Source organism: Phacochoerus africanus, chromosome 1 (genome assembly GCF_016906955.1).
Source record: "Phacochoerus africanus isolate WHEZ1 chromosome 1, ROS_Pafr_v1, whole genome shotgun sequence".
NCBI classification, from domain to species: Eukaryota; Metazoa; Chordata; class Mammalia; order Artiodactyla; family Suidae; genus Phacochoerus; species Phacochoerus africanus.
The window spans coordinates 42,663,183-42,735,271 of record NC_062544.1 but is presented as its reverse complement, the minus strand read 5'-3'; the positions used below and the strand labels follow the sequence as shown (position 1 = coordinate 42,735,271).

The following is a 72,089-nucleotide window of genomic DNA, read 5'->3' as shown; positions in this document are numbered from 1 at the left end:
CCTGTTGTAAAGTACATTCTTATCTTTAATTCTTAGCTAAGCCCATAAAATGTACCAATATAATTGCAATTCTAAATGCATCAGTAAATTGACGAGGTTACTTATTCAGGATGAAATTCTTTCGATGTATCTTGGAATTCAAAAGATGATTATTTTATAACTTCCTTTCCTAGATAAATAATTATGACATCTTGGTATGTTTAATTAGTATTGGCCTTTCAGCTAATATTGACCAAAGAAGCTAGAGTGTCTATATTTAAATTCTCATTTCTATAAGAGCTTTACCACGCTCCACAGAATATTTCAATTATTTTTACTCTATGAGATCTATTATTCTCAGAGTACATTTCAAATTCGTTCATTTTTCCTGTCAAATTATTTTTCCAGTTGTATCCACTGAATTGAAGGAAATCATTTTTATTTGAAACAAGGACTCCCTATTTCTATTTCAGTCCTTCCTCTTTAAAGCCAGGATGAAGTCATGTCACTGTTTAATACAACCACATACCTTCAAGTTGAAATGACAAGTAATTGATTATGAGTCAGCATCTGTAAAAGATTAGTGATTAGATAAATCATATCTTTTCCAAATGTTTCTTTCATTCTCATTTGCCAGATGGTACCTGTGTCATTGACTGTCATTAGTATTTTTTTACCATCATTGTCATAATGGTCTTAACAACCACATAAATTATAAAAACAAAGCAAAACAGCAACAACAAAAAAAACCCATATAATGTATAGCAGGATCTAAATACATGTATTTGTGTACCCCGGATTCACTTTTTCTGCTATTCTGTTTAATGCGGCATAAAAATAAGGTCATAGACACTAACAGTACTGAAAATTTCTAATCTATCTCACAGGAAAAGAAATGGAAATCAAAGGTGCATTAACAAGGGAGTGGATCACGTGCCGTACATCTTAGCTACATTAAATTCATGTGGGAATAGCAATGACTATTTCATAGGGCAACCATATAATTCATCTTCCAAATCCAGAAATACTTGACTAGGACAAGGTCTGGGTAAGACTTTCCCAGGTAAACTGAGACATGTGGTCCCCCTCCACTTATATGCATCATATCTTCGGAAGAACCTGGCTACTCATTACTAATGAGAAAAAAACAAACCAGACAGATAATCAATAGATAGCACAACATGTTCCAAACTGTGTAGTGGACATTGAAGGACCCTCTTCAGTTGGATTGGAACTATAAAATTATGTTTCAAGAACCATGTCAGATTTACTCAATTTGGATTTCCTGACTTTTTTTCCCCAAATTGAGGTTCTACATCAATTCTGAGTATATAACTCCTTTTCTCATCATGCCATTAAAATAAGTTAATGAAATCTTGCCCATCTACAAGGATCTCACAATTAAAAATCTAATGAATAAATCTTGCTGTAATGTATTCAGTACAAAAAGTCCACATGCTTTTTTAGGTAGTTTCTTCATAGAAGGTGGTTTATGGAGGGAAATACTTTACATCTTTACAGCTGTGCTGTTCTGTGTAAAGAACTACTGACATGCTCTCTTCAAAACTCAAAATGCTTTTTTGGGGGGAGGGGGTTGTATTTTTTTATTTGTGGAAAATGCAACATGTTTCTGAAGTTCTGTTTGGTTTTTCTGGTTGGTTTCAAGTACCTGAGACAATAGGACCAAATTCAACAGAGAGAAAGAATGAATGGAGAGCACTTTACACCAAGGCTCTGCACATAACTGGTGCAATCTGAAATTGAATGGCTCAGATGACTGCTCTATCAGGAGCAGATTGGAGAGAATAAACCACTCATCTTGAAAAGTTCATAGGAATGTCTCAAACATATGAACTGTTCTTTCCATCTCCTCCACAAGTTGTGATTTGTCATAATTCAAAATGCTTTTTGCAAACCATAGTGAACATGGACTAAAATTTATTTTAAAGCATTGCAACACTGTCATTTGTAAAGAAATAGAAATGTGCAAAAGTTACTTGTAAGCCTCCCCTTATTATCTAGGAATGGAATGCCTGCTTTGAAAAGTTAACGTAGTTACCTGGCCATCTGGTTGATTTCTGGGCCATAAATTTCTCCCTTTAGAGGGAAAATTTTCTTAGTAAGCAAGACTGTGGATAAGACATCTAAGGGCTCTGGAACTGTGATGTCAGAGCTGGTGCTAAATTCCCTCTTCACCTAAATATTATCCCACCACCATAAAGATCTGGACTTTCATCCCAAACTATCTGACAGGTTCAAGATCTTTTGAAAGTAAATTTGGGTTACTAAATATGATTACTGCATACCTTGGCAAGCTACATGCCAAAGAACATTGCTTGTGATCTAAAAAGTTTATCCAAGAAAAATAAGGCAAGTAAGTTTGGAGAAAACTTCACCTTATATTCCTTCCTTAGAGATTCACAATGCAGGATATGGCTTCTTCAAGTTCCTGAGAAATGTTTACATTTATTCAACCCAGTATTTCCTAAAATAATTTGCCAGTGAATAGGTTTTACAGGGAATCTTCATTATATCAAAGAAATGTGGTATTCCTAAGAACACAGCAGGGGAATTTTTTTTTTGTCTTTTGTCCTTTTAGGGCCGCACCCCCTAGCATATGGAGGTTCCCAGGCTAGGGGTCTAATCTGAGCTGCAGCTGCCAGCCTACGCCAGAGTCACAGCAACGCCAGATCCTTAACCCACTGAGCGAGGCCAGGGATCGAACCCACAACCTCATGGTTCCTAGTCAGATTCCTTTCCACTGCACCACGACGGAAACTCCAATTTTTTTTTTTTTTTTTTAAGATAGTTGAGAAAGGACTATAGGAAGAAAAAGAAACAAAGGAGGACTTATGGGAAATGTTTATGTGACTGGTATGTGATTTTGTCAGTTATCAGATAGTAAATTTTTCTCACTTTGGGGCATTCCTTACTTGATTCCTAGGAGCATGATGAATGAAGCAATTAGTAATTGAAAAGCTCTAATAATAATACTTAATTAGATACAAGATACACATTTTTCTTGCTTTGTATGGAAGTTCCCAGGCTAAGGGTGGAACTGGGGCTGCAGCTGCCAGCCTATGTCATAGCCACAGCAATGCAGTATCCAAGCCACATCTGTGACATATACCACAGCTTGCAGCAACATCAGATCCTTAACCCTCAGAGCAAGGCCAGGGATCAAACCTGCATCCTCACGGATACTAGTCAGGTTCGTAACCTGCTGATCCACAATGGGATCTCCAGGTACAAGATATACTCTTTACTGAAATGTGTATCATGTATTATATTGTGTGTATTCTTATTTACTCTTAAGTAAATATTCTTTACTAAAAAGTTGCTGTAATAAAATAGGAAATATTAACAAAGCAATATTAAAAGTTGAGGGAAAACAATTTTATTTCTTTGTTATTTTTTTAATGTAAAGAAATGGTTTTTGTTATACATCATAAATGGTCAAATATTGTCAATATTATATTGCTTGCTCAAACTAATAGATTACAGTTTTTATTATTAACCATACATTACAGCAGAGAAAAATAAGAATCAAACAGTATCCTATTTTTGATACTCAGCACGCCATCAGCGCAGTTGGGTCAAGCTTGGTATATCTGATTAAAATGCCAAGCTTTTCCTGCTACATCATATGTTTTTATAATTTGTTTATGTTTGTTTTTGTTTTAGCCACAAATATTTCCTATTTGAGAAACTGACTTTTTTCCACAGGTTTTGGATTTTAAACAAAAAATATAACTTGCATATTTTCTTAGAGGTTATCTGTAAATTTTTACACTATAGGACTTTGAAGATATATTAGTTTTCCTACTTATATTCAGATCAATTTGGTTTTCATAGCTATTTATGAATACATTTCTAGAAGTCCATTTGAAAAGATATTTTTTAAATTTAGTTTAAATATTCTTTTGGCATGTTGGACATGATCCCACCCTTAAAGGTCATTCTGCTGCCATTGATTGCAAAGCAGTACCAAATAAAGGCATTGCTGATTTTATTTCACTTAGGTCTGCTGCCTGGTTTCTTATAGCACTGATTTGTTACAGGCCTAAAAAAGAGAATTTGTTCTAACTTACATAGTTGGGTTAAAATATCTAATCATTTGATATTTCATAGCAGAGATATCTCAGTAAATTTATTATTTTCATTACTAACTTGGTAATGAAGTTATTGTACCTCAATCATTAAAATCAATTTTGCTTTACCTATAATTGTATTAGCATGCTCATTCCAAGGGGGAAATCCATATATTCCATTCAATTAAATTTCAAACATTGATGAACCATGATATTAAGTTCCAGCACTGCATATGGGAGTTTAACTTTTTAGTCTGAATTCACTAGTATAATTAAATTGTGGCAATTCAAACAAAGAGATAATTTCCATTACTCAGTTAATAAGGCATAAAGAAGTGCCAGACGAAAACATGATTCTAAGCATATAGGGGCTAGAATCTCTTGCCAGTCAAGAGAAAATGGAATCTACAGGTTTCAGTTTATAGAAGATTTTATTTCAAGCCTTAGAAATATACTGACTCTCCCAGGCACAGAATTGCTATAAAAGGCCAACACTGGTTTCTCTAGTTACCTCAGGAAAAAGTATCTTATTAATTTTTAGTCACATCTATTTTCATTAGACTAAAGTCTAATGTAAAAAATTCTGATGATGTTTCAAATCACAAAGGCCTTAAGCCAGAGTGAATCCAGTCTTAAGGGCCCTCACCATCTTGTTCCTCCTCTAACCTTCCTCTGCCTGTCACACTCTTTCCTGCTGAACTAGCGCTCTTAGCATCACTTTGGAATTAGGGGGAAGAAAGGACTGAAGTGGTGCAAAATTAATGGAAGGGAAAAGTTAAGAAAGAAGGAAGGTATCTGCCTAAGTGTTAAAAGTCAGATCACGCCTGCCCTTTCCCTGTTTCTGTCTACGTAGAAGAATGACTCCTACAACGACATTCCTCAGGGTTCCTTTTCACTGGCTTCTGATTCCCTTAGTCAATGAGAGACTGTAGGGCAAGGGGAAGAAAGAATCTAGAGTATTTTATCCCCTTTCTTTCTCAACCCGACGTGCACAAGGGTCATCTCAAGCAGTGACTAAATTTGCTCCATGATTTCAAACTCCAGGTAGACAGTGGCCACCATAAGTCTATTTTCTGCCCAAGACCACCCTCCCCTCCCACGCCCACCCCACCCCTCCAGGTCTGAAATATTCCCACTTTCTTTCTGGATCTCTCCAGCCAGAGGGTGGTAGCAGCTTCCTGCTGCTGCTAATCTCTTGGCTGGTTGCCTAAACACCTCCTGTCTGACTTTTGAGCTCTTCCATCATCTGTATAGCCATAGCCTCCAATGAATCTCTTCTCTTTATATTCCTGACTAGACCACAACTGATACAGAAAGGAAGGCTGGAAGGGGCAGAATCAGCCAGTTATTTCCTTTTCTGGGTATTACTGGCATGATGGGTGTAGAAGGAGGCAGGGGAAATAGAATAAGAAAAGGAGAAAATACTTATTGAGCACCTTTGATGTACACATGTTTTATTATCATTAATCTTTGCAGATGAGGGAACTGAAGCTTAGTGAGGCAAAGTATTTACTGAGATAGTATTGGTAATACCTGATTGAACAGGAATTTGAACTCAAGACTGATGCCAAACCTTTCTACTAGAATATACTTCCTCCCTAGTGAACATAAATGTACATTCAAAAACAGTTTTTGAAAAGGTGAGGGCCATATTTTAACTACTTATTTCTTACTACTTTTATTAAGTGGTGAATGTCAAATAATTCAGGGTCTGAGTTACTGCCATGGTCATACCCCACTTAGCTGAAGTTAGCTATTACCATGCACAAAACCTAGAGTTTCACCTCCTTAAAGTTTGCCTTTTATCTCAGCCTATAAACTGCCAGGATTCAGGATGGCTAACTGAGAAGTATTTTTGAGAATGGTGGTGTTCATCATGCACATCTGTTATTTGGAGTTGTTTTTATGGAACTCAGTTTGGAAGAGTAGAATTTATTTGGGACTTTTTTTTTATCCTCCTTCCTGTACTGAAAAGTTTTATCAACACTGTTATGTTTTATACAGATGTCCTCAGTACCAAAAATATATATATATGCTGCTGGGAAGAAGGGATGAGAGGGACCCATTTTTATGTGCTCTCATTCAAAACCTATTTACTCTCAAATCTTACTTGCTCTTTAGATATAGATAAGTACATCCAACTGTTTTCTGGACCTATTTGAGTATCCTCATACAAGTTTGATTCATCATGTCCTAAACTCACTGTTTTTCCCTAAACATCAGGCTCTTCCTTACAGATTCCTAGTTTATTTCAGTTAATGACCCCACAATACACTGTATACCTCCCATTGACTGCCCCAGGCAATCATCCTGAACCCCACATTCTTCCTCAAGCTCCACAGTCAATCAACTGCCAAATGCTATTATAATCAACTTTCTAACTCCCTCTCAAATTTATTTTCATTTGTTCATTCATTCAATATTTGATCCAACATATGCCACAGTGCTGGGGATACTGAGATGAACTAGATGGCCAAAGGAGATGCCACCTAATTCTTTATGTGTTCTTTTTCATAAAGTCCTTTCTCACCTGGATCACAACATTAATCTCTTTACTATTTGGGTCATCCTTCTCAATCTTCTTTCCCACTCAATTTGCTTATGCCCCCAGAATGAATTTTATACAGCTGAAATACAAGGTTACTTACTTCCTTAAGAATCCTTCAGCAAACTACACATAGCCTTTGATGCACCCTAAATGCCTTATGATGGTATACAAGGCACGTCGTGTCTCTTTCCTCCAGGCTTTACCTATGATGCTTCAGCCTTACTCATCCACTTCTCCTGCAAACTCTTGCACCCTCTATACATGTTATTCCTACTGCTTATAATACCCTTCCCCATCTCATATCTTTATTTACCCCCGTTCACCTTTCAAACCCAGTAACAAAGGACTTGCATCTCAGGAATCTATTCTCTGAGTCCACCCACGCCTGCAGTTCCTTCCCCATGATTCCTGTTCTCAGATCCCACCACACCCAGTGCACACTTTTATCATAGTATCACAGCAGTTATCAGACTAGTAGGTAAACGAACTGTCTCCTCCACTCCACTGTGACTTCCTCGAAGGCAGGGAGAGGCTTGGGTTCACTCTACATTTCCATTACCAGGCCATGGATTTGGCACACAGCAGGCCCTCAGTACATGCAGCAATGGCTAAGTACATATTTTGCCACTGTGAAGTAATATGCAATCTAACACTGTGAAACTCAAAATGAAAGCAATTTTTTTAAATATTTGCAAACCTATTTTTATTTCTCTGCTCATAAGAACAAAAATAGACTTTACTTTTGAACACCCAGCTATTTTTTTTTTTTTTTTGTCTTTTTGCCATTTCTTGGGCCGCTGCTGCAGCATATGGGAGGTTCCCAGGCTAGGGGTCGAATCGGAGCTGTAGCCGCCAGCCTACGCCACAGCCACAGCAACGCGGGATCCGAGCCACATCTGCAACCTACACCACAGCTCACGGCAACGCCGGATCGTTAACCCACTGAGCAAGGGCAGGGATCGAACCCGCAACCTCATGGTTCCTAGTCGGATTCGTTAACCACTGCGCCACGACGGGAACTCCCTGAACAGCCAGCTATTAATGCAATTATCCTGTATTCTTCAGCTATTACTATTTTCTTCAGCTATTACCATAAACCATTTAATAAAGACTACAGTTGTACACATGGCTAGAGAACTCCAGTCAGCAGGAGTTAACCCAGTAACTGTGAAATATCCATAAACAATTCTCTAGACTTGACTTCTATTAATAAAGTATAACAGGTACAGTTTGTAAGGACTTTTTAAAAAGGTTAAAGTACCATCACCATTTCAACACTACACTGTAGAGGATCCCAGTGCAAACAGAGCCTAATACATAAGAGAGTCCTGCTTTTCTCAGGGCAGGATTTTCCTTATAGTGGAATTACAACTGAACAAAAAAGTATTTGCACTTTATACAGGTCACTGTAAGTTCAGACTCACAGGACAAGCGACTTTGTATACCTGTCCAAGAGGAGATCCCACTGAGAGAGGAAACTTTCCCAGATTGTCCTCTTGGACAATTTGGTAGCTTAAAAGATGGGTTTAAAACCAGAGCTTGGTGTACCCATACCACTCCTTAGCCTCCATGTACCAGAAGGAAAATAAAATAGTTTATTTACAAACTACTTCTCACCACTGAAATTACGTGCTAGGACGGCCAGAAGCACTGGAAGAGTTTAAGCGGGTTTAAGCTGGGGAATACATTTAGGTGGTGGAAGTATCATAAAGCACAGAGTTTAGCCCAGATTAAGATAAACTTCCTGTACCTACTGACATTTAATAACAGAGGTCTGTTCACACAGGATTACTCTAGCTTTTAGCTCCAAGCTAACTGAGTTTTGAGGAAATACCCCAGAGAGAAACTGGTTTTGGATTGAGTAGGAGGTCTATATTTTGGTTGTGACAAGAGTGGCGTATCTATTATAGTCTTCTCTTCTTAAGCTAGATCTATCCAGAGTTTATGTTTATACTTGAGGTATTAAAGACTGACTTCCTAGAAACTTATTAGAAAAAGTAAAGCTCTGACTTTCTAGCATGCTTCTATACACAATGTCATGCCAAAGAGCTCCAAGAACCCACAATCAAAGAATGCCGTGATACAGTGCTCGTGCCAAACCAAAGACATGAGAGACCATGGTTTCGGCTTTTTCATACTCTTTATTGCCAACAGTTTAAAATGGTCAACATAAAAAAAAAATTGATAATAAATACTGCTCTTTGGGCTGTAATAAATAAAAAGTTTATTAACAAGGAATGCACTTTTCCAGCCACAAGTGTCTTCAAAAATTAACAAAAAAAAAAAAAAATTGGATATGGCCATAGTTCACAGTTAAGCAGCCAAAAGCTGCTCCGATTACAGCCTTTAAACATTATGGGAGCGTCCTCCCTTCTCCCTCCCCTTCAGGAAGTTTATTCACAGTTCCAAGTCCTCTGTCTGAAGTGCTCTCAACAGAGAGAAGTTAAGAGTCAATGCGCCTTTCTGCAAAATTGTCTGAAAAAACCTTTTGAAACAGGTATGTCAAGGAGAACTGCATTCGGCTTCACTCTCAGATTGTCCAAAGTCCAGAACTGTATGCCTCCGCCTGGCCTGGTTCCACCAAGTCCAGCAGGCCAGGGAGCAATTGTTTTCGTACCACCACCTGTCCATCTTCTTCAACGTGCTGTACATCATCCTACTGGCTTCCCTGCAGATCTCACAGTGGAAAAGAGGAGTCCCATAGGGTCCTTTCAAAAATCTTTCAGTTACATCTCTGTAAGAGCATGTTCAGAGCATATTCCATTCGGTTTTTTAATTCTAATGAACAGCCAGACATCAGCAGAGTCGTCAGCCTAAACGTTGTAGATATCCTGTCCTCGTTGATGTAAGTGAGAAGGTATTCTTCATTTTGGCTACAGATGATTATTTTCGTATGATCATGGTAGAAATTCACCTTTAAAAAGTAGACACAGATTTAGAGATCTCTAAATATTCTTCAAGAATTAGAAGAGTTTTGTCAATTATTAAGTTTTCTAGGTATTAATTATTTTTTTATGACCAAGATATGTGCTTTCTAAAAGGGCTCATTTACCTGAAAGGTGCCATCATTGAAGAGCATCATTAAGGCCTTATCAGATTTTAGCCACTGAAGGAGGTAGAGCCGAGGTCTTCGAACATCAGTAACACTAGGCAGATCTCCACCCTGGAAGAGATGGGGAGAGTCAGTGCCAATAAGGACTTTTCAGCGTACATCCAATCCTTCTAAGCAAAGCCTTTCAGGCCTAACCAAGCACCAGAATGGCCTGGAGATTGCTGGCCTTGCCACCCAGAGGTTCTGATTCAGTGGATTGAGGGCAGGACGTGAGAGGCTGCACTTCCAGAAAGCTTCAAGGCTACACAAACGCTATTGCTCTTGGACTACACCACAAACATCCCTGCTTGAAAGCCACAGCACTCACATCCATGAGGTTCTCCTCCATGTAATGAGAGAAGTATTTCAGCACCGTCACTTGACTGATGAATTGTTCAGGGGCATCTGTTGCTGGGAAAACGGAGCACTGGCCAAGCTCTGCATAATAGTGAACTGTTCTAAAAAACAGGAACGATAGGAGAAAAAAAGAAGAAGAAGAAAAAGAAGTTAGTCAACGTTTTTAGATTTCCTTAGGGCAAGACTAAAGAACTGATGGGGCTTCCTTAATTGAACCCACTTACTTTTTGTCTGGAAGCAGGCTCATATGAGCACCATTGTTGAAAAGGACGCCTACAGTGTGGTCTGAGAGCTGGTACCCGAAGCCATATTTGTTGGAGTAATCGACCCATTTGGTGACCCACTGAAAGGAAGTGCTCAGCTGCTCTTTGGGAATACAGTCAGCTTCTGGCATGTTTTCTAGACATCCTCGAAGGACTCTGGCCACTGTGTCGGCAACACTTCCCATGGTACTGTCCTCGAGACCTGGAAAGTCAGAGAAAGTTATAAAACAATGTACAAGTAAACCTGAGGCTGTGGTAGATGCTAAGTCTCCCTTCACTAATTCTAAGGACATAGGACTCAAAATTGTTCCAAACCTCTAATTTTATTTCTTTTATGTTTAATCAGGCCAAAACCCATACTGACTGCAGTTACTTAGTCTTGAGCACTGCCATTTAGATTGTCATTATATAAAATGCGATTGACAACTTACATTCGCTGCTACTGCTGCAGCTGCCAAGAGTTCCTCTGACTATCATCCGAATAGCATCTCCAATCTGCTGCTTGTTTTCTACTGCAGGTGTTCCAGATCTGGCAACGGTAGTGGTAGGTGGCTGGAGTTCCTAAAAAGAGAAGAGTCAGGCAATAGTCAAGCATTTAAAATTCATTTGAGTTTGAGAATTCCAGCTTAACATGAGATTTTGTCACAACTACTAGGAAAGCTTATCAAAAAGCAATGGACACAAGCCAGGTAAAAGATATTCCGGTAATTCAACTGCATGCATTGTTAAACCAAGAGATAAAATCTTTCCTTTTAAAGGGTTGGAGGAAAAGCTCTATCATGATCCAGGTGATAATTAACAAAGAATGGAAATGATATAAGGTGTTTATAACTATTTTATTTTTTTCCAGCATACCTCATCTGTCCTATGTTTGCTGGGTTGCTGAGTTATTGAAGTCTTTTTCAAATCATGCCTAAGCTTGTATATTTCTTCATCTTCTTTAGACACTCTATCTGTAAATCAAGGAAAAGAATTGTGAGCCTTATTCTAGCCTAAGGAGGTAGAAGCAGAACTAGCCACATTTTCTCCTTTTGCATTAATAACCAACTTAAAAGCATCCAAGGCTAAACCAGCATTTTTACTTTTGCAATCAGCTGCAATTATGCAAGAAGCACACTTTAACACATATGAAGCAAAGAGCTATCAACCACGATTTGCAGTGTGGATTTATTATGCTATGAAAAGTTCAATAGTATGCAAACATACAGGTCAGATTATGTTAATATGAAGGCCTCTTTCAACTACCTTATCAACTAATATTGAATACAGAAGAGTAGAAAAGTCTTATAACTCACTATGTGTGTCAATATATCTGGCTTTGTCTTTTTTGCCACCAAAAAGAGCAGCAGCTGCCTTCTTAAAGAAATTCTTAGCTGGGCTTGACAAGTGGAAATCGGGAACTGTATGACAACAGCTAGAAGAGAGTCTGTCTGGTGTGAAGCCCTGTAAAGTATAAGAAAATGTTTTCAGTAACCTGCTGGGCAATTACGATCAAGAGCATGTAATAAAAAGATGCCAAAAAAAAGAGTACTAACCTGCAAAAAAAATTCATGTCGAATGATGTCATCCAAACTGGGGCGGTCCTCTGGATTTTTCGACAACATGCTAGCTATTAGGTGCTTAGCAGGAGCCAACAAGGATGAGGGCATTGTATACCTTGCTTCTCTTATGCACCTGTAAGTTTCTTTCAGGTTTGTAGTTTCAAATGGGGGTCTTCCTAGTAACATTGTGTACCTGTGTGCAAGGAAATACTTCTTTAGAAATAATCAAAAGCAACTCTTTTCGAGTGTTAAAAATCTACATCCAAGTTTGCTTTTTGGTGATGTTGGTGCATTTACTTACATTACACAGCCTAAGGCCCAGATGTCTGATTCACAGCCATGTCCCTGTTTGTTGAGGACTTCAGGAGAAAGATAATTTGGGGTACCACATATCGTCCTGGAAAAACAAAATATAAAGATTTCATTGGAAACTATTCTACTATTTAAAATTAGTTCTCTGCATAAAACCTTAAAAGCACTATTTTGAATTTTTATTTGGAATCATTTGACTCTTGATTTTTGGCATGCAAACAATTGATATTGGCCTAAGTGCCTGGTGACTTTTTTTTTCTGCATGTACAATTTTTTTCAGCCACATGACAAAATGCTTTAAGCCAACTGAGACCAGGTACAGCAAGACATTTTTATACACATCATAATCAACTAAAAGGCATAAGGTACTCTGCCTGGTCCATGGTGGCAATGAGTACTTCCTTCAATTAACACTGTAGGGGTTTATAGATTTTAGTATCAACTGACTTCCGAAGTAGTAATTGCAAAATAAAAAGGGCATATTTGATCTCCACGAAACCCTGGTAGGATGTATTTTTCTGACTCTTACCTCCTTCTGTGTTCTAAGGGCTCCAGCCTGGCAGCCAAACCAAAGTCCCCGACTTTCAGTTCCATGGCTTCATTAATAAAGAAGTTCCCTAGATGAAAAACAAAACAAAGTGTGACTCCCCTTGAAAAGACATTCTAGCCAAGCTCTCACACATCCACATGAGAGGCAGGTATTCAGTTGCTTAACTAGATACCTTGCTCATTTAGAAGCAAGACTGCATTGGCTAGATCCCAGCTAAGAACATAAAATACATAAAAAAAGAGAGAGAGAGAGCACACCACTCGACACAAAAAGTCAGAGTTCGGAGTGAAAGGCTTACCTAGTTTGAGATCTCTGTGCAAGATTTCTTGCTCATGAAGGTACTTTAGTCCAGACACAATCTGCCTGAGGTAGTATCGGACTTCTGGCTCTGTCAATACCTTCCTTGCTTTCAAGATATGAGCCATGGACTGGGAAGAGGAGAAGGAAAAAAGAGACTCTGTCAAAAAAAGTTACCAAAATCAGTGGTCTCCTTGTGCAGAGTAAGTGCTGATAGTTGATGCTGCAATATAGTAATTAGCTCCACAATTAAATCCCCAGATAAAGTGCAATTTGAATGCCCTGTCAGTCTGGGGGAAGTGGAGGTACTCAAATAGGAGTTAACACTTACCCTTCTACTGCAATATTCCAAGAGAATATAAATGTTTTCTTTGTCTTCAAAGTAGTGATAAAACTGCACTACATGCTTATGATGGAGAATTCTGTGAAGCTCTATTTCTTTGTCGATCTAAAGAAAAAGCAATATCAGTCTCATTAGCCTCCCTCAGCCCAGTTGCTTACACATGCAGAAGACATCTTCCTAACAGGGAAGGGCTGTCCCTGCACACAAAGAAAATATTTTACTCAACAGTCATACACACCTTTTCCCTTTGATGAGGTTTAGCTACTCTGCTGTGAGGAATAATTTTTGCAGCGTAGACTTTGTTGTTTGTCAAATCTGTCATCTCGTAACATTTTGCAAAGCCACCCTGAAAGGAAACAAAGCAGAGACGGAACTGAGTATGGGAGGAACATGGACGGCAAATACATATTTTTAACATATAAATGAAAAAAAAACCCACAAAATTATGGGAGAGAAAGGGTGACAGAGGGATGCAGTCTACTTTTTTTTTTAATTTTTTTTAAAGCTCCTTCAGTTAGGGAAAAGCATCCCTGAAAACAGTAAGTTAAAACAGTGCCTTTTCTCCCTTGACAAAGAGGTGCTTTCGGGCGGTGGGGAGGGTGGGGGGTGGGGGCTGGGGAGAGGAGAAATAAGGTATGAGGAGACTTGTCAAGAAAATTCTCTGGGGGCCAGGTAGAGCGAAAATTCTCTAGGTCTGGTGCAGAAAGCCCTCGCTTCTGGCCTCAAGATCAACGTCTTTAGGCTGCGTGAGGCAGACAGAGCCGTGGCCAAGGATGTGAAGCCGATCCCGGCGCTGCAGGCGCACAAAAGCCAGAGTTGGGCAGGTGAGCAGCCCACGTCGCGCCGGGATCGGACCTCCGAGTAACCGAGAAGCGACGGACACGGGGACTCAGGGTCCGGCCCTGCTCGAGGACGCCGGGGCAGACCTCCCTCCCGCCTGGCAGCCGGGCGCCCGCCGCTCGTCACCTTTCCCAGCACTTTGCCGCGGCAGTAGCGCTTCCCCGTCGTGGGGTCGATGATAATCCGAGAGATCTCGGCCCCCGAGTGCGAGTGGTGGTGATGGTGGTGCGGAGCCACCGGCTGCACTTGAGCCTGGGGCTGCGGCTGCTGCGGCTCCTCGGGGGGCGGCTGCGGCCGCTTCTTCTTCGAGTCCCCGCCGCAAGCCTTGCCCAGAGCCTGCTCGCACATCTTGGTGCTGGCGGCCGGCTGGTAGGTGATAGTCCGCAAGAGCTCCATGGTCGCCTCGTCGCCCTGCCCTGCCTGCTACCTCCGAGGCGCGGACACACGACCGAGCCGGCCTCTGCCCTCGAATCCCCGCCGCTTCCAACCTCCCGCGCCCGTCGCCCTGGTACACTTGTGAGAGTGCGAACGCCGGGTAAAGTCTTATATACTGGCCGAGAAGGGGGTGGAGAATCGAAACGGGATGCGACGTCACGGACAACGCCCCGCCCACCGGCCGCCACAGCGGGCTGGGCCGAGCCAGAGGTCGCGACGGATCGCTGACTTCCAGTTCTCTGGTGACGTGCGAACCGGTTCGCTCAGGCACTGGCTCCGGCTGCTTGGAGAGCTTTCCGTGACGTGGTGGTGGTGGTGGACGCAGGCGTCCGGCTGTCCCTGGGACCACCACCCCATTCTTGGAATGCTCTGGCTTCTGGGTTTGAAGTAGAAACCCCAGAGCCGACGCCGGGCCCCGCCTCCACCGCCCAGCGGCCAGAGCTCAGGTCATCGCAGATTCCCTCCCCTTCACAGCCCTTCCTGACAACCCCACCACCTGGCGCCTTCGGTGTCAAGGTGTGAGTATACCCGGGGTCCACTGCACAGACACGTGAGGCCTCCCCTGGCCGTCTGGAGGGCGTGGGGCTACCGCTGCACCCGCGCTTTTACCCCGCTAGTCCCACCCAGAGTGGACCTTTGGAGGGGCGCACCAGTGAAAAGCAGGGGTTGTCGGAGCAGAGTGTCCCGAGCTCCGCGCCGCTTCTGAATGTGGCAAACCATTGCCGAATCAGTCCCACTTAGGCCCGTATGGCCTCTGTCCATCACCCTGGAGCAGGTCTTTGTCGGAGGTCAGACCCTTAACCTTGGAGGAGGCCGGTGCCTTCGGAAGGTTTCGCCTTCAGGCTGTCAGAAGACTGAGAGGCAAAGGCGCCATCTCCTGGAATATTCTAGAAGCTCAGCTAGCGGTCCGAGTGGGCAGCGGTTAACGACGATATGGGCTTTCTTTGACAGTCAATGGTAATAAAAGCGCTCCTAGTGCTAATTAATGGTTTTACAGTGGAAATCGTCTATCAATTGTTATTCAGAAGAGCTTATGCAGAATGCGTCGTTTAAATGGCGCATTGAGCCAAGTGGCTGCTCCTGTGCTGGGAGTCAGTCCTAGGCCTTCGAGAGGAGAGGATTGGTAGCGTGAGGGGGAATAGCCCAGTGAGCCAAAACATGATTTAGCATCCCATTCCAGATTTTACGATTCAGATTTGCTAAGGAAGAACACCATTTTCTTTCTTGCTCTAATAACAATAATGCCCTTACTGTGCACGTCCTCATGTTTTAGTATTTTGAAATCCCTCCTTTAAATTCTTCATCAGTTCTAAGTAGGAAATGTTATTCCCATTTTATACATGAGGAATCCGGGGTTTAGAAAATTTAAGTATTCTTTCTATATATGTATTTAGTAGATCATCCAATTTATGCTAATTAGCAATAGACTTTTTTAAATTTAAAATATGGTAAACAGTCTTTTGATACTAATTTCCATTGCTGTTTAGAATACCAGATTAATTACCCGTGGAATATAGTTAGAAAAAAGGGTTGTTGGCTGCAGTCCACCATTAAGTTTAGTTATACATGGTATCAGTTAATTAGGTATGCGTGGTTTCAAAGACATTCTATCTAAAATACTTCCAACTTGATGTAGAAAAGCCATTCCTTGCCATTACTGAGTAGAAAGGGAAAATCTTCCTTTTTGATTCTGTGAACAGCTCAGGGCAAGCCCGGGCATGTTTCTCATAAGTGAAAGTGGACTTTACTCCAAGATTATCAGGGCAGGACTAAGGGGTGGACTTGGAGGTGGAAATGAAGAATTACCTAATCCTTCTCTTTATGCATAAACCCAAGGGTGACCTTTATTCCCCAGGCTTATGCAGACTTATTTACTAGCCTGTAGTAGGCTTGCTGGTTTAGAAAATACTACCTAAATTTCCAGAATTAAATTTATAACTCGCCTTTATTTTATCAGCTCATAATGAATTTTTTAACCTGTATTTTTTGTAACTTTCTAAGATAAAAGGAATGTGAAGAATGGTCATGACATTTTTCATTGTTATTTCCATTCTCTGGTTATCAGATACTACTGGTTATCAGCTTCTTTACTAAATATATTTAAGCTTTTGCTAGCCTGTTGAACAGGCCATGTGAAATTCAGATCTATCCTGTAAAACATTTGAGCATTTAATGAAATATTAACATGTGTATATATTCTGGGGTCTTCTCGCCAACTGTGAAAATCTCACTTTTTGGTTTGTAGTGCCATCGTGTGGACGGAATCAAAATTATTGCCCCTGGAACAAAAAAGGGAAATAAATGTACCTTCCAATGAAGATAAATCTTTAATTACAAAATATTTCTCTGTAATTCTTTAGATTTAATATAATTACTAGTAAGATCCCAATGTGATTTTCAGTGAAACTCGACAAGCTGATTGTAAACTTTATATCAAAGTGTAAGTGATCGAAAATAGCAAAGTAGAATTGGAAGAGAGGTCTTTCTCCACCAGCTATCACGACTTAGAATGAAGCTAAAGCAACTAAGAAAGTTTAGTCCTCACAAAAATATATTAACCAGTGGAAGAGAATAAAGAGCCTAGAAATAAATGAACTTTGATAAATGGCAGAGGAGGGACATGATAGATCAGTGAGAAAAGGAGACTATTCAGTAAATGGAACTAGAAAAAAAAAAAGCTTTTCCATATTTAAAAAAATGAAATCCGTATCTCATGTTGTATTAGTTTTCTCTGGCTGCTCTAACAGGATACCAAAGACTGGGTGGCTTAAACAACAAAAATGTATTTTCTCACAGTTCTGGAGGCTAGAAGTCCAGGATCAAGATGTGGGCAGGCTTGGTTTCTCCTAAAACCTCTCTCCTTCACATGCACACGTCTGCCCTGCCTTTTCACCTTGTCCTCTCGTGATCTTTGCTCTGTGAGAGAGCATCCCTGGTGTCCTCCTGTGTATCCAAATTTCCTGTTATAAGGACAGCGGTTAGATTGGGTTAGGGCCCACCTGGATGACCTCTTTTAACCATAATCATGTCTTTAAGGCCTTAAATACAGTCACATTCTGAGGTACTAGGGGCTAGAGCTTCAATATAAGAATTTTAAGGAGAAATAATTCAGCCCATTACACACACTATGTACAGAAAATCTACTGCAGATGGAGTAAGGACTTAAAGATTAAGGATGAAACAAAATGGCAGTAGGAAATACAGGCAAGCAACTTTCTGAGCATAGTGTAGGGAAAGATTTTTTTTCTAATTGAGCTAGTGTTGACATATAACTACATTGGTTTTAGGTGTACAGCATAATGATTTGGGATAGGTATATACTGTGAAAGGGCTAACACAGTTTACCTTACACATATGGTTACAAATTGTTTTTTCTTGTGTGATAAGAAATTTTAAGATCTACTCTGTCAGTATTGTTAACCAGACTCTCCATGTTGTACAATACTTCCCTTGGGTTTATTTTTCCTATAATAGGAACTTTGTACCTTTTGACCCCCCCCCCCTTTACGTATTTTGCCCACCCTCTCTGACTTCTGTTAACCACCAATCTGTTTCCTGTATCTATGAGTTCGATTTTTTATTTTAAATTTCACATGTAAGTGAGAATATACATTGTCTTTCTCTCTTATTTCACTTAGCATACTTCCCTCAAGTTGCATCCATGTGGTTGTAAATGGCAGTTTCCTTGTGTTTTATTGCTGGATCATATTCGTGTGTGTGTGTTTGCCTTATCCATTCATCCATTGATGGACACTTTGTTCATACTTTAGATGTCATGAATAATGCTGCAGTGAACATGGGATATGGATATTTCTTCAAGCTTATGATATCATTTCCTTTGCTTATATACCCAGAGTGGGATTGCTGAATGTGGTAGTTCTGTTTTTAATTTTTTGAGGAATCGCCATTCTCTTTTCCATAGTGATTGCACCAATTTATATTCCCATCAACAGTGCATAAGGGTTCCCTTTTCTCCACTTCCTTGCCAATGCTTATTATTTCTTGTTTTTTTAATAAATAGCCTTTCTAAACAGATGGGAGGTGATATCTCATTGTGGTTTGAATATGCCTTTCCTTGATGATTAGTGATATTGTGCATCTTTTCATGTACCTGTTGGCCATTTGTTATGTCTTCTTTGAAAAGTGTCTATTCAGTCTTCTGCCTGTTTGTTTTAAAATTGAAGTATAGTTGATTTACAGTGTTGGATTAATTTCTATTGTACAGCAAAGTGATTTTCTTATATACATTATATATATTCCTTTTCATACTCTCTTTCATTATGATTTGTTATAAGATATAGAACATAGTTTCCTGTGGTATACAGTAGGTCCTTGTTGTTTATCTATTTTTTTTATATAGTAGTTTATATCTGCTAATCCCAAACTCCTAATTTACCACCTCCCCTTTTCCCCTTTGGTAACCATAAATTTGGTTTCTATGTCTGTAAGTCTGTTTGTTTTGTAAATAAGTTCATTTGTATCATACTTTAGATTCCCCATGTGTTATCATAGGTTATTTGTCTTTCCCTAATTTACTTCACTTAATTATCTCTAGGGACATACATGTAGTTGGATGGCTGAGTAGTATTCCATTGTGTATATGTACTCATCTTCATTACCCATTCATGTTTCAATGGACATTTAGGTTGCTTCCATGTCTTCACTATTGTAAATGGTGCTACTGTGAATATAGGAGTGCATGTATCTTTTTTTTTTTTTTGTCTTTTTTGCCTTTTCTTGAGCTGCTCCCACGGCATATGGAGGTTCCCAGGCTAGGGGTCCAATCACAGCTGTAGCCACAGGCCTACGCCAGAGCCACAGCAATGTGGGATCTGAGCCACGTCTGCGACCCACACCACAGCTCACGGCAACGCCAGATCCTCAACCAGGAATGCATGTATCTTTTCAAATTAGGGTTTTCTCTGGATAAATGCCCAAGAGTAGGATTGCTGGATCATGTATGTCTTCTGCCCCTTTTTAATCAGATTGTCTCTCTTGATTTGTATGAATTCTCTGTACATTTTGTATGTTAACCCCTTATCATATATACAATTTGAAAATGTTTTCCTTCATTCTGTAGTTTACCTTTCATTTTACTGATGATTTTTCCTTCGTTGTGCAGAAGATTTTTAGTTTGATATATTCCCACTTGTTTAAGTTTTGCTTTAATTACCTTTGCTTTTGTTGTCAAATCCAAAAAAATCATAGCCAAGACCAATGTCAAGGAACTTGCACCTATTTTTTCTTCTAGGAGTTTTATGGTTTCAGATCTTACATTTAAATCTTTAATCTATTTTGATTTTTGTGTACAACATAAAGATAGTGGTCCAGTTTCATTCTTTCATATGTGGCTGTCTGGTTTTCCTGGGACATTTACTGAAGGGACTATCTTTTATATATGTCCAAAAAAAATTATGAAGAAAGGATAGTCTCTTCAGTAAAGGCAATGATTTCTTAACATGCAAAGCCCATTAACCATGTAACAAGAGGTTGATAAATTGGGGTAAATTAAAATTAAGAATCTGAGGCTTCCATCTGGAAGGGTGAAAGAGTCCAAACCTCATTTTATATTCATCACAATATATCTAATTGATTGGACATTTAAATTTAATCCCTATCTTTTTGAGAAGTAATTTAATGAAAATAAAAGGTTAATTTTAGGATTTAAGTTTAAATAGTAAATATGTTAAGTATCTTTTGTGTTATGTTCATTTTGACATTTTGTAAGTGAAAAAAAAACTGGCAATTTCTGTCAGTAATCTTTGATGAAGGTTTATATAATACATTAATTAAAATAGTTGACCAAACTTTTATTCATTCATCTGTCAGTCTAGCTACCTACTTACCTATCCATCTCTTTGTTTGACATGATACTAACTGTGCTTGAAAGCAACTCCCCTTCCCACTCATTTCCTTTTGCACAAACTGAAACTATTTCGGTGGACTTAGATCTCCCTCTACTGGTAGAAAATGATGATGGCAATCAATGCTGTAAAGTTTCAAAAGCTGCTTAATATGCAGCTGTTCCTTTAAGTCATACCCACCATTTCATTGTGTTGAATCTTTTGAATCTGTCTTAAAGGGTAGAATTATTTTCTAAAATGATTAAGTTAACATTTTAAAATGATTTTTATTTTTCCATTATACTTGACTTACAGTATTCTGTCAGTTTCTACTGTATAGCAAAGTGACCCAATCATACATATATATATATATATATTCTTTTTTTTCCATTATCCTCCATCATGTTCCATCACAAGTGACTGGATATAGTTCCCTGTGCTATACAGTAGTGTATCATTACTTAGATATGAGATCTCATTGCTATGGCATTCCAAATGCCATAGTTTGCCTCTATTAACCCCAAACTCTCAGTCCATCCCACTTCCTCCCCCTCCCCTTTGGCAACCACAAGTCTCTTCTCCAAGTCCATGAGTTTCTTTTCTGTGGAAAGGTTCATTTGTACTGTATATTAGATTCCAGATATAAGTGATATCATATAGTATTTGTCTTTCTCTTTCTGACTTATTTCACTTAGTATGAAAGTCTCTAGTTCCATCCGTGTTGCTACAAATGGCATGATTTTGTTCTTTATTGTGGCTGAGTAGCATTCCATTTTGTATATACATCACATCTTCTTAATCCATTCATCTGTTGAGGGACTTTGAGGTTGTTTCCATGTCTTGGCTATTGTGAATAGTGCTGCGGTGAACATAGCGGTGCATGTATCTTTTTCAATGAAAGTTTTGTCTGGATGTATGCCCAAGAGTGGGATTGCTGGGTCATATGGTAGTTTTATATTTAGTTTTCTGAGGTACTTCCATACTGTTTTCCATAGTGGTTGTACCAGTTTATATTCCCACCAACAATGTAGGAGGGTACCCTTTTCTCCATACCCTCTTCAGCATTTGTTGAATATAACATAAATAAAATAGAGGTGTTTTAGTTTTTCCTCATTCTTGGAATTGAATGAGGAATTTTTCCTCATTCTTGAGGAAATTCTTGAGAATTTTTCCTCATTCTTTTGTCTCATTGACATCTTTAAAAAATTTCTTTTGAAGAACATCTTTCTGTCTTTGTGAATTCTTGCAGTTTGCTTATCCTCTAACATGTACTTCTGAATTTCTTCTTCATTTAGGACCTTTTTAAATTTCTCTTTTACTGAGATATACAGTACTGTATAAGTTTAATGTTAACAGCATAATGATGTGACTTATACACATCATGAAATGATTATCACAGTAAGTTTATTGAACATTGATCTCATAGAAACAAAATTAAAGAAAAAATTCTTCTTTGTGGTAAAAAAAAATCAGGATTTACTTTTTAACAACTTTCATATATAACAGCAGTGTTAATTATATTTCTCATGTAGCTCATTATACCCTTAGTATTTATCTTATAACTGGAAGTTTCTCGCTTTTGACTGCCTTCATCTAATTCCCTTTCCCCCTACTCCCTACCTCTAGTAACCACAAATCTGATCTCTTTTTCTATGAGTCATTTGTTTTTGAAGTATAATTGCTTTACAATACTATGCTAGTTCCTGTTACACAACATATTGATTTGATATTTCCGTATGTTACAAAATGATCACCATAAATCTAGTTAGTCTGTCACCATACAAATTTATTACATACTTATTGAGTATATTCCTCACATTGTACACTTCATTCTTGTGATTCACTTACTTTTGCAACCTAAAATTTTTACCTCTTAATCTCCCTCACCTGTTTCTTTCCTCCGCCCCCCACCCGGCAACTATGTGTTTGTTCTCTGTTATCTTATGTCAGCTTCTTTTTGTTTAGGCTTGTTTGTTTTGCTTTTTAGATTCACATCTAAGTAAAATCATAACAGTATTTGTCTTTCTCTGACTTATTTCACTTAGTATAATACCCTCTGCATCCATCAGTGTTGTCGCAAATGGCAAGATTTCATTCTTTCTGATATCTGAATAGTGTTGCATATGTATGTTTATACCACATCTTCTTCATCATTCATCTATTGATGGAAATTTAGGTTGCATCTGTGTCTTGGCTTTTGCGAGTAATGTTGCAGTGACGTAGGAGTACATGTATGTTTTCTGTTTAGTGCTTTCATTTTCTTTGGATAAATACTCAGGAATGGCTTGCTGGATCATATTGTAATTCTGTTTGCAGATTTTTGAGAAACCTCCATATTGTTTTCTGTAGTGGTGGTGCAATTGAAATATTGCATGAAGTTTCTCCTTTCTCCACAGCCTTTTCAACACTGCTTACTTGTTGCCTTTTTGCTAATAGCCATTCTGACAGGTGTGAGGGGCTATCTCATTGTGTTATGCATTTTCCATGATGATTAATGATGTTGAACATCTTTTCATGTGCCTGTTGGCCATCTGTATATCTTCTTTGGTAAAATGTCTACTCAGATACTCTGCCTATTTTTCAGTTAGGTTATTATTATTATTTTTTAGTGTTGAGCTATGTGAGTTCTTTGTATACTTTGGATATTAACCCCTTATCAAACACATCATTTGCAAATCTCTTCTTCTACTCAGTAGATGGCTTTTTCATTTTGTTGATAGTTTCCTTCACTGTACAAAAGCTTTTCATTTTGATGTAGTCTCAAATTGTTTATTTGTATTTTTATTTTCCTTGCCTGGGGAGACATATCCAAAAAATATGTTACAAAGACCAGCATCAAAGTGCATACTGCTTATGTTTCCTTCTGGATGTTCAGTTGTTTCAGGTCTTACATTTAGGTCTTAAGTCCATTTTGAATTTGTTTTTATGTGTGGTGTGAGTGATCCAGTTTCATTCTTTTGTATGTAGCTGTCCAGTTTTCTTTCCCAACACCATTTATTGAAGTGACTGTCTTTTCACTACTATACATTCCTATCTCCTCTGTCATAGATTAATTGCCCATATAAGTGTGGGTTCAGTTCTGGGCTCTATATTCTGTTCCATTGATCTATGGGCATGTTTTTATGACAGTACCATACTGTTTTATGACTGTAGCTTTGAGTATAAGTTGAAGTCAGGGAACATAATACCTCTAAATTTGTTCTTTATCCTCAAGATTGTTTTGGCCATATAGGTCTTTTGTTTCCATGCAAATTTTAGAATTATATTAGTTCCTGAAAAATTCTATTGGTGTTTCCATAGGGATTGCATTGAATCTATAAACAGACTTTGGTAGTATGGTTATTTTAGCAATATTAATTTTTCTACTTCATGAACACAGTGTATCTTTCAATGTGTGTTGTCTTCAGTTTTTTAATCAATGTCTTATAGTTTTTTAAGTACAGAATTTTTTTTAAAAACTTTTTATTTAATTTATACCTAAGTATTTTTATTCTTTTTAATGGGATTATAAATGGAATTGTTTTCTTAATTTCTTTTTCTGATAGTGCATTGTTAGTGTACAGAATTATAGCAGACTTCTGTATATTAATTTCGTGTCCTGTAACTCTACCAAATTCATTGATTTTTGGTGATTGGCTTTAGGATTTTTTGTATATAACATTATGTCACCTGTAATAATCTGTCAATGGATAGATCATCCAAGCAGAAAATCAATAAGAAAACACTGGCCTTAAATGATTAGACCAAATGGACTTGGATATATAGAACATTTAGGGATATGTAGAACATTTCATCCCAAAACAACAGAATACGCATTCTTTTCAAGTGCACATGGAACGTTCTCCAAGGTAGATTTTAAATGCTAGGCCACAAAACAAGTCTCGGTAAATTGAAGAAAATTGAAATCACATCAAATATCTTTTCTCTCTCTCTCTCTCTCTTTTTTTTTTTTTTTTTTTTTTTTTTGAGGAGGACTCGTTTATTTTATTTTATTAATTTATTTTGCTTTTTAGGGCTGTACCCACAGCAATTAGGCTAGGGGTCTAATTGGAGTTATAGCTGCCAGCCTCTGCCACAGCCACAGCAACATGGGATCCAAGCCACATCTGTGACCTACGCCACAGCTCATGGCAACGCCAGATCCTTACCCCACTGAGCAAGGCCAGGAATCAAACCCACATGCTCATGGATCTTAGTCAGGATTGTTAACTGCTGAGCCATGAAGGGAACTCCCAAACATCTTTTCTGACCACAATGTTATGAGACTAGAAATCAACTACAAGAAAAAAAACACAAAAAAACACAGATATGTAGAGTCTAAACAATAAACTACTAAACAACCATTGGATCACTGAAGAAATCAAACAAGAAATTTAAAAAATACCTGGAGAAAAATGAAAACAAAGACACAGTGATCTAAAATCTACAGGCCACAGCAAAAGAAAATTTTTGAGGGGAGTTTATAGTGATAGAGTCCTATCTCAGGAAACAAGACAAATCTCAAGTAAACAAGTTAGTTTTACACCTGAAAAAAAATTAGAAAAAGAATAAAACCCAAAATAGTAAAGGGAAAGAATCATAAATGCCAGAGTAGAAATAAATAGAAACTGAAAAAATAGCAAACAACAATGAAACTAGGAGCTGGTTCTTTGAAAAGATAAACAAAATTGATAAATCTTTAGCCAGATTCATCAAGAAAAACAGCCCAAATCAATAAAATCAAAAATAGAAGAGAAGTTCAACTAATACCACAGAAATACAAAGGATCATAAGAGATTACTATGAATAGTTAGATGCCAATAAAATGGAAAACATAGAAGAAATGGACAAATTCCTATAAATGTGTAGTCTCCCAAGACCAAACCAAGAAGAAATAGAAAATATGAAGAGTTCAATTACAAGTAATGAATTTGAATCTGTAAAAGTAATGAAAAGTTCAGGACCAGACGGCTTCACAGGTGAATTCCATCAAACATTTAGAGCAGAGTTAACACCTATCCTTCTCAAACTATTCCAAAACAATTGAAGGAGAAGAAATACTAGCAAATCATTCTATAAGGTCAGCATCATCCTGATAACAAAACCAGACACACATAATCATTTTAAAAAAGGAAAATTACAGGCCAACATCACTGATAAATATCAATGCAAAAATCCTCAACAAAATATTAGAAAACTGAATTTAACAATTACATTAAAAGTATCAATACACCGTGATCAAATGAGATTTGATCCAGGAATGCAAGGATAGTTCAGCATCTGCAAGTCAATAAATGTGATATACTGTATTAAAAAATTGAGGAATGAAAATCTTATGATCATCTCAATAGGTGCATAAAAAGCTTTTGGCAAAATTTAACATCCATTTATGATTAAAAACTCTCAACAAAGTGGGTATAAAGGAAACATACAGGAAGACTCCAAAATATTTATAATGTCTCAAATACAACATAGTTGTTGAGAATTTGTATTTAAAAATCTGTCTTAAATAGCAATTAAATCCCATAAAAATGCAAACCTAAATCTTAGAATATACAGAAAAAATATATATAAAACACTAGCTATCAGGACAGTCAAAGCAGTGATTCTTAACTGGAACAGTTTTGTCTCCCATAGTGGGACTTTTGGCTATATCCAAAGGCATTTTTCATTTTCACATTTGGGGTAAGGCGTGTTGTTGGCATCTAGTAGGTATAGACCAGTGAAGCTGCTAAACATCCTGTAATGCACAAGAAAGCCCTTCACAACAAAGAATTACCTGCCCTAACATGTCAGTAGCCCTGAGGTTGGGAAACTCACTTTTTAAATAGATGTTAATGCTTGAGCGAAGATGATAGATTACTTATTTAGAAATAACATTTAAAAATATTTTTAATATCAAGATTCAGCTCCTCAAAGAGGTGTTCCTAGTCTACCCTCTCTCTCTTATTGTCTTTTATCTGAACAAGATTTCTGATGCATACTGTGCTTTGTCTTATTTAATTATTTGGTGGTTATTTTTCTTTTCTACAGGTGTGAAAGGTCCATGAAGACAGGTTCATTACTTTCTTCAGTTCTGTATTCCTTGTGTCTACAACAGTACATGGCACAGGATAGGACCTCAATTATTTTTTGGATAAATTTATAAATGTAAACTTGCTGAGGAGACTAGACACTTTCTAGATCTGATCATGTGTAAGTTACTGGACCTCTCTGTGCCACAGTTAACATGGGGATTACAATGTTTTATAAGGTGATTGTGATTAAATAAGCCAATACCTGGAATGTGTTTAGAGCAGTACCTGACATACAGTAAGAGATCAATAATATTTGTTATTATTTAACATTCAGGAGAAAGGAAAGGGCAAGACAAAGAACTAACAGAGGCAACAAGGATAGACAAGGAGTTTAACCCAAGACCTAGTGGAAAGATCTTCACTCTGGTTTACTGAGTGGAGTTGAACAAAAATGAATGAAACTAACAAGGAGGAAGAGTGAGCATATAAGCACTGTTTCTGTTTACCTTTTCGGTTTGTTTTTGCCTTAGGGATGTGTAAAGAGAGAGAACCATAGAGGAGGCTATCACCACCAGCCAAGGGAGAAGATGTCCCAGCTCTGGACCCAGGACATGACAAAACCCCAGTTTAGCTGCTCTGAAGGACTCCACTATGGGCAAGGATGTTTTCATTTGCATGTTTATATATTAAAATATAATTGTGGTCTCATGAATTTTACAAATTTTAAGTATATTAACCAATTACATTTACTATAATTTTAAAATGCAGTTCTATTCAGGTAAGAGGTAGGAAATATATTTTTTAAATCGGGATTTAAATTGACATTTGTCAGTTCAAATTTGGCTTATAGGGTTTTATTTAATTCTTTTGATTTTTATACTCATCTCTTAAAATGAAAATTTTACTTTATGTGGATAATCATTTGTTTTGGCTGTCTAATGTACATAAAACAACTTCACAGTAACAATGCCAGCATTACTATTAGCAATAGAACCACTGAATTTGGAACCCTTTTTGATTTAAGAATATATCCTTCCAAAGGTTTTCAGCAAGAATACAATATTCTAGCATGATCTAAAGTAATTCTTTCCTCTATCTGGTTATATTAAGTTTATTATTAGTATAATATTAAGTTATATTAATAGTTATTAAAAATAGAGTTAGTATATTTCCTTTTAAAATATTTTCATTTTAGGGATTATTTTTTTAAATGTAAAACATTTGCATGATTCAAAAGTCAAAATTACATAAAAGCATACTCCAAGAAGTCTTGCTTCCATTTCTGTTCATTTAGTATTGTAAATTAACAGCCCCCCATCCCTAACCAGTAGATATTTTCATTATATATGTTGGCTTTACCTTTCAGATTCTCCTCTGAAAATATAAGCAGATATGTCTGTCTATCTATATCTACCTACATGCTTAACCTATATATTATCTTCAAGTCCAAATACTTTTATTTTTTATTTCTCCTCCTTTCTAACACAAAGTGTAACACACCCAGTCCTAACTTTGAATCTGCATAAGGCTAATTGAATCATCCAGCAGTTAGGCAGACAGAAGAACCTGCTAGAAGATTGTTATTTTGCCTTGGGCTCCAGCCAGAGACACTTAGGTTGTTTTTTTACAGCAATTTGCTTTTTGACAATTTGATTGAGGCATAACTAACCTACAGTGAACTGCACATATTCAAAGTGTACAATTTGATAAGTTTTGATGTATGTACATAGTCATAAACCCATTACCACAATTATATGATGGAACATATATATCATTCCTCCCAAAATGTTCATCTTGCCCCTTATAGGTCCCTTCTTCCCATCCCTTCTTAACCCCTTCAATTCCTCAGATAACCGCTGATCCGCCTTATTTCACTATAGATTAGTTCACACTTTAAAGAATTTTATAGAAAGGGAATCATACAGTATATTCTCGATTTTTTTCTGGTTTTTACTCATTGTGTCTATTTTGAGTCTGTCAATAATTTGTTTCTTTTTATTGCTGAGTCACATTCCATTGTTTGGCTGCATCACAATCTATTCATTTACCTGTTGATATTTATTCATTTACCTGTTGTTTCTAGAATGGGGCTTTTGAAAATAAAAGTTTCTAAGAACACAGTATAAAATCTTTATGGACATATGCTTTATTTTCTCTCTGGCAAATACCCGAGTGGAATGGCTAGATCATCTAGTAGATATTTGTTTGACTTTATATTTAAAAAAAATTTTTTTTAAACACAAACTGTGTTCTAAAGTTATAGTTGTGTAATTTTAAATTCTCATCAGCAGTGCATGAGAATTCCAGTCCTCCCACTTCCTTATCAACACTAACTAATATAGTTACATGGTTCAATCCTTGTGTTGTACATTCTACAGGTTTAGACAATTGTAAGGACATTTATCCATCATTATGGTATCATAAAGAGTATTTTTACTGCTCTAAAAATCCTCTATGCTCTACAGATTCATCCTTCCTTCTACCATCCTTTACCTGGCAACTCCTGATCTTTTTACAATCTCTATAGTTTTCCAGAATGTCATATAGTTGGAGGCGTATGGAATATAACCTTTTCAGATAGGTTTCTTTCATTAGGTAATATGCATTTAAGGTTCCTCCGTCCATAGCTTTTCATTACTTGATGGTTTTGTTTTGTTTTGTTTTTTGCTGAATAATATATCCAAACAATGGTCTGAATGTACTATATTTAAATTTTTTCATTCACCTGCTAAGGGACATCTTGGTTGCTTCCAGATTTGGCAGTTATGAGTAAGGCTGCTGTAAATACTCATGTGCAGGTTTTTTCTGTGGACATAAGTTTTCATTTACTTTGGGTAAATACCAAGGAGCATGAATGCTGAATTGTATGGTAACAGTATGTTTAATTTGGTAAGAAACCGTCATGTTGACTCCAAAGTTGCTGTACCATTTTTCATTCCCACCAGCAATGAATGGGCATTCCTGTTGCTCCGTAATATTGCCAGTGTTTGGTGCTGTTGCTGTTCTGGAATTTGGACATTCTAATAGGTGTCTAGTACCATTATTTTAATTTGCATTTCCCTGATGTCATATTGACATAGAATGTCTTTGTATATGCTTATTTGCCATCTTTGTATCTTTTGTGAGGTATCTTTTAAGATCTTTGGCCTTTTTTGGGAGGTGGAGGGGGACTATGGAGCTATAGGCTTTTTAAAAAGTTTTATTGAAGTATAGTTGATTTACAAGGTTGTGATAATTTCTGCTGTACAACAAAGTGATTCACTTATAAATATACACACATTCATTCTCTTTCAGATTATTTTTCTACACAAATTATCACACAATATTAGGTAGAGTTCTTTATGCTATACAGAGGTCCTCGTTGGCCAATCATTTCATATACCTCATTGTACATATGCCAACCCCAAATCCCCAGTTCATCCCTCCCTCCCCTCCACCTGTCCCCTTCAGTAACCATAAGTTTTTCAAAGACTGTGAGTCTGTTTCTGTTCTACAAATAAGTTCATTTGTATCCTTTTATTAGGTTCCATATAAAAGTAGTATCATATGATGTTTGTCTTTCACTGACTAACTTCACTTAGTATGATAATTTCTAGGTCCATCCATGTTGCTGCAAATGGCATTATTTCATTCTTTTTATGGCTGAGTAATATTCCATTGTGTATATGTACCACATCTTCTTTATCCATTCATCTGTCAGTGGACATTTAGGTTTCTTCCATGTCTTGACTATTGTAAATAGTGATGCAGTGAACAATAGGGTGCATGTATCTTTTCGAATTACGGTTTTCTTCGGATAGATGTCCATGAGTAGAATTGCTGGATCAAATGGTAGTTCTATTTTTAGTTTTTTGAGGAAGTTCCATACTGTTTTGCACAGTGGTTGCACCAATTTATATTCCAACTGACAGTGTAAGATGGCTTCCTTTTCTCTGCACCCTCTCCAGATGATGGCCATTCTGGCTGGTGTAAGGTCATATCTCATAGTAGTTTCGACTTGCATTTCTCTAATAATTAGTGACATTGAGCATCTTTTCATATGTTTTTTGGCCATCTGTATGTCATCTTTGGAAAATTATCTATTTATATCATCTGCCAATTTTTTAGTGGGGTTGTTTGTGTTTTTGATATTGAGTGGCAGGAGATGTCTGTATATTTTGGAGAGTAATCTCTTGTCAGTTGTTTCATTTGCTAATACTTTCTCCCATTTTGTGGGTTTCCTTTGCTATGCAAAAACTTTTAATCAAATCCCATTTGGTTTTTGTTTGTTTTTTCATTACTCTAGGAGGTGTGTCTGAGAAGATACTGCTTCAGTTTAGTCAGAGAGTGTTTGGCCTATGTTTTCCTCTAAGAGTTTTATAGTATCAGGTCCTACATTTAGGTCTTTAGTCCATTTTGAGTTTATTTTTTGTGTATGGTGTTAAAGAGTGCTCTTTTACATGTAGCTGTCCAGTTTTCCGAACACTACTTATTGAAAAGGCTGACTTTCTTCTCTATGGCCTGTTTTTTAATCAGGTTTTTTTCTTTCTTTCTTTTCTTTTTTTTTTTTTTGTCTTTTTGCCTTTTCTAGGGTCGCACTTGCAGCATGTGGAGGTTCCCAGGCTAGGGGTCAAATCAGAGCTCTAGCCACCAGCCTACACCAGAACCACAGCAATGTGGGATCCGAACTGCATCTTCGACCTACACCACAACTCATGGCAACACTGGATCCTTAACCTACTGAGCAAGGCCAGGGTTCGAACCCACAACCTCATGGTTCCTAGTCGGATTCATTAACCACTGTGACACGATGGGAACTCCTGTTTGTTTTCTTATTTTTGAGTGTTCAGAATTTTTTGCAAGTTTTACTTGGCAGTCCTTTATCAGACGTGTATTTTGCAAATATTTTCTCCCAGCCTGTGGATTATCTTCTCATTCTCTTTACATTGTCTTTCAGAGTTAAATGATTTTATTTTAATGAAGTCCAGCTTATTCTTTCTTTCTTTCATGGATTTTGCCTTTGGTATTGTATCTAAAAATTACTACCATACCCAAGATCATCTAGGTTTTCTCCTATTTGTTTTCTAGGAGTTTTTAGGTTTTGCATTTTACATATAGGTCTGCAATTTATTTAGAGTTATTTTTGTAAAGAGTATAAGATCTGTGTATAGATTTTTTTTATGCAGGTGGATGTCCAGTTATTCCAGTACCATTTGTTGAAAAGATGTTCCTTGCTCCATTGTATTGCCTATGCTCCTTTGTCAAAGATCAATTGACCATGTTTATGTGGGTTTATTTATGGGCTTTAGTTGCTCCCTATTGCATGCACATACTCGCTCCCTCCCTCTCTCTCTCTCTCTCTCTCTATATATATATATATATATATATGTTTATATATATATATATATGTTTATATATATATGTACACACACACACACTTTGGCAAAGTGTCTTTGAAACTTTTTGCCATTTTATTAGTTTTTAAGTTTTTTCTTATTGTTGAGTTTGAGAATTTTTATATTCTCTGTAAATCACTCTGTAAAGAGAGTGATTTTTATCATGTATAGACCTTGCAATAATTTCTCCCAGATTATAGCTTGTCTTTCAAAACTTTCATCCATTTTTATTAGTTTTTAAGTTTTTGTTTGTTTTTCCCTTTGACCCTCTTTATTCCCCAGTATGTCCTAGCTGGGAGACAGAATTATTTGGTTGCCCTATTTATAGTGCACTGACTATGTGTAAAGTTCTAATATAAAACCTATGATCCAGAAATAAACTAAACAGACTCACTGCCCTTGTTTGACTTAATCTTCATGGGAAGAAAAAGATAGTAAGTAGAGCAAAGAAGTTGTAACCTCTCATACAGAAATAACTGCTGTGTTCAGTGGTAAGGCAGAGAGAGAGGGAGAGAAAGAGTTTGAGTATGAGTCTCTATTCATTTTTAAGTCTTTTTCTGTGTGTGTTTTTGTTCGTGTGTGTGTGTTTGTTTACGTACACGTGCTGCCAGGATGGGATGGATTACCTCCTTCTGGGGTGTGGTTAAGGCTCCTATGTCTTGGAAAATTTCCTTCAGATGTATTTTTGGGGGACCTTATTCATGTGTATCAATCAGTAAGGCTTCACTAGAAAAACAAAACTAATGGAATATATACTGTGTAGAAGAGCTTTATTTAGGAAAACACCCACATGGTTATGAGGCTAAGAAGCACCACAATCTGCCATCTGAAAGCTGGAGAAGCAGAAAAACCAGAGGTATAATTCAGTCCAAAACTATCTGAGTCTACAGGAGGGAAAAGATGGATGTCCCAGCTCAGGAAGAAAGAGTGGATTCCAGTTTTTAAGTTTTTATGATTATTCATTGCTAGTGTTTATAAGTCATTTTTTATGTTGAACTTAAAACTGTGGCTTGCCTATCTCATTTATTAGTTCTGGTAGCTTTTTGGAGGTTGAATTGAATGTCAGGCTTGGGGTAGTTGAAGAATCACCTTCACACAAAAATTTATAGATTTTACTGTCACACTGACTATGATGTGAAAATCTAGTTAAATGTGAGATCGTCAAATAAAAACATCTGGTTGGTGTTTCTAAATGCAAAAAGAAATCAATAGGTTTCTGAGTCATATAACTAGAGGTGATAATTGGATCTTTTGAGTCAATTCTCCAAGAGAAGAAAATGTAGAGAAAATAACGAGTAGCAATTTTGTAGAAAAGTCAATTCAAATGAGGATATCCATATACTGGAATATTTCAAGGAGTGCTGTGGCACACATATAGTTTCAAGGAAATAAATTTGCAAATCCCCTAATGTTACATGAACTCTTTCCTAAAACTCATCTGCTTTCAATTACCCCCATTACTTGTTCTCCTTCCCCAATTTCTCTTTTACAATTGCCCTTTTCCCATTCTACAGTAGGAGAGCATACCTCTCATCTGTGCATCCATCCTTCCATCCATCTATCCAGAATTGTACTCTTGTGCATTTCCTACAGATGTAAATGTTACCAAACCAGGTTCATCTGCCTGATGGACAGCAAGGTTTGAAGCAGAGAAAGGGTTTATTCATGAGGCTGCCAAGCAAGAAGACAGGAGAACAAGTCTCAGATCAGCTTCCCCAAAGGTAAGGAGCTTGGGATATTTTAGGACAGAGAAGAAGAGTGATCCCTAGGCAAAGGGAAGGGTGGGAGGAGATAGGGAAAAGATGAGCTAGTAGATGTTCTGTGCAGGGCATATCTGAGTTACATGTTTTCCATAGGATGCATGATCAGAAAATGGTGGCATTAGCATGATCTGAGGGTGAAGTTTTTGGCCCTCTGACTTCAAAAGGTCATCTATGGGACACTCATGCAGACCTAGTTAGAGGGCCAGTGGTCCCAACCAGCCTTAACCAGCTTAAATTTGAATTGGACAAAGGGTGACTCCAAGTTCCCGAGAAACAACTTAAGCAACCATTACCATAGCAGGCAATTAAAGGAGTCTGTGCTATATTGTGTAGGCTAGGTGAAGCTTGGAGGGTATGGAACAATTAAAGTGAGCTTAGTCAATGAAGACAGGTTACAGGGTATCATTTATTAAACAAGTTAATAGTTTATGGGATCTAATTGATGACTATGCTCAGTTAAATAAATACCTCTGGGGTCCCCAGAACAAACAGAAAACTTGAGACTATAGACTTTTGCAAGAAGCTTCTTCCAAGTGGCAAATCTGTGACAAGGCCTCATGCCTCATCATGTCCTTTCTTTTTCCTTTTTTACTTCTTTTTTTTCCCCTCTGAGAATTTAGAAGCAGACAGTTGTCACAGATACAGGTATTAACACATTTATTTGAGTTAAAACACAAAGTTTTCCTTTTTTTCCCATTCTTCTTTTTGGACCACAGTTGCCACATATGGAAGTTTCTGGGCTAGGGGTCAAATTGCAGCTGCAGCTGCTGGCCTACATCACAGACATAACAATGCTGGATCCAAGCCACATCTGCAACTTATGCTGCCACTTGTGGCAATGCCAGATCCTTAACCCACTGAGTGAGGCCAGGGATCAAACCCACATCCTCATGGACACTGTTGGGTTTTTAACCCACAGAGCCACAACAGAAACTCCCAAAGTCAATTTTCTGATTGATTGAGTTGGCTGTGAGAACTGTTTGCCAATTAAATTATATAGTGGAAGTTTTCCATAAACTGAAGGTGTAGGTCCATAGTTTTGGCAAAAATGTGTTTAAGGCACATATACAATACTGACTGTGTCGGATGTTATATTCCTTGTGACCCTTAATCTTATTAAAAAATTTACATATCAACTTAAAATTTTGTGAGGTGGTACATAATTTTCAAAATTATTTTATTAGGGAGTACATGGACCAAAACATCTGAATTAGAGGACCTAAAGGAACAGAAAAGGACCAGAAAAAGTCATGGTCAAGGAAAAGAACCAGAAGAGAAGACCAAAGAGACTCCTGTCCAGGAGGTAAGTATGATGGCAAAAAAAGAGAGGAGATGAGAAGTGCTGAGCACTGCAGAAAGGTCAAGGAAACTAATAACTAGATACAAATGTTTGTGAGGACAGTTTCTGCAGGTGTGATAGAGTCAATAGTCTGTTTAGATCATTCAGAAAGTTTTGGGCTGTGATGATGAGGAAACTATAATACTGTTTGCCAGATCATTGAGGTTAAAATGGCTTTTGTAACTGAAACAGCAGTTCAGGATATTGGACAGTAAAGACTATTTGCCAGAATACAGTGGGGGGGGGTGGGGAAGAAGCGTGACTTCAGGTTAAAGAAGACCCCTCTTCTTCTAAAACTGTCAGGACTGAGGAAGAGGTGTGAAAATAGCATGAGAGGAGGGAAACAGCCAGAGCTTCTACCTTCAGTCAAGGGGCTCAGTGAAGCAGTAAGTGAGGTCTTGTGCTGAGAGCAGCCATCTGAATGGAGTCATCTGGGTGGAGGAGTCAAATGACTGCGTGGATGATATACCAGGAAATCCACAAGAGAGGAGTAGGAAAGAGGGCAACTTTAGGATTATTGCTTATTGTATTTTTCTTATGAATTCTTAAGTTACCATTTTTATCAATACTCTCACCTTTAAAAAGGGCTTCTAGGAAGTTCCCATTGTGGCACAGCAGAAATGAATCCGACTAGCATCCATGAGGGTGTGGGTTCAATCTCTGGCCCTGCTCAGTGGGTTAAGGACCCAGGTGTCGCCGTGTGTGAGCTGTGGTGTAGGTCGAAGATGCAGCTTGGATCCCGAGTTGCTTTAGCTGTGGTGTAGGCTGGCAGCTGCAGCTCCAATTTGACCCCTAGCCTGGGAACTTCTACATACTGCAAGTGTGGCCCTAAAATGCAAAAAATAAATATAAATAATAAATAAATAAATAAATAAATAAACAAAAAGGGTTTCCGTATTTTTAAAATTTCCTGCAATGAATAAGGAATAAAGAAAAAAAATTTTCTCAAAATAAGTGTTTAAAAAATAAGAGATCAAGGAAAGTATAGATAAACAATGTCCTTAGCCTACATCATACTAAAAGGCTTCTGAACAGCAAAGGAAATCATCAATAAAATGAAAAGACAGCATATGGAATGGGAGATAATATTCAACAACCATTTATTTGGTAAGACAATAATAGTCACAATATACAAGGAATTCATATAGCTCAGTAATTAATAATAATAATAAAAACCCAATTAAAGGTAGGCAAACAAACTTGAATAGACTTTTTTCCAAAGAAGACATACAAATATCCAGCAGGTACATGAAAAGGTGCTTAAAATCACTAATCAGGGAAATACGAACCAAAACCACAGTGTAATGACGTCTCACACTTGTAATGATCTCTGTTCTAAGAAAGGCAAGAGACACCAAATGCTGGCAAGGATGAGGAGAAAAGGGAATTTTTATATACTCTTGGTGGATGGTACAGTCACTATGAAAAACAGTATGGAGGTTCCTCAAGAGTTAAAAATAGAACTACTTATATGATCCAACAATCCCACTTCTGGATATATATCCAAAGCAAACAAAATCATAATATTGAAGAGATATCTGTATTCTCATGTTTATTGCAGCATTATTCATGATAGTCAAGGTGAAAATGTGGTATATGTAAGCAATAGATTAAGTGCCTTAAAATAAAGAAGGAAATCCTGTTCTTTTTCGATAGCATGGATGAACCTGGAGGTTGTAAAGCTAATTGAAGTAACTCAGACAGATGAAGACAAATGTTGCCTGGTATCGCTTATATGCACAATCTAACAAAAATGTAAAACTCATAGAAACAGTTAAATGGTGATTCCCAGGGGATGAGGGGTTGTGGGGGAAGTGAGGAGAGGTTGGTAGAAGAGTACAGATTTTCAGATATAAGATGACTAAGGTCTGAGGATCTAGTGTATACTGTGGTGACTATAATTGACAATACCGTATCATGTAATTGAAATTTTCTAAGAGAGTAAATCTTGTATTCCCACAAAAAAATAGTAAATAAGTGAGTGATGAATGTGTTAATTCAATTGAAGAATCCTTTCACAGTGTATTGTAAGATGTCAATTACACCCCAGTAAAGCTAAAAACAAAAAATTTTTAAACAGTGTCACCAGCACACTCCCTTGATACTGGAATGCTATAATGTAAAGGACAAGTCATTGCATTTGTGTGTTTTGTGTTTTATCAGTCTAAGGAGGCTTTGTCAGACTAAGGAGGCTTATATAGATGGTTTTTGAAATGGTAGGTGAGTACTTTCAAGCAGTCTACTCATAGCTGAGCAGACCAGCTGGAACAGACAGCTATACTACCTGCTCGAATTTTTCTGACCCTGAGTATGATAGTTTCTAATAATCAGTTGCGTAGAAATCATGTTTAGAACAAAGTTAGGGATAGCTTGGCATGTATACAGGAACTGGGTGTGAGAGAGAAAAAAGAAGTTCATTACCAAACCAGATTTTTGGCCAGTAGAGGGCAGTCTTGTCTAGGTTCTTGGCTCAACAGCATTTGTTCCAGGAGCATGTTGGCTCTTAAGCTCTGGTTTCTTCCTAATGGTGATACGGGTATCAAAGACAGCTAAAGCCAGACACTGGGTAAAGTGATAAGGACAGATTATAATCAGTAATATACTACTGCAGCAGGGAAAGGAGTTCATCATGAACTAAACTCAACTTTGATTTTTACAGAAATAACTGGGTGTTTTAAAGGGAGAATGAGAATGGAGGGGTTGGTGAGCAGAGACTCAGAAGAGTCAGAAAGGTGAAAGCTTACAAAAATCAGGAAGGTGGGAGTTTCCACTGTGGCTCAGTGGTAATGAGTCCAACTAGTATCCATGAAGATGTGGGTTCAATCCCTGGCCTCACTCAGTGGGTTAAGGATCCGCTATTGACACGAGCTGTGGTATAGGTCGAAGATGCAGCTCAGATCCCGTGTTGTTGTGGCTGTTGCATCAGCCAGAAGCTACAGTTCCTATTCTACCTCTAGCCTGGGAACTTCCACATGCTGCAGGTACGGCCCTAAAAAGGAAACAAAACAAGGAGTTCCCATCATGGCTCAGTGGTTAATGAATCTGACTAAGAACCATGAGGTTGCAGGTTCGATCTCTGGCCTCGCTCAGTGGGTTAAGGATCCGGTGTTGCCGGGAGCTGTGGTGTAGGTCACAGACACAGCTTGAATCCCACATTGCTGTGGCTCTGGTGTAGGCCAGTGGTTTAGACCCCTAGTCTGGGAACCTCCATATGCCACAAGTGTGGCCCTAGAAAAGACAAAAACAAACAAAAAAAAGCAAACACAGCAAAAAAGGCAGAAAGGGATGGGGGTAAGGGGGTTGGCCCATGTGAAACCCGTCTGTTTTTATTAACTGGCTCTTATCAAAATTAGGCCCTACCCTCCCACAGAGACTAGGAGAGGGGTTCTATTTTCATGTCTTGGCTGGAATAAACAATAAATTCTTTTGGCAGCCATGAGTTTTCCCAGCAGGTACTTTAAGAGGGCATGAAAGTCATTCTAGGAGTTCAGTCTTAAGCTACTAGAAATGTTGGTATTTGTTCAACCTTTATAGGCTAAGGTTGAAGCCTCCTTGCAGTTGGGCTTGACTGAAGCCTGACTAGAGTCTGGTCAAGGAGTGAATCTTTGTCACAGGAAATGGTATTAATACCAGTTTTACTGACAAAAATATAACTGAACACTTCCTCCTACCAGTGGGACAATGTTGGTACCTCTCAACTTATTGAAAAGAATTATGCATTGGAACCACCTTAAGATCTCAACAGAATTTGGAAGGTGACTTGAGACATAGTTCTTTGTCCTGAGAGAACTGTTGTCTTGTCCCTGTCCTTTTTCCTTTAAAGAATCTTCAAGAAGAGAAAGAGTCACTTGTGTTTCTCCTTTCTGGCACCCATTCCTCTTCTTGTAGGCAAAACTCCATGATGTCCTTTCTTATACTATGCATCAGCTGTGGAAAAGAAGCCATTAGCTTCGTTTGTCAGCTCCACTCCAGGGGCACATGCAAGCCTGGCCTTACCCATCAGAGCATCACACACCTTGAATCAAGCAGTTCTTCCAGGAATTGGCTTGAAACCTGACTCAAGCCAGTGGTCAATTCTGGGTCTTCTGGAACTGTTGAGAAATTAGGCACTCTTTCTACTCAGCTGCCAGCTGTAAATAAAGCAGCCCTGGAGCTGCAGGGCTTCTGGCTGCAGTGGGAGGAAGAGGGAGTCAACCAAGGAAAGGAGGGGCCAGTGCCAATAACATTTCTTGGGCTGCTGCACCCAGCCACTTCATGTTTGCTTTATTTTGGTTTGATTTATTTTGAATTATTTCAGATATTCTAGACAACACGAGCATTTTTAAATGATTTTTGTTTTTTCCATTACAGTTGGATTTTAATATGAGAATTATTATAATGAGCATCCATGTACCCATCAGGCAGTTTGAGAAATAAAGGATTACCAGTGAAATTGAACCAATGGACTATTCCACTATATAGGCCAACAAATCTATTTTTTGTAAGACACTTTGAGTTGTGGCTATGTCCCCTGCAACAGGAAGGTTCCAATGTATGTCCAGTAAAGTATGTCTTGAGATAATCTGAAAGTGTAGGGCATAAACAAATATTAAAAATATTAGTGAATGTACAGTGTGTCAGTCACAGTTTTAGTTGACTGTAGTGGATCCTGTTGAAGTTGATTTTTCACCTTTTAAAAAAAATTAAGGTTTTCTTTTTTTAGAACAGTTTAAGGTTTATAGCAAAATTGAGGGGAAGGTATAAAGACTTCCTACATACTTGCCCCACACACATGAGGGGCCTCCCCAGTTATCAACATCCCCCAACAAATGTGCAATGTCATTTATCTATAATTAGGGTATCATAAAGAGTATTTTCTTTGCCTTAAAAATCCTCTGTACTCTGCCTATTCATAACTCCCCCCTGCTCTAACCACAAACACTGATCTTCTTACTATCTCCACAGTTTTGCCTTTTCTAGAATGTCATGTAGTTGGAATCATAAAGTATGTAGCCTTTTCAGATTGGCTTTTTTTCTCTTTTTAATTTTATGATTTTAATGTTTTCCTCCATCATGTTCCATCACAAGTGACTGGATATAGTTCCCTGTGCTATACAGTAGGATCTCATTGTTTATCCACTCCAAATGCCATAGTTTGCATCTATTAACCCTAGGCTCCTAGTCCATTCCACTCCCTCCCCCTTCCCTTGGCAACCACAAGCCTGTTCTCCAAGTCCATGAGTTTCTTTTCTTTAAAAAGGTTCATTTGTGCTGTATATTAGATTCCAGATGTAAGTCATATCATGTGGTATTTGGCTTTCTTTTTCTAACTTGCTTACTGTGAGGATCTCTAGTTCCATCCATGTTGCTGCAAATAGCATGATTTTGTTCTTTATTGTGGCTGAGTAGTATTCCATTGAGTATGTGTACCACATCTTCTTAATCCATTCATCTGTCAATGGACATTTGGGTTATTTCCACATCTTGGCTATTGTGATTAGTACTGCAATGAGCATACAGGTGCATGTATCTCTTTCAGTGAAAGTTTTGTCTGGATATATGCCCAAGAGTGGGATTGCCAGGTCATAAGGTAGTTTTATATTTAGTTTTCTGAGGTAACTCCATACAGTTTTCCAAGGTGGTTGTACCAATTTACATTCCCGCCAGTAGTGAAGGAGGGTACCCTTTTTCTCCACACCCTCTCCAGCATTTCCTATTTGTTTATTTGTTAATGATGGCCATTCTGATGGGTGGTTTTGATTTGCATTTCTCTAATTATTACTGATGTTGAGCATTTTTGATTTACATTTCTCTAATTATTACTGATGTTGAGCATTTTTTCTTGTGCTTGTTGGCCACTTGTATATCTTCTTTGGAGAAATGACTATTCACATCTTCTGCCCATTTTTCAATTGGTTTTTTTTCTTTTTTCTTTTTTTTTCCACTGTTGAGTTGTATAAGTTGTTTGTATATTTTAGAGATTAAGCCCTTGTCCATTGCATCATTTGGAACTATTTTCTCCCATTTCCTAGGTTGTCTTTTGGATTTTTTTTAATGGTTTCCTTTGCTGTACAAAAGTTTGTCAGTTTGATTAGGTCCCGTTGGTTTATTTCTACTTTTATTTCTGTTGCCTTGGGAGACTGACCTAAGGAAACATTTGTACAGTTGATGTCAGAGAATGTTTTGCTATGTTCGCTTCTAGGAGTTTTATGGTGTCTTATCTTATGTTTAAGTCTTTAAGCCATTTTGAGTGGCTTTTGTTCATGATGTGAGGTTGTGGACCAGTTTCATTGATTTATATGTGGCTGTCCAGTTTTCCCGGCACTGCTTGCTGGAGAGACTGTCTTTTTCCCATTTTATATTCTTTCCTCCTTTGTCAAAGATTAATTGACCATAGATGTCTGGGTTTATTTCTGGATTCTCTATTGTGTTCTTTTGGTCTGTATGTCCATTTTGATACCAATACCACACTGTCTTGCTTACTGTGGCTTTGTAATATTGTCGGAAGTCTGGGAGAGTTATGATTCCTGCTTGGTTTTTGTTCCTCAGGATTGCTTTGGCAATTCTAGGTAATGTTTACAGTTCCATATAAATTTTTGGATTGTTCATTGTAGTTCTTTGAAAAATGTCATGGATAATTTGGTAGAGATTGAATTGAATCTGTAGATTGCGTTGGGTAGTATGGCCGTTTTTACAGTGTTAATTCTTGAAACACTGGAGCATGGGTATCTTTCCATTTCTTTGAATCTTATAGTTCTCAGTATAGAAGTCATCTCCTTGGTGAGATAGTCCTAGGTATTTAATGTTTGGGGGCATGATTGTAAAGGTATTGTATTTTTATATTCCTTTCCTAATATTTCATTGTTACCATACAGAAATGCAGCCAATTTCTGAATGTTAATGTTGTATCCTGCTACTTTGCTGAATTCATTGATCACTTTGAATAGTTTTTATATGGAGTCCTTAGGGTTTCCTATATATAGTATAATGTCATCTGTGTAGAGTGACAGTTTTATCTCTTCTCTTCCAATTTGAATACATTTTATTTCTTTTGTTTGTCTGATTGCTGTGGCTAGGACTTCTGATACTATGTTGAATAAAAGTGGTAAGAGTGGGCATCCTTGTCTTTTTCCAGATTTTAGTGGGAAGGCTTTCAGTTTCTCTCCGTTGAGTATTATATTTTCTGAGGGTTTATCATAAATGACTTTTATTATGTTAAGGTATGTTCCTTCTATACCCACTTTAGTAAGAGTTTTCATCACGAGTGGATGTTGGACTTTGTTAAATGCTTTTTCTGCATCTATTGAGATGATCACATTGTTTTTGGCATTTCTTTTGTTAATGTGGTGTATGACATTGATTGATTTGCATATGTTCAACCATGCTTGAGAGCTTGGAATGAATCCCACTTGGTCAAGGTGTATGAACTTTCTTATATATTGTTGGATTCATATAGCTAACATTTTGTTGAAAATTTTTGCACCTATATTCATCAAAGATATTGGCCTATAATTTTCTTTGGTAGTATCTGTGTCTGGTTTTGGTGTTAGGGTGATGGTGTCTTCATAGAATCTCTTCAGGAGTGTTCCTTCTTCTTAACCCTTTTGGGAAAGTATAAGAAGGATGGGTATAAATTCTTTGTATGTTTGGTAGTGTTCACCTGTGAAGCCATCTGGTCCTGGACTTTGTTTGTAGGGAGTGTTTTTATTACATATTCAATTTCATTTCTAGTGATTGGTCTGTTCAATTGGTCTGTTTCTTCTTGATTCACTTTTGGAAGACTGTAGGTCTCTAGAAAGTTATCTTTTTCTTCTAGGTTGTCATATTTGTTGGCAAATAATTGTTCATAGTATTCTCTTATGGGTTTTTTGTATTTCTGCATTATCCGTTGAGATCTCTCCTTTTTCATTTATTTTGTTTATGTGAGTTCTTTCTGTCTTCTTCTTGGTGAGTCTGGCCAGAGATTTGTCCATTTTGTTTACCCTTTCAAAGAACCAGCACTTGATTTTTATTGATTTTTTTCTATTGTTTTTTGAATCTCTATTTTATTGATTTCCTGTATGATCTATCTTCCTTATGCTAATTTTAGATTTTGTTTGTTCTTTTTCTAATTCATTTAGATGGTTGGTTAGGTTGTTGATTTGTGGTTTTTCTTCTTTTTTGAGGAAGGCCTGTATTGCTATGTATTGCTTAGAACCTCCCTCTAAGCACTACTTTTTTTGGCATTCCATGTATTTTGAATAGTTGTGTTTTCATTATCATCTGTCTCGAGTATTTTTTAATTTCCCTTTTGAGTGCCTCATCGACCCATTGGTTTTTTAGTAGCATGTTGTGTAGTCTCCATGTAGCCAGTTTTTTGTCACTTCTTTTCCTGTGGTTGATTTCTAATTTCATGCCATTGTGGTCAGAGAAGATACTTGAAATAATTTCTATACTCTTAAATTTGTTGAGGTTAGTTTTGTGCCCCAGTATGTGGTCAGTCCTTCAGAATGCTCCATGTGAACTTGAAAAGAATGTATATTCTGTTTTTTTAGATGTAATGTCCTGAAAATGTCAGTGAAGTCTAACTTTTCTATTTTGTCATCTAGGATTGCTGTTGCCTTATTGATTTTCTGTCTAGAAGATCTGTCCATTGATGTGAGTGGGGTGTAAAAGTCTCCTACTATGAGTGTATTCCCAATGATTTCTCCTTTTATGGTCTGTTAGTATTTGTTGTAGGTATCTGGGTGCTCCTATATTAGGGACATATATATTGATGATTGTAGTATCCTCTTCTTGAATGGATCCTTTTATCATTAAATAGTGACTTTTTTGGCTTTCTTTATGGCCTTCATTTTAAAGTCTATCTTATCTGATATGAGTATTGCAAACCTACTTTCCTGTATTTTCCATTGGCATGAAATAACTTTTCCCATTGCCTCTCTTTCAGTTTATATGTGTTCTGTGCCCTAATGTGAGTCTCATGTAGACAGCATATTGTAGGTTCCTGCTTCTTTTATTTATTTATTTATTTATTTATTTATTTAATTTATTTATTTTTTGTCTTTTTGCTATCTCTTGGGCCGCTCCCACGGCATATGGAGGTTCCCAGGCCAGGGGTCCAATCGGAGCTGTAGTCACTGGCCTACACCAGAGCCACAGCAACTCAGGATCCGAGCCGCGTCTGCAACCTACACCACAGCTCATGGCAACGCCGGATCGTTAACCCACTGAGCAAGCGCAGGGACCGAACCCGCAACCTCATGGTTCCCAGTCAGATTCATTAACCACTGCACCACGACAGGAACTCCGGTTCCTGCTTCTTTTAATCCAGTCTGACACTGTATGTCTTTTGATTGGAGCTTTCAGTCTATTGATATTCAAGGTAATTATTAATAAATACGTATTTATTGACATTTTAAACCTGGTTTCCAGTTGATTCTGTGTTTCTCCTTTGTTCCTTTCTTTCTTTCATTATATGATATCTTTTTTTTTTTACTCAATGAATTTATTACATGTATAGTTGTACAATGATCATCATAATCCAACTTTATGGGATTTCCACCCACAACCTAGCACATCCACCTACCCCCCAAACTGCCTCCTTTGGAAACCATGAGTTTTTCTAAGTCTGTGAGTCAGTATCTCTTCTGCAAAGAAGTGCATTGTGTCCTTTTTTCAGATTCCACATCTCTGTGAAAGCATTTGATGTTGGTGTCTCATTGTCTGACTGACTTCACTCAGCATGATAATTTCTAGGTCCATCCATGCTGCTAAAAATGCCAGTATTTCATTCCTTTTAATGGCTGAGCAATATTCCATTGTGTATATGTACCACATCTTCTTGATCCACTCCTCTGTCGATGGACATTTAGGTTGTTTCCATGTCTTGGCTATTGAAAATAGTGCTGCAATGAACATCGGAGTACATGTGTCTTTGCAAGTCATGGTTTTCTCTGGATAGATGCCCAGGAGTGGGATTACTGGATCAAATGGTAGTTCTAGTTTTAGTTTTCTGAGGAGTCTCCATACTGTTGCACCACTTTACAATCCCACTAACAGTGTAATAGGGTTCCTTTTTCTCCACACCCTCTCTAGCACTGATTGTTTGTAGACTTTTGGATGATGGCCATTCTGGCTGGTGTAAGGTGGTACCTCAGAGTGGTTTTGATTTGCATTTCTCTAATAATGAGTGATGTTGAACATCTTTTCATGTGTTTTTTGGCCATCTGTATGTCTTTTTTGGAGAACTATCTGTTTAGATCTTCTGCCCACTTTTTGATGGGGTTTCTTGTTTTTTTTGTATTGGGCCATAGGAGGTATTTATAAATTTTGGAGATTAATCCCTTGTCAGTTGATTCATTTGCAAAGATTTTCTCCCATTCTGTGGGTTGTCTTTTCATTTTGTTTAGCATTTGCTTTGCTGTGCAGAAACTTTTAAGTTTAATTAAGTCCCATTTGTTTATTTTTGTTTTTACCATCATTACACTAAGAGGTGGATCTGAGAAGATGTTGCTGTCATTTATATTGGAGAGTGATTGGCCTATGTTTTCCTCCAAGAGTTTTATAGTATCTGATCTTATGTCTAGGTCTTTAATACATTTTGAGTTTATTTTTGCTTGTGGTATTAGGAAGTGTTATAATTTCATTCTTTTCCATGTGGCTGTCCAGGTTTCCCAGCACCACTTATTGAACAGGCTGTATTTTCTCCATTGTATATTCTTGCCTCCTTTGTCATAGATTAGTTGGCCATAGGTGCATGGGTTGAATTCTGGGCTTTCTATCCTGTTCCACTAACCTATATTTCTGCTTTGTGCCAGTACCATATGGTTTTGATGACTGTCGCTTTGTAGTATAGTTTGAAGTCCAGGAGCCTGATTCCTCCAGCTCCATTTTTCTTGTTCAGGATGCCTTTGGCTATTCTGGGTCTTTTGTGCTTCCAAACAAACTTTAAAATATATTGTTCAAGTTCTGCAAAAAATGTCTTTGGTAATTTGATAGGGATTGCATTGAATCTGTAGATTGCCTTGGGTTGTATAGTAATTTTGATAATATTGACTCTTCCAATCCAAGAGCATTGTATATCTTTCCATCTATTTGTGTCATCTTTGATTTCTTTCATCAGTGTCTTATAGTTTTCAGAGTACAGGTCTTTTGTCTCTTTAGGTAGGTTTACTCCTATGTATTTTATTCTTTTGGATGTGATGGTAAATGGGATTGCTTCCCTAATTTGTCTTTCTGATCTTTCACTGTTGATATATAGAAATGCCATTTATTTCTGTGCATTAATTTTGTATCCCTGCGACTTTGCCAAATTCATTGGTGAGCTCTAACAGTTTTCTTGTAGAGTTTTTAGGATTCTCTAGGTTGATTTCCTTTCATTTTATACTTGCGTCCTTTTCTTTTTAGTTTTTGTGAATGTATCATTTGGTTTTGATTTGTGGCTGCCCCATTTTTCAACTATGTTAACCCCTTCCTGTATCTGCTTGCTTTAACCTGATAGTCATATAGGCTCAAAAAAAATTCTAAAAAAAAGTCTAGATTTTCTTACTTTCCTTCCCCACATTCTATGATTTTGAAGTTCACTTTTAAACATCTTCATGTTTGTCCTTTTGCTATTCCTTGAATTTATCATCACTTTTACAGTAGTTTTTTTTTTCTTCTAGATCTGTGTACTGGCTTATATAAGTGATTACTTTCCAATTGTGATTCCTCCATCCTATTTATTCTTATTTATTCTTTATTTAGGGAAGCCCATTCAGTATTTCTTTTAGAATGGGTTTAGTATTGCTGTACACTTTTAGTTTTTGTTTGTTGTAAAATTCCCTATTTCTCTTTTTATTTAAATGATATTCTTGCAGGGCAGAGTATTATAGGCTGCAAATTTTTCCCTTTTAGAACTTTGAATATATCTTGCCACTCTCTTCTGGCCTATAGTGTTTCTGTAGAGAAATCATCTCATAGCCTCATGGGGCTCCCTTATAATTCACACTTTGTTTTTCTCTTTCTGCCTTTAGAATCCTCTCTTTAGCTTAACTTTTACTATTTTTATTATAATGTGTCTTAGAGTGGGCTTGTTTGGATTCAACCTGTTTGGGGCCTTCTGTGCTTCCTGTATCTTGATATCTGTTTCCTTTAGATTTGGAAAGTTTTCAGACATAAGTTCTTCAAATATATTTTCAATCCCCTTTTCTTTTTCTTTTTCTTTTTCTTCTGGAATTCCTTTTATGTGTAGATTGGCCCGCTTCATGTTATACCATAGATCTCTTATATTCCTTTCCTGTTTTTTCATTTGGTTTTCTGTCTTTTGTCCTTATTACATGATTTCCATTATTCTGTCTTCCAAGTCAGCAATTCCTTCCTCTGTGTTATTCATTCTGTTCTTTAGTGCCTTTAACACAATTTGTGTCTCTGCAAATGAATTTTCTCATTTTTCTTCATTCCTCATTATATTTTTTAGTTCCTTTCTGACATAATCTGCACTACTGTTTATATCCGTTTTTAATTCCTTCATATTTACCCTTCATTCCTTCAGTATTTTTACTATCTCACTTTTGAACTCAGTGTCTCTTAGACTGAAGAGGTTTGTTTCATTGTTTGCTTCTTCAGGTGAATCCTCCTGTTCTTTTAACTGGGAATGGTTCCTGAGCTTCTTTATTTCCTTTATATTTTTCTTTCTCTGTGAGTTTAGGAAAACCAACTACTGTAGTCTTGGAGGACTATTTCTATGCTAGAGCACCCCTTTGTGTTTTGTGGGAAGTTACTATTTATTTTTGGTGTGGGATTTTGGATATTTGCTGTCTCTTTCTTCAGTGTGAGCAGGCTGTCATCCCCTTGATAGGGTGCTGAGTGTGTTTCCAGAGAGAGGGAGGCAATTGGCAGAGCTAGTAATCAGTGCCTGGTTGCTGGGCTCTTGACAGAAGCAAGGACCTGCAGGAAGATGGAACAGGCTACTCCTAGTTGCAGGGTCATGGGAAGTGGTAATGAGCCTCAGGAAGATTTAGGCAGTGGCAGGGTGTGTGCATTCCCAGAGGAGTGAGAGCAACTACAGGTGGTGTTCGGTTACAATGCCCTCCTCTCTGGTGCCCTCTGAGGTGATTGGGGCCTGTTCACAGACTCCTAGTGGTGGTGGGCTATGGCCACCTCTACAGTCAGAGATACTATGGTGGTTTTCCCCTACCACCTGTAGACCACACAAGAAGCACCCCATTGTGCTTAGTCCGTGCAGGAGGTGCTGCACAGGACTTCTCCTAGTTGCAGGGTCCTAGGGGGTGACAGTGATCAAGCATGTGTGGTCACTGCCTAGAGTTTTTGCACTAGCAGCAGCAAGGTGGTTGTGTTCCTAGGGGAGTGAGAGCATCAGCAAAGTGGTGCTTGGTTGCAGTTCCCATTTTTTTGCTGACCTCTGAGGTAACTGGGGTGAAGGTGGAGCCTGTTCACAGACCCCTAATGGTGTCAGGCCACCCCCTCCCACCCCAGTTTCCAAGATGACTGCTTTGGTTTGTTCCTGCCACCTGTAGATCACACAAGAGGTGCTGCATCACACTTAGCCCCCCACTGCCCTTAGGGCATGCAAGGGGCACCTGGTCTCCCATTAGCTGAGGAAGTGGCCTCTTGCCACCCATAGCCTGTATCAGAGCCATCCTACCCTCTGAGAGCCTGTGCATGCACAGAAAAAGAAATTCCTATGGCAGTTCTCCCCTCCTCCATTCACCCTCCCCAAGAATTGTGCCTTGCTTCTCCTACAGGCCCAGGCCTCCTCTGGGTTCCCTCGGCTATGGTGCTTAGTTCCCCAGCCCATGGCACACTGCTCCCTAGCCCCTCAGTCTCTCTCCACACAACCGACCCTAGTCCACTCCCCAGAACTAACCTACGGTGCCTGAATCTCAGCTCCTAGCCCACACAAGTGTCTCAGGCTCTGCCATCTGGGGTGGTGGTGCAGATGATATGTGTGGCTCCCATTCTGCTTTGCCTTTCTCAGTCTAGCTGCTCCACTTTTCTCAGTGACTTTGAGGTCCCTATGTCTCAGCTGATCTCCTTGTCAGTTATGTGGCTCCCCAGGGTGTGGGTTCCTTTTCTCTTTCACAGCTCCCTCTCAGAAGTGCTAGTCCTGTCCTGATTCCTTTGATCTCTCTCTCTCTCTCTCTCTTTTTTTTCCCTTTTGTTCTACCCAGTTATGTGGAGGGTTTCTTGTACTTTTTGGGGTTTAAGTTCTCCTGTCAGCATTCGGTAGATATTCTGTGGAAATTGTTCTATATATAGATGTTTTTTTTGATGTGTTTTTGGGAGAAGGTGAGTGCCATGTCTTACTCCTCTGCCATCTTGATCCTTCCTCCCAGATTGGCTTTTTTCACTAACTGATATACATTTAATTTTCCATCATGTCTTTTCATGGCTTGATAGCTCATTTCTCTTTAGCACTGAATAGTATTTTACTGCCTAGCTGTTTATTTATCTGTTTAGCTACTACAGGATATCTTGTTTGCTTCTAATTGGTTTGTTGTGTTTTTTTGGAGGGGGATATTTTCATATTTTATTCTTTAAAAATTATCTTTATCAAATGAAAGATTCTTTAAATCTGTAGTGCTTTACAATTTTCAGAAGTTTCACACACATGATTTCATATAGTCCCATCATAACCTTTTTCCCCCTACTCTTATATTGCCGCTCACTGCTTCACTCTTCCCACTGGTAACCATTAGTTTGTTCTCTGTATTTGTGAGTCTGCTTTGTTTTGGTTTTGTTCACTAGTTTGTTGTATTTTTTAGATTCCAGATATAAGTGATGTACAGTGTTTGTCTTTTCTCTGTCTGACTTATTTCACTTAGCATAATACCCTCCAAATCTATCCACGTTGCTACAAATGGCATAATTTCATTCTTTTTATGGCTGAGTCTTATTCCATTGTGTTTGTCTATAGATATATCCACATCCATACATACACACACACACACACCCACCCACCCACATCTTTATCCATCCATCTGTTGATAGACACTTAGGTTGTTTCTGTACCTTGGCAATTGTAAATAATGCTACTGTAAACATTGGCGGTTCATGTTTTTTTTCAAATTAGTGTTTTTTTTTTTTGGATATATACCCAGGAGTGGAATTGCTGGCTCATATGGTATTTCTATTTTTATGTTTTGAGAAATCGCCATCTGCTTTCCAAAGTGGCTGCACCAATGTACATTATAATAATAGAATAAAGCTTCTATAAACATCTTTGTACAGGTTTTTTTTGTGGCCAGAAGTTTTTAACTCCTTTGGGTAAATACTAAGGAGCATGATTTTATGGTAATTGTATAGTAAGAGTTGTTTGGTTTTGTAAGAAAATGTGAAGATTATGCACCCTTTTAAGCCTAAGCCCAGTGAACCTAGCCCTGATATTTTCCTAAACTTGCCTTGTCTTGAAAATATGCTTCCAGGATACTTGAAGCCCCCTTTTAATCCACAGAGATGCACTATTTTGACTTACTCCTAAAGCAGAAAATAGAAAGTACCCTCTGTCTCTGTCCTTGTCTTCACTGAACATCCATGTCTTGTCCACACTAGAGCCCTACCAGCTGCCTGATGAGGAACTGTGTATTTTCCTGGCATTTTCTAGACTTGTCCTGGGGACTGCCAAGCCCACCAAAAGGAGCTTTGCATTTACTCAGGGAGGCTGAGGCAGCCAGTGATCTTGAGGCTCAATGTAGCTTCTCCTCTGGAGAGCTTCATCTAGCTATGAAGCTTTTGCCATGTTTCTGTGAGCTAAGTCTGTGCTTGTTTTGCAGGTTTCCAAACTATTTAAGGATATGTAGATATGTGGTAAAACTATAAATAAAACCAGGGAATGGTTAACAGAAAAACCTGGATTGTTGTTACTCAGGAGATGAGGGAAGACACTGGGGTGGGGTAAATTGGGGGCTTCCAAAGTAGTGGTGATTTTCAGTTTCTTTACCTGAGTGCTGATACATAGGTGTAATATCATGCTAAAGGGAGCAGCTGATGCAGGCCATAAAGGCAAGGACGAACTGGATGTGTTAGAAGATTAGAAAGATGGCGAAAGTGTCTGGGGTTTACTGAGAAAGGGAGGAGGAAAGAACCAGATTATGAAAACCTTTATTGGTAAGGGTTGGGTTAATTCCAAGACTATAAGAAGTCACTCAAAGGTCTTAGGCAGAGGGTTTATGTAGTCTGATTTATATTTGAGAGAGATTACTCTGACGGCCTTAAGGACACAGTATTGTAGGATGACCAGGGTAGGCTAAAGAAGACCAGAAAGAGGCCATTGCCTTTGTTCAGGCAGAGATGATATAGTCTGCAATAAGGACATGTCCTTGTACATACTAGAAGAGGAAAGACTTTATTTGGAACAGCTTAAGTCCAGTCAGACTAAACATGAGGTCTTTCTGTCACTCTCCACAGTAATAAAAGAGTCATTAGACTCTGGCCTCATTTTGAGCATGTCATTTCCCTTCTGTGAATTGTACAGAAGAAAGATTCTTAATCATGAGCTTCATGAGCTTCCACTTTAGTCTCTTATTTTTAACCTCCTTTAGCACTTAGAAAACCCCCTCAGACTTCATTAAAACCTAGGTAAGAGCTTTGCACCAGCCCTCAAGCCCCCTGCAGTCAGGGTCACCATATTTAGCTCAGGTCAAATATTCTGGATTCAGATGTATACCATTTGGAATAAAGAAAATTTTATCTGGGACATCACAGGCATTTGGTTACATGAAGAGTAAGTGGGCAGTTTATAAATACCATAGAGCACTTGCTCTAGATTCAGGTAACATGGTATGAGTTCGAATTCAAGTTCTGGAAAGAGCTATGTGGACTTGTATAAGCCTCAGTTTTTTCATTTCCAAACTAGTGAGTGAATAATACCCATCCCTGTCCTTGCAGCAATTTTTTAAAAATTTAAATAAAAAGATTAGAGAATGGTCTGACACATGCCCAAGTGTGCAGTTAGTGTGTACTATTAGTGTATTATATCCAACATGAAAATTCCTGGCAGTTTTTAATAACATATGTTTTTTGATGAACTTTGAGCACTTTGCAGATTTTTTTTAAACACTGTATTGGCTGCACCCTTGGCATATGGAAGTTCCCAGGCCAGGGATTAAATTCGAGCTGCAGCTGCAACCTATGCCACAACTGCAGAGACACTGGATCCTTTAACCCACTTCACTGGGCCAGGGATTGAACCCCCATCTCCCCAGCAATCCAAACCTCTGCAGCTAGATTCTTAACCCACTGCACCCCAGTGGAAACTCCTTAAGTTTTTTTATAATGAAGAAAAGTGAAGTAAAGAGTTAAGTGGTTCTCACAATCATATAGCATAAAGTTCATAGAATATTAATTTGAAAGAGGCCTGACAGTATAGTACTGGTTTGCCTAGGGACTTTAAGTACCTAAGGCCCTTTTAAAAATTAGTAATGCTTGAGTTACACCCTTAGATATTTTGCCCCACTTTTTGTGGCCTGGAACTCAAGCATCAGTATTTTTAAAAGCTCCTTAAGGAGATTCCAATGAATAGCTAGAGTTAAGAACCATTAAACCATTAAAATCCATTTTACAGATAAGAAATTGAGGCTGCGATGGAATGGCTGGTTCAAGCTAGTTCATGTTAGAGATAGGATAGACTCTGAGGACAAGAAGGAGATGGTCTTCAATTGCTGATAAATTAACTGATAAAAAGAACATACCATGGTGATACTTGTCTCTTAAGAAAGAACAATAGGACTTAAGCCTGGTCTGCTGAAGAGAAGCCAGTGGTCTGCAAGGGAACATAAAAAATGGGTTTTGGAGATGCTGGCTCAGCTGGGTCATAGCACCGGCCTATCTGAGACAATGAGCAATTTATGCCTCACACACTAAATGTCCTTATGAGACAATGAGCAATTTATGCCTCACACACTAAATGTCCTTATGCTCTGGGTGCATATTCACCAATATTTACCTGACAATGAATTGGCCTCCAAGATCTTTTTTCCCCAGAGGGAGAAAGAGAGGCCTTCATTATCAAGACCTTTTTAGACAGGTCCCTGGCCCCACCCACTCTTTTTTGTGTTTGTTGTTTTCTTTACCTTCTATTCCTCCTGGGAATAAAGTTATACAGGTTGATATCTCAGTTTGGAAGGAAAAAATGACTCACAGTCTATGTAATCGCTTATTCCTGTAACTCAGAAATTCCTTGGTATTGTTCTTAACTTTTAAAATGAAGATCCCTGGGCTCTGCTCCAGACATAATGAAGTAGAATCCTCAGGGCTGTAGGGATTTATATTTTTTAAAATTTTATGAGTTATCCTAATAGACCTCCAGGTTTGGGAATGAATTCCTTGACTGGATCTTATCTTAAAACTCTTCTAGTTAAAATCCATCCCCACCCCCTCAAAATTATATGATATAAATTTGCCAGCTACTGACAGAATTGACCCTAAGCAATACCATTTTGGTATTCCACAGAGATTTTCTCTGAGAGATGCTCTTAAGTAAGAGTTCCATGTTGGACACTTGTCATTCAACCTGACAAGACCGCTGGTATGGTGGCTTTAGAATACAGGTGCTGGAGGCAAGCTGCCAGGCACACAAGGGGAGTGATTATCTCATCACCCTGCCTTCATTCCCTCTTTTGTGAGGGAGGACACATGGAGGCCTCTCTCTTCAGCTTGTTGTCAGGATTTACTGAGTAGCATACAAAGGGTTTAGAATACATAGTAAGTGCTCAGAAAATGCTGGCTGCTATTACCAGAGAAAGTTAAATAGTTTTTCTTTCATATTTGGTTTTTGGGGTTTTGTTTTTTGTTTTTTGTTTTTTGTTTTTTGTTTTTGCATGCTATAGGACTGCCCACAGCCTTTACTATGCTGAGTGCCTGTGAGTCTCCAGGTAATTAGTGTTTCCCTGTGAGTCTCTAGGTAAGTAGGTTTACTTGATGCAAGACCTACTAGAAAATCCCAGAAGCAGCACACTCCTAAATCCTGTCTTATCAGTTTAAAAGAATATTAACATACTCTGAACCAAAACTGGGACACTTATTTGTCAAATATAGATGTAACCTGGGGCACTGGGACATAGTATTGGAACAAGAGCTGTTGTTCCAGCATACAAGCAAATAAATAAACAAAACCTATGCATTACTGTATTTTAAAATATTCCTTTTTAAAAACTTTGCAGTGCAAGTAAAATGACATATTGATTTTAAAGTGAAGACTGCCTGACAATTACATACAGCATAAAACTTTTAAAAAGTTATAAAGAGTACAAGGTAAAAATGCATACTCTTTCAGGTATTGTGGTGGGTTGAGTGGTGACCTTCTGAAAGATCCTTTCACAACCTAATTTCTGGAGACTGTGAATAGGACCTTATTTGGAAGTAGGGTCTTGACAGATGTAATTAAGTGAAGGGTCTGAGAAAAGATCATTCTGGACTATCTGGGTGGTTGTACATCCAAGTGTCCTTATAGGAGACAGCCAGAGGAAAAGACAATCAGAGACACCATGAGACAATGGAATGGAGGTGGATGTGGTGCAAAGTGATGCAGGGATCACCAGGGATCAACAGGTAGCACCAGAAGCCAGAAGAGAGACCTGGATGGATTCTCCCCTGCAGCATCCAGAACTGCCCCTGCCCACACCTTGATTTTGGACTTCTGGCCTCCACAATGTGAGAGAATAAATTTCTAATGTTTTTTAAAAATAAAAAGTTTTAAATAAAAAATGTTAAAAAGTGAAGGCTGCAAATATTGCTTAAATAAAAAACCACCGAGACTGTATGCGTTGTTTTCTGATATAGTTAGAGAATTATTACTGGATAAAGATGAAGGGCTGGACTTCCTTATTTAGAAACTCTTGCAGTTTATCTTAATTCTGGTGCATCTGATAAGCACTTCCTTTAGAGCCAGGAAGCTTTGCAACTGTGAAATAATCTGAAAAGAGGGAGTAAAGAAGGAAGTAACTGACCTCCATAAAAAGAGGAACAAGTTCTAAACCAAAGTGGGTAACCAAAAGAACAAGAGAGAGCTCAGCATATCAATCTCAAGGTAAGTAAGAACCTGATTTAAAGTGTTTGGGTAGTTAAAAATATTTTTTAAAAAATCTAGTTCATTAACAAAAATTGACTTTTTTTATCTTAAAGCAAAATCTAGTTCATTTAAAAAATTGATTTTTTTTTTATCGTATCAAACACAGCTTGTAGAAACATTGCCTTATGTGGCTATATGGTGAAAAACCAGCTTACAAACTGAGAGTGAGGTTAATGTTTCTTTATCAGTATAGACTCTCACAAGTATAAAATTATGCTTTGTTGTTGCCCTGTTTCCAAAAGAAAAGGCAGTACCTTACTGGAAATTTCATAAGTTTGGCAACAATTTGTGATTTTAAGACAAATGAATAATTGTTAGGTAACCTGTTGAAATTATCTTCCAGCTCAAGAAAAAAAAGAAGTGTTCTTTCAAACTGGGGTAAATGAAACATGTATTTGAAGGACTTTTGTTTAACATATGTCTCCCATTCTAGTGGGATTTTGTTTATGTCTTGCAGGGTTTTTCTTCTTATTTTGAAGAAAGGAAAGGGATGCATTTATTTTTCCTGTAAAATGTGTTCTAGTCTTTATGTCAGTGAACATTTCTTTGACAAACTGTTTTAATGTTTGGAATCTATTGTAATGTCTACTCTGTATAGGACAACATAGACGGTTAAAAATAAGTTCTCCTCTTAGAAATCCAGAGAGCCATTTATTACTTTTATCCTCAGAGGACAATAGTTAGCTTTCCCCACTTCTGTTGCAAACCTAGCACCTATTAAAAACCTAATTAATTTCGATCAATATTTGAATTTAGTTCAAATATGCTGCCAAATATTTGCTTAAATGAGTAATCATTTTTACAATAAAATATCTTACATATGGCCAATTCTCATCTGTTGAAAAACAAGTAGGGTCCTAATGGTAAAAGTCACTGGCCAGATTTTTCTCCTTGAACAAGGCACTGTGTCTGTCCTTATGAAGGATGAAAACTACACAAGTTCCAAAGAGATTAAAAGATGTCCTGATCTGGGGTGTCTCTCCCGGTAGTGGGTTTTTTCATTTGTTTTTGTTTTTTGCTTTTTAGGGCTGCACTCACAGCTTATGGAAGTTCCCAGGCTAGGGGTCAAATCAGAGCTATAGCTGCTGGCTTAGGCCACAGCTACAGCAATGCCAGATCTGAGCTGAGTCTGCGACCTATAACACAGCTCACGGCAATGCTAGATCCCCAACCCAGATACTAGTCAGATTCTTTTCCACTGCACCACCACGGGAACCCCTGTACCTATAGTTTTATCCAAGAAATTTTATAACTGCATTTCATATTTAATTTGGCATTTTATGTTAAATGCCAGATTGGAAATTTGCACATTGATGTATTCTACCGTGAGCACATTTAGAAAAGTTCACTGCTGTACATGATTGCTCACTGAGAGCAGGGCATGATTTCATTGGGTTTCTTTTTTCCAGTTTATTTTTTTACTATCTTATCCTATTGATAATGATAATAAGCAGGTTACTCCATTCATTAACAAACATTTAATAAACTAGTTATTCTGTGTCTAGTACTGCTGCTGGTAATATAAAGATAAATAAGATATGATTCCAAACCCTCAAGAACCACATAGCTAATGAAGCTATAAAAATTTACTCATGGATGTGCTTTAGTAGACATTCATAGAAACTTGAGTAGGAATAATATTGGGGGGGGGAGATTTTACTTGAATCTGGTTCTGATTAATACTTAGTTGTTAAAGAAGTTACTTAACCCTTTTAATCCTCTCTTTTCTCATGCATGAAATGGGCATAACAGTAGTATTTATTTCACATAACATTTGTACATGAGATAATCCATGTAAAAGTATTTGGAAGCTGACCTAAATTATTATTGATGATGACATTCAGTAGATGATGATAACCACCCCATAAATAATATTAAAGTGGATGACTAAAAGTTACAATACTATACTATATATTTGAAAGTTGCTAAGAGTATCATAAAAATTCTCATCACAAGAAAAAAATTGTAACTATGAGCTGGTGGATGTTAACTAAATTTAGTGTAATGATCAATTCACAATATATACATATATCAAATCATCATGTTTTATACCTTAAACTTATACAGTCTTATATATTCATTCTATCTCAAAACTGGAAGGAAATAATAATAATGAAAACAATATTGGGTGTTAAGTATTTCTGTGTCTAGGCTAAAAACATACGGTAATAATGTTTTGTTGCCAAAATCATTATAGAATGTTTAATCTAGTTGAACACTGCCAGTTTCTCTCCTCTTTGCCATTTTAAAGAATTGACAGATAACATTCTAAAATTACCTTTATTAAATGAAATTTATTTGCTGGAAGTTGTGAGAAGATTAATGATAGGAATGCTTTTGAATTTTGTTTTAAATATTTTGATTATAGGTAGTTTATGTTACATCAAGAAACTCTTCGTTTAAGTCTACAGCATACCCTTTAGAAGACATGTCTTGAGTTTTAAACTATAGACTTAAATAGATGCTGAAATTTGGAGTCCCATGTTTATGTAATCATTCATTCAATAAATATTGATTGTCTTTCTGTGCTAGGTGTTCTGCTATTCTCTAGGAGTATATAGAGGAAAAGACCTGATCCCTTTTCACTGTTTAACCAGGTAGGAAAACACAATTTCCTATAATTTTGATTATTGTGAATAGAAGAAAATTAACTCATTAATATGGAGATACAGATAAAGGAATGATTAAGGAAAAGACATGGTCCCTGACCACTGCAAAGGACAGATGAAGCTTCACAGAGGAGCTGATATGTAATGGAAATGATTGTACATCTGTATTCTTGTCCCTTTCCTCCTATTGTTCAAAGCATTATCTTTCTCTTGAAAATTATTAGGCTTATTGTCAAAAACCATGTTGAAATCTAAATGATAAAACCACCTGAGCTTGGCAGGGACAGATTTTTTTTAACTCTTTTTCCCTTGTCATGACAGCTAGTAGTGTATTCTATATTAAAGCAAAAACTCACTAAATACAACAGCTAGTACTGTATTCTATACTGAAGGAAGAGCTCACTAAATTCTGATGCTTAATGTAGTGGTAGAAAATAGAAGATTTTTTGAAATTATGCTATGTAATAAATATACAATTAAAATTTTTTAATTTATAGCAGAACCTGGATGGCAGATTGTTCAACCTACCCTTTCTTGATTTTTCTACTCTGCTGCTCTCGTCCACTCATTTGTGCTTCATTTTGTGATTCGTTGATAAAAAGGACGTGGAATTGAATAAAATCTCCTCTGACACAGTGCAGTTATACAGAAATAATTATATAATCATCAGATACAAAAAGAACGATCTTCTAAAACGAAGTTTACTCAATCTCTCCTCTAATTACATCAGGGCTTTGCCTGATGATGTTCTTTCAGATCTGCAACAGAAATGCTTAAACAAGCTTCTGAAATTACTTTTGAGCCATACCGTATGAAGAGTTACTGTGGTCTGTATCTGTGACTTCGTTAAGGGCGGCACCATACTACCAAACAATACTGTTTGAGCAGAAATGCTGAAAAGCTGTGGAAATCATTCAGTGGGCATTTCTATAGGAATTTCCCTCCTTTTGCTGTTGGCCATCTGTGGAATTGGGTGTGTTTGGCACTGGAAACACTGTAACACAATGCGATTTACCTTACCAAAGATTTTGCAAAGGAGAAAAAGCAAGAGAAAAGACTGTACTGAAACACTGTCCCAGGTTATCAGCCCAAGGCATAGAATATCGGTTCAAACTCAAGATCACAGTTTTTCTGGGAAGGACACTAACATATGTGACAACTATGAAAATCTGGAAGTGGGTCCTCCTGAAATTAAAGAAAAAGCCGATAACGAACTATATGAGAACACTTGCCAGACCAATTTTGAGGAGCATATCTATGGAAATGAGAAACCGTGTGACTATTATAACTTCCAGGATCCTAGTACTTCTGAAGTATCTCAAGATGAAGACATATATATTCTTCCAGATTCATGTTAACTTTTCAAAATGTATATTTAATTATTTGAGGGTAAATATTCACTGGGACTTTTATTGTCCTGATATCATTATTAATCAAGTTCTTCTGATGAAAATTAATGGTCTATTTTCTATCTCCACCCTTCTGAATCCTCTCTGTATCATTGTGGATTAATTCTAGGGTCTCCTCGCCACCCTCTCTGAGGTGGATTCATTCTGCATTATGTTACATTGATTCTTCCTTCTGAATGTTACTTGTTATCTTTTTCTTCTTCTATCTCCACCATCCTTTCTGGCTCAGGATAGTTGTCAGTCAGTTAACTAGCTTTTTCTGGCTCTAGTTTCTAATGTAGATGATGATGGTGATGCTGCATCAGTCCCCACGATGCTGCCAGATTTACCTTCTGAAAATATTCCCAATGGCCACATCACTCCTTTGCATAAAACCACTTAATGTCTCCTCTTCGTAAAAGACATAATACTCATAATATTAACTCCAGAATTCAGATTTTCCACGGCTGGTTCAAGTTACTTTTCCATTGACTTCTAATAACCCTTCACTTCTCTGTTTTCATTAGAATCATCTCAAAACCTGCCAACCTCATCCCTCCTCCACAGCTTTGTTTGTCTGCCCACCCCCCATCTTAAGCATGCCTCAGATCATAACTTCTTCCCCAGGTCTTTTGAATCATTCCAAACATACATTTACCTTTTTCTTTTTCTGATGTCCTATAGATTTTGTGCCTGTTCAGTTCTTTGGGCATTTAAAAATATTTCCAGGAGTTCCTGTCGTGGCTCAATAGTTAATGAATCCGACTAGAAACCATGAGGTTGTGGGTTTGATCCCCGGCCTCGCTCAGTGGATTAACCATCTGGCGTTGCCATGAGCTGGGTGTAGGTCCAGATGCGGCTCAGATCCCGCGTTGCTGTGGCTCTGGCTTGGGCCAGAGGCTACAGCTCCGATTGGACCTCTAGCCTGGGAACTTCCATATGCTGTGGGTATGGCCCTAGAAAAGACGAAAAAAGACAAAAAAAAATGTTTTCAATGACATTTTATTATTTAAAGTCATATAAGAATGTCTTAAATTCCCTACTAAATAGTAAGGAACTGCCTCATATTCATATTTTAGCCCCAGTGCCTCATCATATGAGGCACTCAGTGTTGTTCAATTGACAAAAAAAAAAAAAATTGTACATTTTGCTAAGCAGTTTTCAAAAAAATCTAATAAATGTGTCCATCCAAGGAATATTTACTGAGTACCTTCTATCTACTTTATTACCATGCTGTGCACATGAGGGGGTAAAATAGTGGAAAGAAAGACCTGAGACCTAAATATGTACTGTTTAGTAGAAAAAGACAATAACCAAACATAAATACTATAAATAACAAACATAAATACAACACTATTTATTTAGCTATGGTATATCTAAACCCATCCTTGGAAATGCTGCTCTAAATTACTTAGGCTAGAATGCTACAAAATACATTTTTCCTTTGCCAGGTGGATCCATGTTAGGGGCTGTCAGTAGGAGACAGTGAGGAAGACTGGGCAGCAGTAGGCAACAAAAGGGATTTGCTCCTTCTTACTCTCCTTGTTGTCCTGAGAAGATACTCTTGTCATTTAATTTACTCCAGTATCACTGGTTGATTACAGTTTATAGTTTCTGCCAGCACTCTCAGAATCAGCTTCTTTGCACCTTGTCAGACATGCCAGCACCAACCTGGCAGCACTTTCCCCTTAATACCTGGGAACAAACTCCTCAGGGACCTGCAGGAAACAAATAGCACCCTCAAGCTCTGGTTCCCAGCCCTACAGGGCAGTTCCTTCTAGTTTCTGATGATCCCCAACCTTAGGTATGGTGGCTATTTCCTGCATTTCCTATCTCTGTAGTACCTCAGTGACCTCTTTTTGTCTTTTCAATCTACCAATACTTTTTTTTTTTTAACCAATGCTGTATACTCAATTATCCCTCTTACAAATGGGTATTGTTTTCTGTTTCCCCAAGTGGACCCCCAGTGATACAAATAAAAGCAAAGTAAGTGCTTTGAAGAAAGGAAGATCTGTTTTGAGAACAATGGAGTTGGGTAGGGAAGAGGATTTGATTTTTAATAAGATGGCCAAAGGAGGCCTCTCTGAGGACATAGTGGAGACCTGAGGTTGAAAGGGGTTATCTGTGTAAATGTGGTGATGGACAGGAGTGGGACCTGTGTAAGTAAAGAATCTGAGACATGAAAGAACTTATGGTGCTCCAGGAACTTAAAGAAAGCTGTGGTGGCTGGAGACTAGTGAGGGAGGGCTGAAGTGACACTAATGTATTGGTAAAGAAGGGAACAGTAGACAATGCAGCTTTTTGCAGGTCTTGGTGTATGACTGAAACTCTAATATGGATGTGAATGGTTTTAAGTAGAGGAGTGACATAATACATTTTTTAAAGAGTTGCTGGGTTGAGAAATGACTGGAAAGGGTCAAGATGGAAATGGGTAGGACAGTAAAGAATACTGTTCAATAACTTACTACTCATTGATGAAAATTCACAAAGCATGACGAGGTTTGAAATGACTCCTGTTCGCCTTCTAGACAAAAAAAGGATTTATGTTGATCTCAGCTTCCAGACTGGTCCTGGAGCAGTTGGTCATTTTGAGGTCTCAAACAGGAAGCTTTTTTCTAGAATAATCAATATCCATGCCTACTTAGGACTCAGTCATAGAAGCTGAAAATAACCTGAGAGTACCTTTGTCTTGGTAGGATCCTGGGAATCATGCTGGAATGAGTAGGGGAGTTAATCCAACACAGCTGAAGTGGTATTATCTAAGGGGAGTGTGAGACTCACCATCAGGGTGACAAGCCACAGGTGGGTCCTAGAGAAGAGCCACCTCTTTAAATGTTTGGTCTGAGCAGCAGCTGGGAAATGGTAAAGCAAGGTTTTCAGTGGCTAAGCAAGGGCTTATTTGCTGTGGAGATCAACTGTAGTTAGGGGCGTATTACTTTACCTTGTTACTGGGGTAAATTATCACTATCTTCATGTTGAAGTTTAAGTCAGATTGAAGTGAAATGTTGCAAGTTGCAGGCTGAAGGCAACGTCAGGAGCCAAGTGCTCCATGCTGCTGGATGTTGGCCATGAAGTCCTACAGAGACTAGCTATAGGATGTGAACATGCCAGACATTTCTGTGAGTACAAGGCATTATATTTGATGCTACTCTGTCTTTTTTACCAACTCCCCAACATCCTTCCTCTTTTAATTGTGGTACATGTGGTTACTTTTGCCAATAATACAACAGAAAGACAAACTGCTACTCTCAATTGACATAAACTTTGTTCTCCTTATCTCTCAAGGATGATTTACACTTTTGAGATTTTAAGAAAGAGAAATATTGAATCAAAGGATGCAGATAGGAGGTAGAAATTTCAAAGGGGAAGTGGGGAATAAGGAGGAGGAAAAGTGGGGTTGGGGAAAATGAGAAGGAGGGAAAGAAGAGAGAATAGGAAATAGGAGAGGGGATAGAGAAGGGAGAGTATGTAGAGTAAAAGAAGTTGAGTGATGATTTCCTTTATTCCTTCTGTCGTACCCCCCCCCCCCGCCCCCAGCAAGAATTGCTAGTAAAGTAAGTAGAAATAAAAAGACAGCAAAGGTGTCTGACTCTTCTGCCTTTGTAACATTGTTGAATGTAGGTTACAAGTGGCAACTAGTAAATACATTGGTAGTCACACACATCCATGTTGTGGAAGTGTGCTTATGTGAGCATTAGCCTTCTTGCCAGTTTTCAAACTTGGCTGAATTTAGAGATATTACCTTCTTTCAGCATTTCTTCCCCCAGATATTCACACTGTGAACTCATTTCACGTTAACTCTCAAATCAAAGGACACCTGCTCGCAGCTGATAACCCCATCTACAATGGCCCCATACCACTAATCTCAGACCCTTTGCTTGGCTTTAGTTTCCTTCATAGCACTTATCAGTGCTGACAAGCAAGTAGTCATGGGTGTTTATAACCTGTTCTCTTTGCCTAGAATGTAAGCTCAGTGAGGGTAGAGACATTTTCTGTCTTACTCCCTGCTTGGTCACCAGTACTTTGCATATAGGAATTGCTCAGTTATGTTTGCTAATCAAATCATTAAGGTTTTTTCTTGAAGAATAACATTATTAGCGAAACTGCTGAAATGTTTTGAAAAAGTAATATAGTGGGAAAAGTTATAAATATTGCTTTGAACATCACTAATATGCAAGGATATATTAAGCCATGTTTTACGTAAATTCAAAGCTGAAAGACTTCTTTGCCATTTTAATACAATCCAGCTTTGTCTCTCTGCTCCCAATGGTGGAGTCAGGTGGTGCCCACCGGGTAGAACGAGAAGAGAACAGATGGGGCACTTAGGCTAGTGGGGTCTGTGGAAGAGAAGGAAAAGAAAGAAACCACGAAGGGGAAGATGATGCCTGTTTCCACATTTTTAACTGTTGTTCTAAGCTGAAATTACCAGTTGGTTTTTACAGTTCAGGGAGTGGTAAGTCCAACATCCCCTTTTTAGTGTTTATGTTGTGTGATCCCTTTACATTTTGGTATTCTTGCTCACTCTTTCCCCTTCTCAGCTCCTTTGCAAGTTCCTTGCCCTTTGCCTATCCATTCAGCACAGTGGTTCTCCATGATGCTTTCCTTGGCTCCTGCCTCCTTCTCCTTATGCTCCTCCAGGTAACCTAGATATTTGTGCTTGAACTCTCTTTCCCCAATGTCCTTTTGAAGCATTTGGCACACATATTAGCTTACTATCTAATGCTTATTTCTATGCAGTGTCCTTCAGACATCTGAAATTTGGCATGTGCCAAACTGATGGCCAGGGGTCAAGATCATTAACATCAGCCTCAAAATATCATGTTATCAGTACACCATGTACTGAGTTTCTGCCTCTTTAGCATCAGTGCCTGGCTGAAACATTAAGGTCGACCCTGTGACTCCCAGTCCTGAATTTAGGTGCTGTCCCCCTTGGAAAACACTGTGTCTGTCTTGCTCTTCCCCTGACTGCTGAGTAATGAGCTCTGAAACATAACACTGTGTATATAGTAGTAAGAAGGGGTCCAGGGCCTGCTGGGCATCAGGCTAGTGGACTTGTCTGATGACAGGAGATGTATGGCTCAGTAGTTCTACTTACTTCATTTACTTCAACACTTTTTTTAGTTACTTATTTTTAAATCTTTTTAAGATAAATACCATGAAATGGACCTAAAAATCAACGTTTAATGGACTAAGTCATGAAAAAAACACAGACCAGGGATTTTAGAATTTGCCCACTTTGAACAAATGCTTATCCACTAATATCCATGTGAAGAATAGGAAGATTGCAAATATATCTTGAATAAAAGCACTTTCTGGTAGATGCTTACAGTTGGATAGATAGGAAGCTGCAGAACATCAGCATCATGAAATTTATAACAGTAATTTTAATGATTTATTAGGATAAAGTGACTTCAGCCATGTAACAAATATTTATCAAATACCTGTGATGCATCAAACACTGAAGGAGCACTGGAAATTCAGCAGTGGAGCTGTTGGATGGAGGGTATAGAGACAACACTGTCTCTGCATTAAAGGGGCTTACACAGTATTAAGGAGCTCTGATACTTACACAGCTTACTGGAATGTATTGAGATAATAGCAGGGTAGGGAAGTACACGGTGTTCTGGAAGATTAACCAGACTCAGAGCTAAGAGCTTTCCTGCAGAAAGTGACACCTAAATTGAAACCTGGAGACAGTTAAGAGATAGCCAGGCAAAGAGACTGAGGGAATGATGTTCCAAAATGAGGGAACAGCATGTGTGAGGACCCAGAGTACATGATGTGTTAAAGAACCTGAAAGAAGGTAAATATCCTTTAAATGTAGAGGAGGAATGTAGAACAGCAAGAGGAAGACGTAACTATGAACAAATGTCAGATGGTACAGGGCTTTGTCCTAACAAAGCTGATACCTATGATATCAGAATGTGGTCTTGGAACACAGAAATGACATTGATCTTTCTAAAAACCATACAGTATTGCAAGAAAAGAATTTCCCAGCTGCAACAGAATATGCGAAGCAAGATTCTGAGGTTCAGGATATAGGACTTGATTCCAGGAAGCACATGTCTATAAGTTATAAAATAAGCACTGCTCTCCAGTGTTTTATTAAGGCTCCTATAGCTTTTAATTTAAATTCAGCTCCTGTAGGTTTGCATTTTGCAATTCTCCCAATAGAGATGGGAATTAAGCAAATGAGAGAGGCTCAAACAAAAGGAAGCACAGAAGATGGTAAATTGCCAGATGCAATCAAGGCTGATGAAGGTGTGACTGCAGCTATTGACCTATGCTGTTACCATGGAAACAAAAGCTCCATGGTCCTAGAGTGCTTTTCCTTTTTAAGGACAGACTGGCTTTAAAGAATAGTTAAGACTGCAAATTACGAAATGTAGATCATCCATTGCCACATGTATTCTAAATTCTTGTTCGTGACAGAGACAATGGCTAGCAGGGTCTGAGGTGAACACCACAGAAGCCCAGAAGTTGTCAAAGGTGTAAGGTTGGGCTCAATAAAAGGCAGATTTTAGCTGTGGCCTGAGGCCCACTTCCCCAGCTCTACTCTATACTAAACTGAAATATAAATTGTGATACTCAGAATTTAGAAACAGGACTATAACTAACTAGGCTTTATCTAGTAACATGATTTTTTAAACATCAAATTTGATGTGAAACTCATCAAGCAAATACACAAAAAATACATATTTTGTATTTTCTTCTTATTTAAAAAGAATGAAAAAAAATTATGTTTCTTCTTAGTTGTTTCTGAGAAGTCTATAGTTGACATTACATTTCTATAGAATGGCTTTTGAGCACCAAGCACCATGATAAGTGCTTGTCATGATATGTGAATTATCTTTCTCAATTCACCAGTAATCTTACCACATACATACTATTGTTACCCCCATTTTACAGATGAGAAGATTGAGGATTAGGGAAGTTAAAATCTGACCAATGATCTTAGTGTCAATGAAAAAAATGGCGGCACGATTTGAATACATTCTGATGAAAGACTTGCTCAGGTTATTACAGTATTATTAGTAGATGATATCTTCTATCTTGGCATCATGGAGTTTCAGACGTAGAAAATAACTTGGAAATTATCTAAATCGACTCCCTCATTTTGCAGATGTTCTGAGAAAAATGAGTTCCAGGAAGTTTATGTGACTTCCCTAAAGTAAAAGAGTAATTCAGGACTAACCAGGATCAGGACTCAGGGCGTTTCAGGATACCTTGCTGCCTTTCTTATCTACTGAAAATAGAAAGGTTTTGTGCGTTTGTAATCCACGACTTGCTCATAGCATCCTTTCAAGTCTCATTTCCTAAGGCCTTTGCTTTTCTCTGTTTTAGCTGTGTCTTCTCTGCATCTAGAAATGAGGCTGATTTTTCTAAACATTAGGCTAAGATAGTCCTAAGAGAGCAAAGTATACAGATTTCCTAATGCACACAGCTCTTGTGTGGCTGAAGCTAAGTAATGAAGGCAATCAATCAGGAGTGGAGTTGTGCACGACATGTCCTCTTCTGGTCATTATTTCTTAAAATGTACTCTTTTGTCATCTTGTCTCATCTGGCTGAATCTGTCTAGACTATATACACTTTTAACTCAATTATCTGATAAGAGGAGCACATGACCAAAAGAAGAGGAACATTCAGGTGAAGGGGAAGGGGGAGGAAGTGGGGAAATGTCTCTGACAACTGCACTGCAGTGAGAGGCGAGAGAGAAGGAAGAGCTAATGACAAAGTAAATACCCTCTCTGGGCTGGCATGGCAAGGGCCTAGAAGCTATTTCCAGTCTTTGTTTCAGGAGAAGATCAAGGAGAATATTGTGAAGTACTTGAGCAAGGAAAAATCTGATGTTACATTTAAGGGGAGAGTCTCCTTTCAAAATCAAAAGATGCAGAAGCAAAGCATAATTTTTTAATTTGCTAAATCAATTAGTTAAATCTTAGCACAGAAGTTTGGAAGAGGACTGGAACAACACTGGGGAGGGAGAACATTTTAAAAAAGAAAGAATGAAAGATGCACAAAAAAGGAATCCTTGACAGAGTTAAATAATTCTCTTGATAGTAATCAAAAGAGAAAGTTCTGTCAAAGTTGAAAATTCAGACATCTACAAGAGCTAGGCAGAGTCATCCAGTTATGAATTAGGCTGCTGAAAGGCAGTGAGTGGTGAAAGTCTTGTATGTTGAGCAAGTGAAACAGCTGCTTGAGTGTATTGCCTTTTCAGACCCTTCACAGTACAGACAGTAATGAAACCAATGTGTCCCTTAGCTCTAAATCAAGATGTAGTTCTTGTTTCTACTGTTTCTAATGCATCATACAGAATTGTAGAAATGGTTTGATTTTACCATTTAGTAACCGTCCTTTCGAATGAAATACTTTTATAGTTCAAGGATATATAGTAGAAAAGAAACGAGAGAGGAAGTAAGACTCTTCTTTTAAGAACGTTTTCATTTCCTTCTTTAATTAGTTGTGTTGCTAAATATAACAATACCTCCTCACCCATATGTGTTGAAAAAGAAAGCTGTGAGGCTTAGTTTAGGATACATATCCTCAACTGCACTCAATGGGGAAGAAAAAAAAACTGCTAAAAGTGTATTTTTTTTAATTGACGTGTTAAAGTATTTCCCCCCCCCCCATTTTAAGACCCAGACTAAATCCCAGGTCATATATGAAGACTTCTTTAATGCCAGCAGTCCACAATGACCTATTTCCATCCTGATTTTCTACCTCTGTCTATCCATCCATCCATCTAGCCACTACCCTTTCAACAAAGATTTATTGGGGACCCATTAGCTGCTAGGAATTGAAATAGGAATTCAATGGTGAATAAAAACATATAGTGCAATTGTCTATATGAAATACAAAACAAAAACAAAACCATACAAACTAAAGCATAATTAGAAACATAAATAAATGCTATGAAATAAACATGGTGATATTAAAGCTTGTAATAGAAGATCTTGAACTTATTTGAGCAGTCAAAGCAGCCTACGTAGACTGTATTATTAAAGCACTAATTATATAAGCAAAATTTACCTAGAAAGAAAACAAGAATTAATGACTACCTTTTCTATAAAAGAGGTTAAAAGGTGCTATGAAGGAATAAGCCAATTATTGTTTCTATATTCCTGTCTTCTGGTCCTCCTGTTCTTTGTAGTCCTTGACTTTCATCACTATGACTGCTTAATTCACAGCATCTCTTACAGCCCTCCAGGTATTAGCCTCTACCCTTGAATAGTTTGTAGTCTTCTTGACCTTATAACCATTTCCCACTCAAATTATGGACTCATATTGCTACTCACTTGTTAATTTGCATTATTAAGCTTGCAGCCTTTGGAATTCATTGTCATTCTGGATAAAACATGCATTGCTTTATTTTACAAAAAAGTATTTACATACCAGGACCATTCTCGACAGTAGTGACATAGAGATGATGTCAAATAAAATGATTATGAAAGCCACACAGGCAATTATGAAAGCCACATAAATAAACAGTTATAGTACAATGTAATAAATTCTATTTTTAGTAGAAGTGCAGATTCATAGCTATGTGAACAGAGATGAGGAATTCTTATTCTTCCTGAGAGGGTACAGTATGTCTTCAGAAAGAAGTGGTAAGCTAAGATTGGGGGACAGTACAAGATTTAATTACGCTGGAAGTCCCAGTAAATATTGGACACAAGATAAGAAAAATGATTTGAGCATAGTACTATGTGTACCCAGTAGGGCATCATGAGAAAACCAGAGGCATCGTGACAAATTCTGGGCAACCAGAGGTCAGAGTTTTGATGTTTGGAAAACACTAGAAGTAGGAGAGAAACTAAAGAAGGTGAGGTGGGAAGCTTGTAAAATAAATATACGCACTTTTCCTCGCTATTTTGTAGAAAATGTATATGTGAGTGTGTGTAGGCATTTCAAATAGAGAGGATTTCATAAAGGAATTGATTACAAAGGTGTTGCAGGACTGTGATAAAAAAAAGGAGTAGGTAATTTTACTCACAAGATTAGTAACTGCAGGAATCCATTCCCCCCCCCCCTACAGGGAGGAGAGTTAAAGCAAAATGGAACAGACTAGAGCCCACAATTCCCACACCCTGGAGGCTGGTGCTGGGGCTCAAGCTATGTGAGCAGGAACCCAGGAAGTGATGCTCATCAGCACCATTGCTGCTGCCTTCACTGCAGAAAGTACCTCCAGAAGGCAGAACTAAGAGCTTCTCCCTTCATCTCACCTTCCAATCTAACAAAAAGCCAACTGACAAGGGAGTTTGGGAGTTTGAGAAATGTAGCATGCAAGTTGTCATCCCCCATGGTATAGAGTAAGCTATAGGAAAATGATTATGGAGCCGAAAGAAAATAGACACTATCTAGCAAGTGCATGTTCTGACAAGAATCTCTTGTCCTTACCTTCCTCCCTCCTCCCTCCTCCCTCCCCCTATCAACAAAGAACAACATGGGGGACTCTCATGTACTTATTTCATTTTCTTCATCATTACCTACATAGTCACGTCTACTCTTGGGAAATAGGAAATTATTCTGAGTATGTACTGGTAATAAGTGAGGAAAAGTTGGAACAAATAGGAGAGAATGCAGGTGCTGTGGAGAGCCTTTAAAAACAAGCAGAGAAGGCTGGTAGTAATTTTCTAGAAAATAATAATCTCCTCTGTTCCCAATCTACTCTTTACTAACATAAAATTTAAATTTAAAAAACCCACTTATTTTACACATTTATGCTTTCCTTTTGATTTTTTTTTTTAGGTCACCATATCTGCTTCATTCCCACTATTAAATATTTAAGTAGAAAATGTTACATATTTTTCCAACCCAAGAGTTTCTAATGATGAAATATGACAAGCTAACTCTATCAAGCAGCTATTCAGGTGGTTCAAATGTATTGTGCATATTTGGATAGGAAAATAAGCTGTATCTCTTTCAAAAGGAGATTAAATGGCTAAAGATTAGAGAACAATGACAACTGGAAAACTCAGTTGGAGAACAAATATAGATGTGTAGCCAGAGAGAGAAGCTTGGGTTTTCAATTTAATTTATGGTATAGTTCTGTTTTTAATTTTTAAAAATTGTATTTGTTGACCTTTAAAAGATTTAATATAAAAAATTAAAGTTAAAAGAGTAAAAAATACTTTTTGCTTTTGCTTTGCATTGCTATTTCCTCTATGTAACATTTAACTTGTAAAGGCAGTGCACACTAGTGGTCCACAAATAAGCAATATTATTTAGGGTATATTTTAAATTGTACTTTGTGTTACTTAATTGAAATTTTAGGCCAAGAAATCAGGAGATTTCAATACTTAAGAGTATAAAGCAAAATTCTGGTCCTCCAATTAATTTACAAGGTTGCAAAAAGCATTCTGTACTATAATTTTAGGGCCAATTTCCATGACATTAGCTGTTCATATTCATATTTATGGAGGAATTTCACCGTAATCTCCTATCTACGAAGATTTCACACACCCAGGAACAGAGTCCATCAGCCCCCTTTCCTAGCTGCTTCCTCCTCCTGGACTGCTCTTCCCCTAGATAACCACCTAAATGATTGTCTCACTTTCTTCAAGGCAAGTTGCCAGAAGTTCCTCATTCACTCTATGATAGTAGCTAAGACTTTCCTAATATGGCAAGAATTGTAAAACATCTATTAACCAGAAAGTGCAACTTCAATAGACTATAGACTATAGAGTATAGACTATTTATTTATTTATAATGATTTTTCCATTATAGCTGGTTTACAGTGTTCTGTCAATTTTCTACTGTACAGCAAGGAGACCCAGTCACACATACATGTATACATTCTTTTTCTCATGTTATCATGCTCCATCATAAGTGACCAGATATAGTTCCCAGTGCTATACAGCAGGATCTCATTTCTTATCCATTCCAAAGGCAATAGTTTGCAACTATTGATTTACAATGTTCTGTCAATTTCTGCTATACAGCAAAGTGACCCAGTCATATATATTTCTTTTTGTCATATTATCCTCCATCATGTTCCATCTCGTGACTAGGTATAGTTCCCTGTGCTATACAGCAGAATCTCATTGCTTATCCATTCCAAAGGCAATAGTTTGCATATACTAACCCCAAATTCCCAGTCCATCCCACTCCTTCCACCCCACCACCCTGCCCCTTGGCAACTATAAGTCTGTTTTCCACGTCTATGACTTTCATTTCTGCAGAAAGTTTCATTTGTGCCATATTCAATTTATTAATGTAATGGTGATATACTTAAATGATTCAGAATTCAAAAGATACAAGAGGATTTACAGTGAAGTTTTCCTTCTAGCCCCATTCCATATTTTACCCTCTCACCTCTTGACACTAGAAAAAGCAGGGAGATCCAGAAATGTAACCTGTACATAAGCACTGGATCACTCCACAGGATGAAGCTCACAGGTTGTTCTTTGTTAATAAAAATATGGAGGACACATGTCCCTGAGATATGTTACAGAGTTAATGGGGTATGACATTTCATTTTCTATCTCATGTGGATAATTACTTTAAAGAAACTCTGAAGCACCAAGACACTGTGTTGTGATGTGGAGTGAGCCTTATTCATTGGAGAGCAGTAATCGGTTCATTAATATCTGAGGGGAACACCTCACGGAGAAGAACATCCATGACTATTTGTATTTTGTTTATGTCTCTATTAGTCAGGATTATTCAGAGAAAGAGAACCAATGGGATATATTGTCTGCAAGCTGGAGACCCAGGAAGACAGGTGGTGTGGTTCAAAGCCTGAGAGCCAGGGTAGATGGTGTAGATCTGAATCGGAAGACCTGAGAAACGGGAGGGCCAAGGGTAGATCCATGTTCAATCAAGCAGTGAGGCAGAGAGAACAGGAATGCAGACTTCTTCTACCCTTTGTTCCATTCAAGGCCTCAAAGGATTGGGTGATACCTCCCCACACTTTGTGGCCCATCTGCTTTATTCAGTCTACCAGTTCATATGCTAATACTTTCTGGAAACATCTTCACAGGCATAGCCAGAATAATGTTTAATCAGCCATGTAGGCATCCTGTGTTCCAGTCAAGCTGACACATAAAATTAACCATTATAATGGCAAATTTATTAAACACATATTTAATTTAAAA

At 37.9% G+C, this 72,089-nt stretch overlaps 2 protein-coding genes and 1 long non-coding RNA gene across 5 annotated transcripts; 2 read left to right on the top strand and 1 right to left on the bottom strand.

The window, feature by feature from the left end:
- Nucleotides 1-8,739: 8,739 nt before the first annotated feature.
- Nucleotides 8,740-14,846, bottom strand: PLK2 (polo like kinase 2). The gene is made up of 14 exons (XM_047756990.1): nucleotides 14,339-14,846; nucleotides 13,611-13,718; nucleotides 13,361-13,477; nucleotides 13,031-13,160; nucleotides 12,712-12,799; nucleotides 12,172-12,267; nucleotides 11,865-12,063; nucleotides 11,625-11,772; nucleotides 11,185-11,282; nucleotides 10,761-10,890; nucleotides 10,291-10,531; nucleotides 10,038-10,167; nucleotides 9,671-9,781; nucleotides 8,740-9,532 (listed from the first exon to the last, which is right to left on the bottom strand). Exons 1-14 carry the CDS (start codon nucleotides 14,606-14,608, stop codon nucleotides 9,341-9,343), a joined length of 2,058 nt encoding a protein of 685 aa, XP_047612946.1. The 5' UTR covers nucleotides 14,609-14,846; the 3' UTR covers nucleotides 8,740-9,340.
- Nucleotides 14,847-33,345: 18,499 nt separating this feature from the next.
- LOC125111762 (uncharacterized) lies at nucleotides 33,346-54,571 on the top strand. The gene is made up of 3 exons (XR_007130932.1): nucleotides 33,346-33,582; nucleotides 34,809-34,927; nucleotides 54,375-54,571. It is a non-coding gene; the product is annotated as an uncharacterized LOC125111762 (long non-coding RNA).
- Nucleotides 54,572-54,695: 124 nt separating this feature from the next.
- Nucleotides 54,696-62,154, top strand: GAPT (GRB2 binding adaptor protein, transmembrane). 3 transcript variants are annotated; one of them, XM_047756813.1, is made up of 3 exons: nucleotides 54,696-54,950; nucleotides 57,525-57,589; nucleotides 58,332-62,154. In XM_047756813.1, the coding sequence occupies exon 3, from the start codon at nucleotides 58,492-58,494 to the stop codon at nucleotides 58,957-58,959; it is 468 nt and encodes a 155-aa protein (XP_047612769.1). In that variant the 5' UTR covers nucleotides 54,696-54,950; nucleotides 57,525-57,589; nucleotides 58,332-58,491; the 3' UTR covers nucleotides 58,960-62,154. The 3 variants fall into 3 exon arrangements, with proteins under 3 accessions (XP_047612769.1, XP_047612831.1, XP_047612716.1); XM_047756875.1 differs by having other exon boundaries at nucleotides 58,102-62,154; XM_047756760.1 differs by having other exon boundaries at nucleotides 58,099-62,154.
- The last annotated feature ends 9,935 nt before the right edge of the window (nucleotides 62,155-72,089 follow it).

What these genes read in the sequence shown, in the direction of transcription:
- PLK2 (XM_047756990.1), bottom strand. Translation starts at nt 14,608, where the DNA reads ATGGAGCTCTTGCGGACTATCACCTACCAGCCGGCCGCCAGCACCAAG. An exon ending in TGGAATATTGCAGTAGAAGG is followed by an intron (nt 13,161 to 13,360) that starts GTAAGTGTTAAC and finishes TCCTCTTCCCAG; the next exon opens with TCCATGGCTCATATCTTGAA. An exon ending in CTGCAGCAGTAGCAGCGAAT is followed by an intron (nt 10,532 to 10,760) that starts GTAAGTTGTCAA and finishes CTGACTTTCCAG; the next exon opens with GTCTCGAGGACAGTACCATG.
- GAPT (XM_047756813.1), top strand. Translation starts at nt 58,492, where the DNA reads ATGCTGAAAAGCTGTGGAAATCATTCAGTGGGCATTTCTATAGGAATT.